We start from the raw sequence: 60948 nt of genomic DNA, 5'->3' as shown, positions 1-60948 counted from the left end.
CCGGCAGCGCAGCCCTCTGGGCTGAAGCAGCCCCTCCATGGCCATCCCTGCCGTCGGGTCGTGGGTGCCGGGATGGTGCCGGTGGCGTGAAGGGAGGGAGCAGGGCGAGCGGGGGCTTCCCGCAGCAAAGCGCCGGCCGGGAGGGTGGTTAATAAATAAATAAATTAAAGAAGGGAGACGGTTTCCTCCTGGGCCGGAGCTGCCGCCGGCGCTCGCGTGGCTCAGCCGCCCTGGCGCGCCCATCCCGGGGTCCTGCTGCCGGATCCTGCTGTCCTCGCTCCGGCAGAGCACCCGGAGCGGGGCTGTGGCGACGGGGCCGTCGGCTGCTGGGGGACGGGGCCACCTGCCCTTGGGTGTCACCTTGGCTGTGGGGCGGGCAGGGACGTCCCCGTCCCCGGTGCCGCTCCAGAAGTGCGGGGTGGCGCGGGATCCGCTCGGCCTCATCCTCCTCTCCTCGTTGCCATTGAGCCGGGGCGGGAGAGCCGTCCGGTGAAGAGCCGTGCCGCTGTGCCATGCCGCGCTGCCACGCCGTGCCACCGCGGGCGCCGGCGGGCGGGGGGTGGCGGTGCTGGGGATCCCGGCCGCCCCTTCCCTTCTCCGTCCAGTTGCTTTATTGCACAATGCATGTCGAAGCGCGGGTTTGGTGCAGCGTTTCCCGGTGGGATTTTCTTCTCTCTCTTCCCCCGACGTCCAGAGGAATTGCAACGCTTTGTTCTTTGTGTTTTAAAAAAACCAACCCAACCCAAAAAACCCAAAAAACTGTGGAAGAAAAGAGGAGTTTGTTGGCGGAGGGGGGTGCGGGGCGGAGGGGCAGCACCAGCCGGGCTCTAAGAGCAGCCGCATCTGTCAACCACCATGCCCGGGATCTTGCCGTAGATGATCTGCTGTTTGTCGTTGAAGTAAAGCATGTTGATGGGGGACATCTTGGTGGGGGTGCAGCAGGGCCCCGCCGAGCCCCGGGGGTTCGCCTGCTGCACCAGGTGGGTGTGGGGGTACTTCTGCATGAACATGTACTCGCACTGCCCCGAGCAGTAGTTGGCTTTGTATCTCTTGGGGGCGATAATCCAGTCCCAGCCGAAAGCCTCGAAGTCGACGGTGAGGGGGTAGCGGCAGCAGCGCGACTCGGTCGAGTGCTCGTCGCAGTCCAGCCCCAGGTTCCGCCGCGAGCGCTTGTTGTTCTCCAGCACCCGCAGCTCCATGAAGGGGTGCTGGGGGGGGAGAGGGGAGGGGGGGGCGTGAGCCCCCGATGCTGAGCCACCGTCCCGCCGCCCCACGGTCCCAACGCCCCATGGTCCCACCATCCCGGCTTCCCGGGTCCCACACGGGTCCGTAGAGCTGCCACCAGCCCCGCGGAGGTGTCACCAGCCCCATGGGGGTGTCACCAGCCCCACAGGGGTGTCACCAGCCCCATGGAGTTGCCACCAGCCCCGTGGAGGTGTCACCAGCCCCGTGGAGGTGTCACCAGCCCCACAGGGGTGTCACCAGCCCCACAGGGGTGTCACCAGCCCCATGGAGTTGCCACCAGCCCCGTGGAGTTGCCACCAGCCCTGTGGAGGTGTCACCAGCCCCACAGGGGTGTCACCAGCCCCATGGAGTTGCCACCAGCCCCGTGGAGGTGTCACCAGCCCTGTGGGTGTGTCACCAGCCCCACAGAGGTGTCACCAGCCCCATGGAGCTGCCACCAGCCCCGTGCAGCTCTAACTGGTCCCACAGAGCTGTGAGCGTCCCTGCGGAGCCATAACTGGCCCCACAGAGCTGTCATTGGTCCCATGGGGCTGTCACCAGCCCCACGGAGGTGTCACCAGCCCGGTGGGGATGTTGTAGTCCCCATGGAGCTGTCACCAGCCCCGCAGAGCCGCACTACCACCTGTGCCCATCCCCGCTGCCCCCCCTCGCCCTCCAGTTCCCCGGGGACGGCCGGCAGCCCCGTGCCCGTCCGAGCACCGGCACCATCACGATGCCCCGTGCGCTCCGCGCAGCACCGAGCCCCGGGGCCGCGGCACCCCCGAGCCACGCGCCCACCCCGCGACGGCCACCTACCAGCCCTTCGGCCCCGGGTCCCAGCGAGGTGACGGCCAAGTCGTTGCCGTTGGGGTCAAAGGCGTTGATCTCGATGCCCCAGTTGTTCTGCGGCTGCTTGAACCAGTTCTGCAGCACGTGCTTGAAGTCGATGCTCTGCCAGTGCCCGATGCGGGAGTTGAGGTCGATCTTCAGGGAGCGGATGCGGATGTGGCGGCTGCCTTCCTCCGTCACCGGCTTCAGGCGGAGGATCTGCAGGTAGACGGTGGAGGTGTGCTGCACCGGCCGCAGGTACACCCACAGCTGCGCCTTCACCACTTTGGTGAACATGATCTTGGGGCTGAAGTTGAAGAAGCAGCAATGGGGGTTCCCCTCGATCTGCACCACGGGGTCCGCTGCGGGGAGGAAGGAGGTGTCAGGGCCGGCCCCGGGACCCCCCCACCTCCAGCGGACGCAGGGTCGGGGCGAGCTCCTCCTCGGTCGTTAGGAGTTGAAGGTCGGGTCAGAGGCCGCCCCAGGGGTCATTGCCCCTCCATCCGCAATAAGGTCCCCGGCTGCCCCCTGACCCCGTGTCACCGGGGATTCATGATCCCCCGCGGGGGCTGCGGGGACCGAGACCCCGCTGAGGGGGGCCGGGCTGAGCGGGGCGGGGGGCTCCGGCCCCGCAGCACCTGCTCCGGGGCAGCCGCTTCCCAACACATCCCTGTGTCGGAGCCGGGAACACGCCCGGTCCCGCGGCCCTGGGGATGCGGCCAAGCCCCGAGGAGGGTCCATAGCACCAAGCTCGGGGTACGGGTACCACCGGCCTCGCCACAGCGATCCGGCCGGGTCCGCACCTCAGAGGACATCCATCTCCCACCGTCCCATCTCCCACCGTCCCATCTCCCGCCCTCCCATCTCCCGCCCTCCCTGGGCTTGTTTTCGGGGCGGCCCCACACCTCTGCCGGCCTCGGCAAAGCAGCCGGGGATGCTTCACCCGGGGGGTCCTGCCCAGGGTGATGCTCTCGGAGATGGCGAAGGCGAGCGGCCACCGCGAGGACGGGGACCCCCACCCCGGTGCGATGACAGCCCCGAGCATCGGCAGCCCGAGCATCCGTCGGATCCGGGGGTCCCCGGCCGCCCTCCCCCAGCCCCGCGGCAGCACCCCGGCTGGAGCCGGCCCCGCGCCGGCCCTCCCTGCTCGGCAAACATCTGTCTCAAATTGAGCTGGGAATTTCGCCCCCCCCGCGCAGCCCCCTCCCCCTGCCACGCACCGGTCAGGTTTAATAGCACCCAGCTGCAGCGCGGGGCCATTTGCTGTGCGCGAGGCCTCCCCGAACACATGGGGGTCACGACACCGGCCGCAGCCCCGGGAATGCCATCCAGCCCCCCGCCGCGCCGCACATAAACCAAAGTGACAGGGGCTGGGGGGCCGCGGGCGCCGGCCGCCCAAACCCCTCCCAGCAATTTGCTGCGCACAAGCCCCCGATTAAACCCGCGCTCCCCCGGGACCCGCCCGGGGAGCGTCTCCCCCCGTGCTGCCCGTCCCCTCGGAGCCGCGCTGGCCCCCCGGCTCCCAACCCGGGGCAGGTTGTGCCCCCCAGCCCCTTGGCGGGGGCTTTGCCACCCGTCACCGGTGGGACGTCGTCCCAGCCTGGGCCTATGGCCACCTCGAGGGGCTCTGGGTCCCCCGTGGTCCCGGTGGCACCTCTCCCACGCTGCACAGGGGTCCCCGGTGGCTTTAGGGGTCGCGGTGCCGGTTTGCTCCGGGCTCGCCGTGGCTGGCTCCGCGGCAAGGGCGGCTCCGGTGGGGTCATTTTTGTAGGGTCTCCAGGTGAGAGATGCCGAAGCAGCGCTGGAGCCGGTGCAGGTCCCTTAAAGCCACCGCCGAAGCGCCTCGCCGCGGCTCCGGCAGCACCGCTGGCTCTCCTCCGGCCCGGGACGCGGCCTGGCATCGACACCGGGCGCCTGCGGGCCCGGGGTGAGAGCGGGGTCTGGGGTGCCGGGGGGGGTCGGGGCGTGGGGGCTCTGCCACGCTGGCTGCTCCTGGCACGGGGCTGCCGCGGTGCCAGGATGCTCGTCCCGTCGCTGTGGCAACGGGGGATAAAGGTTACCGGGACATCGGTCACAGCTGAGTATGTGCCGGGAGGGGGGCGGCCCGAGCCCCCCCCTCTGCTCTTTGTTCCCACCGGGGCCCGGATTTGGGGCTCCCACCTCTGCCCCGTTAACCCCTCACCTGCCGCAGGGGACCCGAGACCCCCCAGGTCCGGGGACCCCCCGTCGCCCCGAGGTGCCACACGCCAGCGGTGCCTCCCCCGTGTCCCCGTGTCCCCGTGTCCCCGCTCCCGCCCGCGTCCCGCTGACCTTGAGCGGCTCCGGCCCTGGCAGGGCAGCGAGCGGCACGGGCGGCCCCCCGCCCCCCCGGCCCCCCATCGCCCCTCATTAAGGTGCCTCCACCCCGCAGGTCGCGGGGGTCATGGGTAGCCCCTAAATGGGTTTAGGAGCCAATTAACCCTCCCGGGTTCCTTCTGCAGTTAAAGAAACCCGGGGGGGCGGGGGGTGCTGGGGGTGGGGGCTTGGGATTAGCGGGGGGGGGCGGCCGGGGGGAACCCGAGAGCTTTATGGCTCTGCTGCCTGTAAAGCCCTTTCCCTCCTTCTGTCAGGAACCATAAAACCCCACACAATTGCCACGGGGGGGGCGAGGGGGGAGGAAAAATCATAATAATAACGGAGCGGCCGCGGCCGGGGCAGGCCGGACCCCGCGGTGCATCCGGCTGTGGGACCCCCGGAGCGGGGCCGTGCGGGGCCCGGCCGGCCGGGAGGAGGGGACGCCCTCCGGTATTTATTTTGGGGGCCCCCGAGCTGTTAAGGGGCGGGGGGGGGGGGCCGGGGGCAGCGAGCGTTAGCGCGGCGCGGGGAGGAAAACCCCAGCGTGTTGTCAATTTTATGGGTAATAAAATTTCAAAGCCGCCCGAGTCTATTAATGCCTGGGAAGGAAATTTGTCGGGGGGCTGCGGGGGGGGCAGCGCCTCACACTTCCCTCCCTTCCGCTCGCCCTTCGCACCCGGCCCCCCGGCCCCGCTCCCCGGGGGTCCCGCGGCCCCCACGCCGGGGGGCTCCCACCGCCTCGTCCCGCCGCTGGAGCAGGTGGAGCCGCGGCCGGGACACGCAGTGCCGCGCTGGCACCGGGGAAACTGAGGCTCAGAGAGGTGCGGGGTGCAGCCGCCCCGGAGCCCCATCCACTCGCCCCCTCCTCGCCCACGGACAGACGGACGGAGCCACGTCACCGCACAGCAAAACCCCTGCGCCCGGTCCCCTCCTTGCCGGGGACCCCGGGCGGGAGCCCCTCACCGCACCGGCCGCGAGCAGGCCCAGGGCAGGCGCCTGCCTGTCCCCAGGACGCCCTGCTGTCACCCTGCTGTCACCCTGCCGTCACCCTGCCGTCACCCTGCCATCACCCTGCTGTCACCCCGCTGTCACCCTGCCACGTGCCGCGGCAGGAGGCGAGTGCTGGCACCCGCTGCCCGGTGGGGCCCTGGGGACCGGGCGGTCACGGTGCTGTCTGCCCCGTGCCCCTGGTCTGGTCCCAGTGCTGGTGCTGGTGCTGGCTCCCAGCTCCCAGTGCCGGGTCCCGGTGCCACTGCCAAGTCCCAGTACCCAGCACTGGGGCCGGTGCTCAGGCTGGTGCCAGTGCTGGTGCCGAGTCCCAGCACCCAGTGCCGGGGCCCCACATCCCACACCAGGTCCCAGTGCCGCTGCCAAGTCCCAGTACTTGGTACCGGTGCCGGTGCTCAGGCCGGTGCCAGGGCTGGTGCTGCTGCCGAGTGCCAGCACCCAGTGCCGGGTCTCTGCACCCCGCGCCAGGTCCCGGTGCCGCTGCCGAGTCCCGGTACCTGGCACCGGTGCCAGTGCTCAGGCTGGTGCCAGTGCTGGTGCGGAGCCCCAGCACCCACTGCCCGGTCCCAGCACCCAGTGCTGGGTCCCCGCGCCCTGCGCCGGCTCCCGGTGCCGCTGCCGAGTCCCGGTACCCGGCATCGGTGCTGAGTCCCGGTACCCGGCACCGGTGCCAGTGCTCAGGCTGGTGCCAGTGCTGGTGCAGAGCCCCAGCACCCACTGCCCGGTCCCAGCACCCAGTGCCGGCTCCCCGCGCCCCGCGCCGGCTCCCGGTGCCGCTGCCGAGTCCCGGTCCCCGGCACCGGGGCCGGTGCCAGCGCCGGCTCCCGGTCCCCGCTGCCAGGTCCCAGCTCCCGGTGGCCGCTCCCAGCCCCGTCTCCCGCCTCCCGGTGCCCCGCACCGGCTGCCGCCCGGGCTGTCCCCGCATCCCCCCGGGACGCGCGGGAGCCGCCCCGGGGGCCGCGGGCCGGACCGGGGAGCCCCGCGGGGGAGCCCGGGGGGTGCCGCGGGGACCCGGGGCGGGGGACACACGCACACACCCCCCCCCTCCCCTCCCGCGCCGCCCCGGGGGGAGGCGGGGGAGCCCCGGGGGAGCGGCGCCGCGCGGGCCGGGGGGCGCCGGGGAGCGGGGAGGGGGCCCAGGGGAGCCCCGGGGCGGGGGGGGGGGGGTCCGCCGGCGAAGTTTGCGGCGGCGGCGGGGCGGAACAAAGGCGGCACTGACTTTCCTGGGCCATGCTGATGACGGTCTCGGTGGTGGCGTGGTACTCGTCCTCCTCCAGGTACTCGTCGTGCTGCAGCGAGTCCCCCTGGAAGTCGTGGAGGTCGAGGAGCTGCTGGAGCGGCGGGGCCTTGGGCAGCAGCTGCTGCACCACCTCCCGGGTGATGTTGGGCGCTTCCTTCAGCCGCAGCTTGCTCAGGATCTGCGACTTGATGCTCTCCAGCCGCAGCTCCTTGCTGTGCCGCCGCCAGAGACACACGGGGCAGGCGGGCTCGGAGGCGGGGGGCTGCGCTTCCACCGCCCCCCCCGCCGCCGCCGCCGCCGCCGCCGCCGCCAGCAGCCACAGCAGCACCGGGGCCATACCGGGAAAGCTTCCCCGCCGGGCCGCCCCCCCGCCCCGCTTCCACCGCAACGCGTAAGGGGGCGCGGAACGGGGGGGGGAAGGCGGTAGCGGCGGCGGGGGCGGGGAAGCGGGGGGCGGTGAGGGACCGGGGGGGGTGGAGGGGGGGGGGGGGAAGAAAAAAGCGGCGGTGGCGGCGGCCCCGGGGTTTTATACCCCAAGAGAAGTGTGTCGTCAGCGGCCTTGATTGGCTGCGGGCGCACAAAAGAGGTTCTGGCAGGGGCTTGGCACCAGCCGCCGCCGGCCCCCCGAGCACCGGGAACGGCCCCGCCGCCGCCGCTCGCCGCCCGGCTCCGTCCGACGCGCCCCCCCCCCCCCCCGCCCCCCGCTCCGGCGGCGGCGGGACCCAACTCCCGGCAAGTGCGGCGGGGCCGAGCGGGGCCGAGCGGGGCCGAGCGGCAGCACTTGCCGGGAGTTGGGTCCCGCCGCGCCGCCCCCGCGGGCCGGGCACGCGCGTCCCGGCCCCTCCACCGCCCGGTGCCCTCCCGCGCCGCCTCCGTATCCGCGCCCCCCCCCCCCGCCCCGGTCCACGCACCCGCCCCGGTCCCCATCCCCTCCCGCGCCGCCTCCCTAACCGTACCCCCGGGCCCCCCCGGCCCCTCCCGGTCCGCCCCCGGACCCCCCCCGCCCCGCTCCGGGCCGGGCCCCCGCGCCCGGTGCCGTCCCCATCAGAACCATGGAGAGGGCAAGAGGGAGGCGCGGCCGCGCCCGTGGCACCGGGGCTACACCGGCCCCGCTCCCGCCGTGGCGGGAGGCGGCGGGGGGCCCGGCCCGGCGCGGTGGGGAGCCCCGGGCCGGGGGGGCTCCCGGTGTGTCGGGGCGGGGGGGAGCGGTCCCGTTACCCCCGGTGCGCGGTGGGAGCGTGGTGCAAGCGCATCCCGCCAGGGGGCGCCGCGGCGCCGCTCCGGAGCCGGCGCGTCCACACCGGAGCCGGTAAAACCGGAGCGAGGCTCAGCGCCGGGACGAGGGCGCCACCGCGCGGCGCGGGGCGGCACCGCCGCACCGGCAGCGCGCGGGGTCGGGGGTCCCGGGGCGGGAGGCGGGGGGCGGCCCCGCCGTTACCGCCCCGCCGAGTCCCGGGGGGGGTGGGGGGTGTTCCCCGCCGCGACGGTATCGCCGCGCCCCGGTGCCACCGGCCGCGGGGCCGCGGAAGCCGCGGGGGCAAGAAGCGGAAGCGGGAGGCGGCGCTCGGAGCGCCGACACCGGGGGTGCCCCCCCCCACGCCCGGGCCCCTCGGGCGCCGCGTGTCCCCCCCCCGCACGCCGCGCTGCGGGGCCGAGGGGGTTAAGGCGGCGGCGTGACGCGTCGCGGGCGGCCCCGCCCCACGGGCCGCCCCGCAGGAGCTGTCAGCGGCACCGGCGCCGGTAACGGCCCCGGGGGGGGGGGGCGGGCGGGTCCCGCTGGTCCCCGGGGGCGTCGCAGGGGGTTGGGGGTCCCTCCGCGGGGGGGGGGACACCCGGGGAGGGCATCCCGCGCGTGGGGGTGCCGCGGGTGGGGGCCTCCCCACGTGGCGCGTCCCCGGGGAAGGGCGTCGGGCCGCCGCTGCCCCGGGGCCTCGCTGCGGGGGGTGCGCGGCCCATCACCCCCCGGCTCTCCGGGGTGCAGCGGGGACCTGCCCCCCCCCGCCAGCCCCGGCTGCTTCCCCCCCCCCGCGGGGACCCCACCGTGGGGCCCCGTCCTTGGCTGGGCACAGCCCCGCGTCCACGTCCCCACGCCGGGAGGGGGGGGAGGGAGGGCTAATTTTAGCCGGGTCCCCCCCCGGGGCCTGAGCCGGGCAGGATGCGGCCCGGGGCGCTGCCCGCAGCCGGCAATTGCGGGCAGGGCGCTGGGCCCGGGGCCGCGGGCGGTGGCGGGGCCCCCCCTGAGCGCTGCCCCCCAGCCCGGCCATGGCGGGGCTGCTGCAGGCCCTGGTGGGCGCCTCGGAGAAGGCGGCGCACATCGCCCGGCTGTGCCGGGGGGAGCACCCCCTCTTCCAGCTGCTGGTGGCCGAGAAGACGGGGCCCGAGAGGAACCGGAGGTTCCCGCAGGACTTCAAGACGCTGGCGGACGTCCTCATCCAGGAGGTCATCAGGCACGACCTGGGGAAGGAGGTAGGGGAGGGCCCGGGGGGGTCCCCGGGGTGCCCCCGCGTCCCCCCGTGCCGCTGCTGAGCCCCCGGTCCCCCCAGTTCCCCGAGCTGCAGGGCCACATCCACGGCGAGGAGTCCAACGAGTTCAGGAACGGGCAGGGTGAGTCCCGGGGGGAGCAGCGGAGCCGGGGCCCCCCCACGCCGGGGGCCGCGGGGCCGTCGCTGAGGCCGGGGTGCTGGCAGGGGAGACGGTGGCGGTGCGGGTCTGTGCCACGCCGGGAGACACCGCGGCCCTGCTGCTCTCCGTGCTGGAGCCCGAGCGGACGGCTGCCGAGCTGCTGGCGGCCGCCGTGCACCGGGACGTGGCGCTGGGGGACGCGGAGCTGGCCGGTGTGGCGCTCAGCATCCCCCCCCAGGACCTGGCCATCTGGATAGACCCCATCGGTGAGGGGGTGCTGGGAGAGGGCGGGTTGGGGACCCCCTCCGCGTACGCCACGGCTGAGCGCCGGCGAATTCGGCTGCGCCCGCAGACTCCACCAACGAATACATCGGCGGGCGTGAGGACGTGACCCCCGTCGACGGCATCGCCCCGGCGGGGCTGTGCTCAGCACTGGTGCTCATCGGGGCCTACGACCGGCACACGGGCTGCCCCGTGCTGGGCGTCATCAACGAGCCCTTCTTCCGCCGGGACCCCCTGACCCGCAGGTACCGGCACCGCGGGGAGCACGGCGGGGGTCATGGCCGGATCCTGGCCCCCAGAGGCCGGGGAGAGCCTGGGGACCCGGTGGCAGGGGGTCCGTGCTCAGGGTCCCCGTCCCCGCAGGTGGCAGGGGAGGTACCACTGGGGCGTCGCATATGGCGACACGCGGCTGTGCTCGCTGAGCCCCCCGCCGCCGTGCCCCGCGCCCTGTGTGGTGCTGAGCCGGGCGGAGGGGGAGGCGGTGCGGGCAGCCCTGGGCCCCCTCTGCGGCGACCGCCTGCGCTTCGCCGCCGGTGCCGGCTACAAGATGCTCTGCGTCATCCTGGGGCTGGCGGACGCCTACGTCCTCTCCGAGGGCAGCACCTTCGCCTGGGACGCCTGTGCCCCCCACGCCATCCTGCGGGCCCTGGGCGGGGGTGCGGTGGCCCTGGCGGGGGCCCTACGGGCGCGGCGGGTGGGTGACACTGGGCCCCCCCCCGAGCTGGTCTACAACCGCCCGGCGGAGGGGGCGGCGGGGGCCGAGCGTTGGGCAAACCGGGGCGGCCTCGTGGCCTACGCGCACCCCCAGCACCTGGAGGCCGTGCTGGCCGCGCTGGCCACCGTGCCGGGGCTCTGAGCCCATGGCGGCCGGGACCCCGGGGGGCAGGGTGTGGGGTGGCTGGGACCCCGGGGTGCAGGGCGTGGGGTGGCCAGGACCCCAGGGTGCAGTTATAGGGTGGCCAGGACCCCAGGGTGCAGGACACGGGGTGGCAAGGACCAGGAGGCACAGGGTGTCCGGGACCCCGGGATGCAGGGTGTGGGGTGGCTGGGAATCCGGGGTGCAGGCTAAGGGGTGTCCAGGACCCCAGGGTGCAGGGCGCAGGGTGTCTGGGACCCCCGGGTGCAGGGTGTGGGGTGGCAGGGAGCGGGGTGGCCGGGACCCCAGGGTGCAGTTATAGGGTGGCCAGGACCCCAGGGTGCAGGACACGGGGTGGGACCAAGGACCAGGAGGCACAGGGTGTCCGGGACGCAGGGTGTGGGGTGGCTGGGAATCTGGGGTGCAGGCTAAGGGGTGTCCAGGACCCTGGGGTGCAGGGTGTGGAGTGGCTGGGACCCTGGGGTGGCCAGGACCCCAGGGTGCAGTTACAGGGTGTCTGGGACCCGGGGTGCAGGGTGTGGGGTGGTAGGGATTGGGGTGGCCAGGACTCCAGGGTGCAGGGTATGGGGTGGCAGAGACCCCGGGGTGCAGGCTAAGGGGTGTCTGGGACCCCGGGGTGCAGGGTGTAGGGTGGCTGGGACCCCGGGGTGGCCAGGACCCCAGGGTGCAGTTATAGGGTGTCCAGGACCCCAGGGTGCAGTTACAGGGTGGCTGGGACCCCCGGGATGCAGGGTGTCCGGGATCCTGGGGCACAGGCGCGGGCTGGCTGGGACTTTGGGGTGCAGGGTGTGGGGTGCCTGGGACCCCGGGGGGCAGGGTGTAGGGTGGCAGGGACTGGGGTGTCCAGGACCCCAGGGTGCAGTTATAGGATGTCCAGGACCCCAGGGTGCAGTTATAGGGTGCCTGGGACCCCGGGGGGCAGGGCCCGGGGTGACGGGGACCAAGGGACCGGGGTCCCCCCCGGGGGACCGCGGGGTGGGGGACGGGGTGGGAGCTCTGGGTCCCGGGGCCCCCCCGGCGCACACCCCCCCCCCCCCCCCGTTCCCCCTCCCGGGACCGGCGGCTCCGGCACCATTAAAGCCTCCCCCGCACCCGCGTGTCTGTGCTGCCGGGGGCGCGGGGCGGGGCCCACGCGGGGCGGGGCCCACGCGGGGCGGGGCCCACGCGGGGCGGGGCCCGCCTGTTGACTCGCCCCGGCCCCGTCACATGATCGCGGAGCGCACGGAGCGGGCGGCGGAGCAGCGGCGCCGGTGAGCGCCCGGGGCGGGGGAGCGGCGGCACCGGGAGTACCGGCACCGGGCGGGCAGCGGCACCGGGGGAGCGGCACCGGGAGGGGACCGGGACCGGGACCGGGACCGGGACCGGGTGGGGAGCGCACCGGGAGCGGTCCCGGGACGCCGGGGCTCGGGCACCGGGAGCGGGGCGGGGCCCAGGGCGGTGGGACTCGGGCGGGGGGAGCGGCACCGGGAGCGGCACCGGGGCGGGGACGGGGACCGGGACCGGGGCCGGGACCGGGGCCGGGGCTGAGGCGGCGGCTCCCGCAGGACGGGCCATGGCGGTCGAGGGCGGGATGAAATGCGTGAAGTTCCTGGTTTTCGTCTTCAACTTCATCTTCTGGGTGAGTGCGGGGCCGGGGGGCACCGGGGGGTACCGGGGGGGTACCGGGGGGGGGGCCCCGGGGGGGGCCCGGTGCTGCCCGAACCGGGCAGACGGACCCTTCCGCACCGTGTCCCCCCGGGGACGAGCCCGCCCCAGCCCCGTGGCAGGCAGCACCCCCCTCCCCGTGTTGCCCCCCCCGACGTCAGCTTCCCCCCCCCGCCACGTACGGCCCCTTTGACACCCCCTTCCCTGCCCTCGTGGGGCCTGAGTTGGGGGTCATGGGGAGCCCGGGGGGGGGCTGCTGCCTGGGGGGGGCTGCAGCGGGTGCTGGGGGGGGTGGGGGGGTGAGGCTGCCTGCTCTGGGGGGGAAGCCTGGCACCGGGCAGCATTGCGGCCGCACACCGCCATCAGTAGGTTCCAGGGGAAACAAGGCTGGGCAGGGCGAGGCTGGCACACCCTGGCTGAGGGAAGCCGAGCCCTGAGGTCAGGGTGGGGACCCCACGGGTGGCCGGGTGCCCCCCGGGCCCCGCGGCTCCTGGCTGCCCCGGCCGGGGTCCCCGTGCGGCGCAGGGCGCGGGTTTGGGGAAGTCGGGGTGAGGAAAGAGGCGCGAGGAGCCCAACGGCCGTAGCGGGGTGTGGGGGGGACGGGCGCCTCCCAGGCCGTCATCCCGTCCCCCCCACGCAGGGAGTGACTCGTCCCGGTCCCCACCCTGATCCTGCCGGGCTGAGTCACCCCTGGAGAGCCGGGGGGGGCTCGGGGGGGGGACACGACGGGGACACGGGCGCCAGCCCCCCCGGACCCGCCGCCCGGAGTGTTTGTGCAGCGGGCGGCCCGGCCGCACTCTGTTTACCCACGCCCAGCGAGCAAACAGGGCCAGCGGCAGCCGGGGGGGCCGGCCCGGGGGGGCTCCCCGCCACCACCGGGACGCTGAGCCCGTGGGGGGGTCCCACCGGCGGCGGGGGGCCGGAGATGGGGCGGCGTGGGCCCGCTCCTGCCCCAGCACTGGGAAGGGCCGCTGATGTCCTGGCTCCCGCAGGAGTGGGGCTGCCGGTGCTGGCCGGGACGGTGGGGGCCTGGTGTCCCCCCTGCCCCGGCACCCCCCGATCCGCCCGTGGCCCCCCCGGGCGGGGGCTGCCGCCGGGTCCCCCCTCCGAGGCCTCTCGCCGTGGCCGGAAGGCCGGACTTCCCGGCGTTCCTGCGGCTGCCAGCCCGGCCCCCCCTCACCGCAGCGGGGCCGGGGAGTGTCCCGCCGTGGGGCAGCACCGGGGCCCCCCTCCCGCCGCCGTGCCCCCGTGGGGACACCACCCCCAGGAAGGGGTCCCCAGTGTGGGGCCAAGCCCCCGAGCTGCTCGACCGCCCGGAAAGGGCGGACGCTCGGCTGCGGGCGACCCCCCACCCCGCTGGCTCTGGGGGGGTCCCGGCCCCGCGGGGTGGCGGCTGCACCCCAATTCCCTCTGCCCCCCCCAGGTGTGCGGCGTGGCCCTCATCGCCATCGGCATCTACGCCCAAGTGGCCCTCGATAAGGCGCTGGCCGTCAGCAGCGCCTCCGCCTCCAGCACCCCCATCGCCATCCTGGTGCTGGGCATCATCATCTTCTTCATCTCCTTCTTCGGCTGCTGCGGCGCCTGGAAGGAGAGTTACTGCATGGTCACCACGGTGAGCACCCTGACCCCCCGCCCTGGCCCTCAGCCCCCCACCTTAACGCCCCACCCTGACCCCCACCCCGTCCCCCCGCAGTTCGCCGTCCTGCTCAGCATCATCTTCCTGGTGGAGATCGCCGCCGCTATCGCTGGATACGTCTTCAAGGACAAGGTGGGGACACGTGGGGAGGGGGCGCGGAGCCGCCTGGGTGCTGCGGACTCCCCCCCGCCCCTCTCTGACCCCCCCGGCCCCCCCAGGTCCGCTCGGTGCTGGAGGACGGGCTGTGGGACGCCATGCGCCAGTATGGGGAGGACAAGTCCTTGACGGAGGCGGTGGACGAGCTCCAGAGGGATGTGAGTAACGGGGTGGCCCTGGGGGGGGCCGGGGGGGCCGGGGCTCAGCCCCCCTGACCCCCTGGGGTTCCCCCCCCCCGGCAGTTCGCTTGCTGTGGAGCCAACAACTACACGGACTGGGCCAGCATCGAGCAGTTCAAGGTCAACAACACGGTGCCCCGGTCCTGCTGCCGCGTCAACACCACCTCCTGCAACGTCCGCCCCAGCCCCGCCACCGTCTACGAGAAGGTGAGACCCCCCCGTGCCCCCCCCGCTGTGCCCCGGGGTCCGGCCGCCCCCTGAGCCCCTCTGCTCCCCCAGGGCTGCCTCCAGAGCATCGAAGCCTGGATGAAGAAGAACATCCTCATCGTGGCCGCAGTCGCGCTGGGCATCGCCTTCTTCGAGGTAGGACGTGGGGCTGAGCCCCCCCATGTGGGGCTGAGCCCCCCCGCCACGTGCGGGGCCGTGCAGGATGGGGACCACCCCCCTCCCCTCTCCCTTTCCAGATCCTGGGCATCATCTTCGCTTGCTGCCTGATGAAGGGCATCCGCAGCGGCTACGAGGTCATGTAGCCCCCAGTGGGTGCCGCTGCCCCCCACCCGGGGGGCCCCGGGGGCTGCTCCTGCTCCCTCGCCCTCTGCAAGCTCCTCCGGGGCAGGGCCCCACGTGCCAAACGCGCTCGGGGGGCCGCTGCCCTCAGACCCGTCCCTGCGTGCTGGCGGGGGCCGGGGGGCGTCCCAGGGTTCGGAAATAAAAAGAAAAGCTTCCGTAGAGCCGCGTGTCCCCCTGCGCCCGCTGGGCTGGGCGTGGGACGGGGTCCCCCGGGGGTGTGGGGGGTCCCCCCGTGGTCCGTTGACCCTATGGGTGCTGTAGGGCCGGGGGAGCCCATGGGTGCTGCCCTGTCCTGTGGCTGGAACCTCCCCACAGGGAAGGGACTGGTCCCACTGGGAACAATGGGAGCGGGGCGGGGGGGGGGGGGCCGGCACGTGTGGCCTTGGTGTGAGCAGCCCCATCCCGCCCCAGTGCTGGGGGGCAGCCGGGGGGCTGGCTTGGTTCGGGGCCGCGTCCACAGGACATGGGGCTGTGCCCGGGCTGGCGGAAGGGCAGCGACGGTGGCAGCGTCCCTGCGGGTCCCCCTGAGGGCCATGGCCCTGGAAGTCACCCCCCGCGCTGGCAGCAGGGCTGGGGTCTCCGTGTGCCACGGCAATGCCACCAGCGCTCCCCGAGCCCCTCGGGGACCCCGGGCGGGGATGAGCAGCGCAGGCGGCGGTTTGCACGGCACCCGGAACGGGCAGTTTATTTGCAGCGCTGGGGGGGTCTGGCAGCCCTGGGGGGTGGGCTGGTGGCCGCAGCAGGGGGCTAGCGGGCGCGGTGGGCCGGCTTGGGCAGGATGGTGGCCAGGACGAAGTCGACGAGGCAGGCGGGCAGGTAGGAGGCGGGCAGCCAGAGCAGCTTGGCGTCCCAGCCGGCGCTGTAGCGGGTGCGCGGGTGCCGGGCGCCCAGCGCGTGCTCGATGCAGCGGGTCACCTTGCTGAGGTCCGTGTCGCAGATGAAGTTCATGATGAGCCGCTGCACCTTGAGGTCTGGGGGATGCAGGCAGCGGAGGGGGGGTCAGGCAGGGGCAGGCAGCCCGCGGCCGGGGGAAACTGAGGCAGCGGCCACCCCCCCTCCGCTCCACTCACACTTGTGGAAGAAATCCTCGCCGTAGCTGAGCCGTGTCTCGGGCGCCAGGCGGTCCCAGAGCTGGCGCAGGGACGCCTCGATGCTCTCCAGGTTGGTCACCGCCGTCTTGAAGAAGCCGGGCTCCACGATGCTGACCTTCACCCCGAAGTGGTACATGTCGCGCCTGCGGGATGCACGGCCGTCAGGGCGCGGGGTGGGGGGCCGTGGGGCGGGCGGGGGTCCGGCACCCACCTCAGGCTGTCGGAGAAGGCCTCGACGCAGTACTTGGAGATGCAGTAGCCGCCGCCGTTGGCGGAGAGGCGGCCCAGCACGCTGGAGGTGTTCACCACCCGGCCCCGCGCCCGCTTCAGCAGGGGCAGGAACTGGAGCGTCACCTCGATGACTCCGAAGGCGTTGACGGCCATGACCTGGCGGTAGTCCTCCATCCCCATCCACTCTGTGGGGCCGATGGGGTTGGCCACCCCCGCGTTGTTCACCAGCCCGAAGAGACCTGGGGGGGACATAGGGATGCGTGAGGTCGGGGCTGGTGGCCACAGTCCCCTGCTCCGTGTCCCTGCCCCATGGCACCTCCCCTGGGACCCCCATCCTGTCCCTTGTGTGCCCTGGTGGGACCCTCCCCTCCATCCTGCCCTATAGCACCTTGCAGGGACCCCCCCCACACCCTGTAGCCCCTCTCCAGGGCTCCCCACCCACCCCACAGCACCCTCTGGCAGGACCCATCCTGCCCTGCAGCCCCTCTCCAGAGCCCCCTCATCCTTCACCTTGGGGTGCCCTGGTGGGACCCCCCTATTCTGCCCTGTAACACCTCATCAGGGACCCCTCCTCCTGCCCCTCAGCACCTCACCGGGACCCCCCGCCCTGCCCTATACCCTCTCTATGGAGCTCCCCATCTTGCCCTATAGCATCCCTTGGTGGGTCCCACCCTCTTGCCCCATAGCATCTCTCCTGAGACCACCCATCCTGCTCCTTAGCAGCCCCTGGTGGGACCCCGTCCCACCCCGCAGCACCTGCCTGGGTCCCATCCTGCCCCATAGCACCTCCCCTGGCACCCCATACCACCACCCAGCACCTTCCTGGGTCCCATCCTGCCCCCCCCAGCACCTCCCCTGGCACCCCATGTCCTGTCCCCCCCCAGCAGCTCCCTGGGTCCCATCCTGCCCCCCTCACCTTTCTCGCCCACCTCTGCCCGCACCCACTCGACGGCCTGGCGGATGCTGTCGGAGCGGGTGACGTCGAGCAGGGTGGTGCGGAGGTGGCCGGAGCAGCCCCGCTGGAGGCTGTCGGCCCCTTTCTGGGTCAGGCAGGCGGCCAGCACCCGGTAGCCCCGGCGGGCCAGCCGCCGTGCCAGCAGGTTGCCAAAGCCGCTGTCGCAGCCGGTGATGAAGACATGCTTGTCCTTGACGGAGGGCAGTGTCCGGCGGTCCCGCACCAGCCAGCCCAGCGCCCAGGCCAGCGCCGCCAGCAAGAGGTACAGCCACATGGCGGGGGCCTGCGGGGCCGGGGGGGCGGTGGGAGAGGAACCCAGGCGTCCTGGGCCGTGCCACCCCCCCGCCAGCTCAACCCCTGCACCCCAAGTTGAACCCGGGCTCCTGGCTCGCTGGGTAAAGCCATGCGCCCCTCCCCGTGCAGGGGACCCCCACATCCCCTGCCCTGCCCCACACCATGGGGTCAAAAGCCCCGTGGGTGCAGGGTGAGAAAAGGAGGGGGCTGAGGATTGATCCCCAGCTTAGAGCGGGTCCCACATGGGTCTCAGTCCGTGCCCAGGTGCCGTGGGGCACCGGGGGACCCCAGACGGTGGTCCCTGCCCTCCCGGGGTGGGGGTGAGCACCCCATGTCCCCCCACCCGCCCCCGGACGAGTCTCCGACCGACCTCCCCGCCGCCGGGCCCAGGCGTCCGCGCGGCGTGCCGGGGATTAGCCGGGCGCAGTGCGTCAGCGCCTGGCTGGGACCCAGGGCCTGTGGGGCGGCACCGGGGCAGGGGGGGTCCCAGCTGCTCCCCCCGGCTTAACCTCGTTCCCCTCCCAGGGCAGGGACGACCCCGGGCACCCTCTGCCCCTGGGAGGCACAGGGAGGTGACCATCACCGCTGCATCTGGGACCCCCCAACCCACCCGTCCCCACATCCCCCGATCAGGAGGCCCTGGGGGGGGCTGTGTCCCCCTCCAGGAGCCCCATTTGGGGGGTCTTTGGGGTGTCAGGTACCCCCCGTTGCTCCCAGCAGCAGGTGCTGGTTATGAACCCCGGGGGTTACGAACCTGCTGGGGCTGGGGTGGGGGCTCCAGGCTGACCCCCCCCGAGGGGTGGCAGCCCCCACCCCTTCCCCACCCGCGGGGGCCATGGGGGGCACCCCCGGTCTGCCCTGGGTCCCTGGAGCCAGGTGAGGGGACAGGCAGCAGCCCCCTGCCCAGCCTGGACGGCATGGGCTCTCGGCGTGCATGAGACCTGACAGACTCATCTCACTGCGGCCAAGGGGCAGACCCACGGCGGGGGCTGCTGCGGCCCCGGCTCGCCTGGCCCCCCCCGGCCCAGGTCGGGGAGTGGAGGGGCGCCCACCCACCCAGCCCCCACCTACCTTCGGCGGGGCAGAGGGCTCTGGGTGCTGCTCCGGCTGCGGCGGCAGAGGCCGTCTGAGCCGGGGGGGCCGCGGCCGCTCCTCCCCCTGTGCCGGGGCAAAGCCCGCAGCCAAAGTTCACAGCGGGCTGAGCCCCCCCCGCCCCCCCGCTGGGTGCAGCTCGGGGGGGGGCGGGACTTGGGCGTGTGGGGGTGCTGGGCCACCCTTCACCTTCTTGGGGGACCCTCACCATGGAGGAGCCCCTGACCCGAGCCGGGAGGGAGGGCAAGCCCCCCCAGGGCACACCGAACCCCCCGTGTCCCCTTCGCAGCCCTGGGGGGGGCATCGCCCGGAGCTGGGGGGCCGAGCTGCCCCCCGGGGGGATTAGAGCCCTCCTGGCCCAGAAGGGGCCCTTTGTCTGGGAGAAAAAGGGGCCTCAGAGCCCGAGTTAAGCGGTAAAGAGGATGAGGGGGCTTAGGAGGGGGCAGCCGAGGGCTGTGCCAGGGCCCCCCCCGCGCGCCTGGCCCGGCCTCCACGCGCCACCCCTACAGCCACGCTTTATTCTGCCCGCTCCCCGGTACGGAGGGGTCCCCAAGGCGGCCGGGAGCCGCTGCGGCATCATGGCTGGGCCCGCGTTCTCTGCCAGGACCGGTGGCGGTGGGGAGGGCCGGGGGGGCTCCGGCGGCGGCGGCTCAGGAGCAGGAGGGCTGGAGCTGCCCCTTGTAGACGTACTCCAGGGCGGTGGCGATGGTCCGCATGTCCATCTCGATGCTGCGGGCCCAGTTCTCCACGTCACCGATCTCCTGCCGGGATGGGGGGGGCTGTCAAGGAGCTGCCGGTGGGATCTGGGGGGGTCCTGCCCTGCCTCACTCCCCCCTCTCCGGCAGCTGCCGCCCCGCGGGGGCTCGGGGCTGGCTGGGACCCCACCGCTGCTCCCGGCCATGGCGCGACCCGGCAGCGGGCACATGGAGCCGCCCAACTGCTCCGGCGTCGAGCCGCGGGGCGGGGGGACGCAGCCCACCCACCCTTTGGCACGGCGCAGGCTGGACCGTGCCGGCGGTGGGCTGCTGGCGCGCGCGGGGCACAGGACCCCATCTCTCGGCCAGCCCCGGTGACGGGGCGGGGGACAAGACCCATGGGGCTGCTTCTCCATGTGTCCCAGAGGGAAATCGCCCCTGTGCCAAGCCGGGGTGGGGGGCGCCCGCCCTGCCTGTGCCGGGGGGGGACACACGACACCCCCACCTTGAGGGCCTGGTTGAAGTTCTCCACCATGGTGATCCACTGCCCCGTCTGCTTGGCGAACTGGGCCGCCTGCACCTGCAGCGTCTTCACCTCGTGGTCCAGCTTCCGCTGGTTGACGTAGGCCTGCGCCACCCTGCCGGGGGGGGGACACAGACACGGGGGGGACACACGGGCGGTGGGGTCCCGCCCCAACAGCCCCGGGGTGGGGGGGTGAGCCAAAGCACCAGGAGCCATTGGGGGGGGGCGGGACTGGGGTGGGGAGGCCTGGGGGTCCTGGGGGGGGGGCAGGAGGGGCCAGGGAGTTGAGGGGGTCCCTGGGCAGGGGTTTGGGGGGGAAGGGGCTTGGGGGGTCCCTGGCCAGGGGGGTTAGGGGTGCAGGGGTCTCTGGGCAGGGGAAGGGGCTTGGGGGGTCCCTGGGCAGGGGGGTTAGGGGTGCAGGGGTCTCTGGACAGGGGTTTGGGGGGGAAGGGGGCACCGGGGTGGGGTGGGGGGTCCCTTACTGGGGTTTCCGGGGGTAAAAGGGGCGGGGGGAAGGGCGGGGGGTCCCTGGGCAGGGTGTCTGAGGAGGAAGGGGTTGGGGGGCCCCGAGCGGGGGGAAGGGGTCCCTGGATGGGGTTTTGGGGGGTCCCTGGCCGGGGGTTTGGGGGGCAGGGGGGGTCCCGGCCGGGGGTTCGCGGGGTCGGGGGGGTCGCGGCCTCACCCCACGTTGAGGTGATCGACCAGGGCCTCGGTCAGGCGGGGTGGCGGCGGCGATGGCCTCTCTGCGCCGCCGCTCTGCGGGACGCGGCCGTGAGGGGCGGCGGACCCGAACCCCCCCCCCCCGCCCCGGACACGCTGGCCGTGACGTCAGCAGGGAGCCGCGTGACGTCAGCGTGCGGGGCGGTGACATCACGCTCCACCCTGCCGGGCACTCCCCCGCCCCTCACCGCCCCCCTTGACGGACAGCCCCGCCGACCAATGGGATGCGCGCCCGCGCGGCCGCCGGCGGTGAGCGGCAGCTCCCGCCGCCAATCAGACCGCCCCCCGGGGCGCGGGGCGTGGTCGGTCGCCATGGGGACGGGGGCGGGCTCACCCTGCAGCTCCCGCCGCTCGCTCTGCCGCGCCTGGTGCTCCTTCAGCAGCCGGGACAGCATGGCGGCCCCGGTACCGCCCCGGCCCCGCTCCCGCTCCCGCTGCCGCACCGGCCCCGGCCCCGGCCCGGCCCGCGTCAGCTGACCGCCACGTGACCGCCACGTGACAGCCCCGCCCCGCCCCGCCGCCCCGCCTCCGGGGGCCTGCGGGGCCTATAGGGGCCATAGGGGCCGGGGCGGGGGATAGCGGGCCCCGAGGGGTCTATGGGGGCCTGGGGGAGGCCTACAGGGGCCCAGCTGGCGGCCCGAGGGGGCTGCAGGGGCCCGAGGGGGCTGCAGGGGCCTGGCTGATGGCGTGAGGGGGCTACAGGGGCCCACAGGGCCTATAGGGGCCCACAGGGCCTATAGGGGCATGGGTGGGGGCCTGTGAGGGTGACAGGGGCATGTCAGGGCTGTAGGGAGCTGTTTGAGGGAGTGGGCAGCTGAGGGGGCTGTAGGAGCCCGGCTGGGGGTCCGTGGGGGCTATGGGAGCCCGGCTGGGGGCCCGTGGGGGCTATGGGAGTCCGGCTGGGGGTCCGTGGGGGCTGTAGGAGCTCAGCTGGGGGTCCGTGGGGGCTGTAGGAGCCCGGCTGGGGGCCCGTGGGGGCTATGGGAGCCCGGCTGGGGGTCCGTGGGGGCTGTAGGAGCTCAGCTGGGGGCCCGTGGGGGCTGTAGGAGCCCGGCTGGGGGCCCGTGGGGGCTATGGGAGCCCGGCTGGGGGTCCGTGGGGGCTGCAGGAGCTCAGCTGGGGTCCCGTGGGGGCTATGGGAGCCCGGCTGGAGGTGTGGGCACCTGTGGGTACTATAGGGGCCCGTCTGAGGGTGCGGAGTGCTGTAGGGGTTTGTGCTGGGGGACGTATGGGTGCCATAGGGGGCTGCATGGCGGCCTCATGCACTGCCCGGGGTGTCGGGCTCCCCTTTGCTCTGCTGGTTCCAGCTGTGCTGGCTGCTGGTCCCAGTACAGCTGGGGGGGGCCTGGGCTGTCCCCCACAAGTGACCGAGAGCCCGGGCACGGCTCGGCTGCGGCGTGGGGTGCGGGGGTCCCCACCTCATCTTTGGGGGGGCAGGTGAGCCACCTCTCCTCCTCCCCGTGATCTGTGATGAGTGGGGCAGTGCTCTGCTCCCCGCTGGTGAGGGAGGGGCCGGGGGCGCCTGAAGGAGCTGAGCATGACGCTCTTAAACCCACTTTTACTTCCCAGGTGCACCAGCCTGCGCCGCTTGGGAATTCCCCAGCTCTCACCCGCTTCCAGGCTGCAGTAGGACCAAGACTGGGGCTAAATCCGAAATAATCGGGAGTCGTCCTTGTCAGGGCGTCCCAATGTCGGGCACGGCCGCCTGGGCTGTTGGTGTGCCAGGGCGTAATGGATGGGGCCGGTAGCGAGAGAAATGAGCTGGCAGGGGGTGGGGGAGAGCCGGCCGGGCTCCCGAGCTGCGGCGGCTGCCAGCAAAGCGCTATGAAAATTAAATTGGCCTGCAGAGTGCCGGAAGGGTGAGCTGGCAGAAATGCCGGGATGCGTCTGATCTCACCGGGCTTAATCAGCCCGAGACCCGGGATGAGGCTGGTCTGTTGGCCGTGTGCCGGCTGGCCGCAGCCTGGCCGTGTGCCGGCTGGCCGCAGCCGAGCAGAGTCAGGAGGAGGAGGAGAACGAGGAGGAAGATCTCGTCATCCCCTCGGGTTGGGCAGGGGAAGGGAGTCTGAGGAAGGCAAAAAGACTGGGACTGCGGGGAGCGGGCTGTGGTTGTGCGGGTCGGTGCTGGCAAGGGGTGGGCAGGGCTCGGGGCATTCTGGCATGCTCGGGGTGCCGGCAGCGCAAAGGTCTGCCTCATCACAGCCGCGGTGTTGACTCACTCTTCTCGAGCTCCCTTCGGGGCAGTCCTGGCAGGGGTTGCCCGCTCACAGCCCTGCCAGGAGCAGAATGCGCATCTCCGCGTCGCAGCTGGATTCTCCCCATGGATTCAGCTCCTTGTTCCTTCACCCTCCCCTTGCCTTCCTGCTCCAGGCTGGTGACCTGGCGGAACTCTGGCCACAGCTACAGGAACTCGAGCATAAAACGTGGCCAAAGATAAAACAGTGAATGGGTAAAAATAACCCCAGCTTACGCCCCACACGCCTGTCCGAAGCTGGCCCGCTCCAGTTACACAAACAAGTTCTTGCCTGCAGGAGCCCCTGCAGCCTTGGGAAGGGCAGAGGAATTTATTTAGCTGTTTCCATCGTTGGCTGACGAGCGTGCCGGGCTAACGGGAGTGCTGTTGGGCAGAGCGTGTGGTGGGGTGCCCTGCTCCTCCCTGCGCCCGGGCTTGGCATGGGTCAGGCTCAGCTGCTCCCCGGGAAAGGTTTGGGTGTGTATCGGGGGGGTTTGGTGTTTGCAGGGATAACTGCCGGCAGCTCTCCCACCCGCGGGAGTCCCAGGACAAGGCACCGCTCCCAGAACCACGCCGACCCGGTTCCTGCCCTTCCTTCCACAGGAATGAAGATCGCTGCCCGGCTGGGGACCTTTGCTGGTGACGGCTGACCCCCCTGCGGGCGCCTGTGGGGAGTTCACACCTCGCCCAGGCGCTGCCTCCGGCTCTCGGCACGTGCTGGGGATGTGCCTCGGCTTCCCTTGCTGACACTGCCTGGAAGAGCAGTGAAACGCTTTCGCGTCTGCCCTGAGAGGCACGACTGGCCCAGGCTGCGGGCGCAGGAGCTGCTCCCGTGTGTGGCTCTGCCGCCTCCCTCGTCCTCCCTCCTCTCCTGCCGATGGAGGACGCTCCGCGGAGGGAGCTTGGGTTCAGTTCAGCCCTTCGCAGAGTTCATGGCGCTGGCGAGGTGGTTTGGCCGCACCGGGGGAATCCTTGGGAGCATTGCCCTCCCTCCATCCATGTGGAAGCGAGTGGTGGGTCCCATCCTCGCCCTGCCCGAGCTCCGCTCCCGGCCCCGACCGCTCCCTGACTCCAGCTGCTTCTGCGCCCCGGGGAGCGCTTCCCCGCTCTCCCACTCTCCTGCTTTCAGCTCCTGCAAAAGCCTTGGCGAGGCTCCTGGAGCAGATCCCGCCCTGGCTGTGGGAGCGGGATGAAGACGTCCCGTTGTTTCCCCCCGGCTCCGCTGTCCTTGGGCGGGTTGGGGAGCCCAGCCCTGCAGCCCCCCCAGCCCCGTGCGCTCCCCTCATCTTGGCCGCGCGATGCAGAGGCCGGTGGGTGAGGCTGCGGCTCCCGGGAGCTCGGGGTTCAAAGCCAAGCCAGGGCTTGGAGCAAAGGGAATCCTCCCAACAAGGAGTTTTCTTCTGACACAGGAGTTGCTGCCTGATCTCACCCCCCAGCCATGAAAACCCTCGTGCTTTGTGCCTGAGCCGCCAGGAATGGCGTCCTGCCGTGAGCCGGACCGGGGAGAGCGCTCCCTCGGCAAACCCTGCCTCGTTTGGAAGTTGGCCCTTGCACTGAAAACAAAATGGTCTCGAGAGGGCGCGGAGGGGATGGCGAAGTGTGCCGTGGCGCCGGGAGCACCCGGGGGCAGCGACAGTGGCGCCCGCTTGTGCCGTGCCGCGTGCGGCAAAGCCGGCTCCGCTGAAACCCAATCGCTGGCAGCTGGTGCCGGGGTGGGATGAAGCCGTGAGGCCCCGGGAGCCCCGAGGTGGGAAGTGTCCTGTTGTCCATTCATGAGGCGGTTTTAGGGTTGGAAATCCCCGACCCGCTGGGCTCGGGGGGGGGGGCAGGCCTCCGGGAGAGCTGCTGTCGCTAATCCGGAGCAGCTGGCTTCTCCGGAACATTACCGGGCTCAGCATGGGGAGTGGGATGAGCTCCCGGCCGGGACCCGGCCGTGGCAGCCCCGAGGGTCCGTCCTGGCCGTGCATGGTGCCGAGCAGCGCTGGTCAGGGTGCAGGGCTGGCTCGCCCAGGGCTCCGCAGCCTCGGGGTGCTGCGCGGGTTTGGGTCTGTCGGAGGGAAAACGCAGCGGATTTGGAGGCTCGGTTGGGAGGAGGGAAGCTTGAAAGCGCGGTGCCCCCGAGGTGGTTGGTTTGGAAGCCGGGCGGCAGAGCAAGTTGGGGACGCGCGCTGGGATCCTGTCGCCTCTCCCCCTGCTCGTGGGCACCCTGAGGCCTTGATCAGATTTTTTTTGCGGTCCTCTCTATGCTGTGGGATGGCACCGGGAGCCCAAATTTTGGTTTTCTCTAGATCGGCTGCTCATCTCGCTTCCTGGCCACGACCACCTTCCTTTCTCTCTATACTCGTCCCAATGCTCACGTGCTGCCATCCTCTTCCGTCGGCAGAGCCAGCGGGGAGCTCCGTGCTCCTCTGCCGGGTGGGCGATGGGGCGCGGGGGGGCGGCGGGAGGCTGCACGGCCCCCGGGGATCCGGTCTGTTCCCGTCCTCCGCTCCCAGGCAGGGATCGGCCCTTTCCCACGTCGGGAGCACGACGGCAGGGACATTGGGAAGGGATTTGGGCTGCAAAGGAGGAAAGAAGGGGCGAGCGTGGGGAGGGCTGGACGGCGGCCAGACCGGGGGCGAGCTGGGGGGGCACGGACCCTCTTGGACCTGCCCTCGTCCCCCCCAAACGCAGGGCTGGCCAGCAGCGAGGAGGAGGAGGGGGTCGGGGTGAAGGACTGTTCCTGCGTCCAGCGCGGAGCTGGAGCTCATTCACACGGCCGGAGCGGCCCTGCCAGCTCCCAAATATCTTCACAGGCCTTTGGAGAGCGGGAGCGGATAAAAATAGCCAGTGTGCTGGAAAATATGACAGCCCCCCCCTTTCCCTCCCCCCCAAGCTGCCGTTCGGGGCACGGGGCCGTGCTCGAGCCACAACCGCTCCCGTGGGACCCAGCCCCACTGCTCGTGGGGTCCTGCCGTGCCGGCACCGCTGGTACCCCGGTCCCTGGGTGCCTGCGAAGGCACTGGCCCCTTCGGCGTGGGGGTGCGCGGGTCCCGCTCCTGCCAGGGAGCCGGCTGCTGCGCTCGTTTTGGGGTGCAGGGGGGTTACTCTTCTCCCAGCCCAAGGGCAGAGGTGGTTGTGGGGCCCGGCAGGAGTCTGGGGACAGGGCTCGGCTGTCCCCATGGGAGCAGCCGGAGGGGCTGTCCCGGTCCCTTTCCCACCGCCGTGTCCCCACGGCCGACCCATGAGCACGGCCTTGGTGCTGGGGAGCTGCCGGGATGGCAAAGTGCCCCCGCACGGCGGCTGTGCCGGGTGGGTGTCGCTGTAGGCGACGGGGTTTTGGGGTGTTGGGTTGTTGCCTCTTGGCGATGGCCACTGAGCTCAGCAGACATCCCGCCAGCGCTCCTCCGCTCCGTCCCGGCTCGCAGAGGGTCCGGAGGTGGGCGGTTGCCCCCCGGCCGGGATCCCCTGTCCCCCGGCTGGGTGTTGTGCCCGGCCCTGGGGGACGTGGCCCCGTTTCAGCAGTGCCGGAGGGGGGTGAGCCGCGGTTTGGGGCCGGGGAACCCTGGGGGGTCCCCTGTGCCCCCGGGGCTGTGCCTGGCCGGGGGGATCTCCCCACAGCACAGCCGGGGCTGGGCTGGGGCTTCGACATCTGCCTGCGCGTTCGACATGCACCATGCAGCGAGTGTGGGGTGCCATGTGCTGCGATGCAGGGGTGATGCACTGTGCAGTGCTGTGTGGGGTGCAATATGGGGTGATGGAGGCAATGCACTGTGATAGGGGTGTGATGCACAGTGACTCGGGGTGCAGTACACTGCGACATGGGGCACGATGCCCCGTGCAGCAGCGTGGGGTGCAATGCCCCACGATGTGGGGTGCAGCACCTGTGACATGGGGTGTGATGCCCCATGCAGCAGCGTGGGGTTCAATGCCCTGCGATGTGGGGTGCAGTATCTGTAATGGGGTCTGATGCACTGTGCAGCGAATGTGGGGTGCGATGCCCAGTGATGTGGGGTGCAGCACCTGTGACACGGGGTGCAGTACACTGTGATATGGGGTGTGATGCCCCATGCAGCAGCGTGGGGTGCGATGCCCCGTGACACGGGGTGCAGTACACTGCGATATGGGATCCGACGCCCCACGCAGTGAACGTGGGGTGCGAAGCCCCGCAACACGGGGTGCAGCACCTACAACATGGGGTGCAGTACACTGCGCTGCGGGATCCGATGCCCCACACAGCGAACGGGGGGTATGATGCCCTGCAATGTGGGGTGCAGTACACTGCGATATGGGATCCGACGCCCCACGCAGTAAATGTGGGGTGCGATGCCCTGCGACATGGGGTGCAGCACCTGCGACACGGGGTGCAGTACACTGTGATATGGGGTCCGACGCCCCACGCAGTGAACGTGGGGTGCAATGCCCTATGACACGGGGTGCAGTACACCGTGATATGGGGTCTGACGCCCCATGCAGTGAACGTGGGGTGCAATGCCCTGCGACGTGGGGTGCAGTACACTGCAATATGGAGTCTGACGCCCCACGCAGCGAATGCGGGGTGCAATGCCCTGCGACGTGGGGTGCAGTACACTGCAATATGGAGTCTGACGCCCCATGCAGCGAACGTGGGGTGCAATGCCCTGCGACGTGGGGTGCAGTACACTGTGATATGGGGTGCGATGCCCCATCCAGCAGCGTGGGGTGCGAAGCCCCGCGACACGGGGTGCAGCACCTGCGACACGGGGTGCAGTACACCGCGATATGGGGTCCGACGCCCCACGCAGCGAACGTGGGGTGCGGTGCCCCGCGATGCGGACGCACCGTCGCGGGCTGCGCGCTCTGCCCCGGGCCGTGCCAGGCGGTGCCACCGGGCCCGCGGCGGGCGGGGCGGGGAGCGGGGCCGGGGCCGCCCGTGCTCCTCCTCGCCGCGGCCGGAGCGGAGCGGAGCGGAGTGGAGCGGAGCCGAGCCGAGCCGAGCCGAGCCGAGCCGAGCGGAGCGGAGCGGAGCGGAGCGGAGCGGAGCCGAGCCGAGCCGAGCCGAGCCGAGCCGAGCCGAGCGGAGCGGAGCCGAGCCGAGCCGAGCCGAGCCGAGCCGAGCGGAGCGGAGCCGAGCCGAGCCGAGCCGAGCCGAGCCGAGCGGAGCGGAGCGGAGCGGAGCCGAGCGGAGCCGAGCCGAGCCGAGCCGAGCGGAGCGGAGCCGAGCCGAGCCGAGCCGAGCCGAGCCGAGCCGAGCGGAGCGGAGCGGAGCCGAGCCGAGCCGAGCCGAGCCGAGCCGAGCCGAGCCGAGCCGAGCCGAGCGGAGCGGAGCGGAGCGGAGCCGAGCCGAGCCGAGCCGAGCCGAGCCGAGCCGAGCGGAGCGGAGCCGAGCCGAGCGGAGCCGAGCCGAGCCGAGCCGAGCCGAGCCGAGCGGAGCCGAGCCGAGCCGAGCCGAGCCGAGCCGAGCCGGGGCGCGGCGGGATGGCGGGGGCTCGGCCGCTGTGGCTGCCCTGGCTCGGGCTGCGGCTTCTGGCGAGCGCAGCCTTCAACCTGGACGCCAGCAGCCGCCTGCTGAAGGACGGGGACAAGGGCAGCCTCTTCGGCTTCGCCGTGGCCCTGCACCGGCAGCTCAGCCCCGAGCCCGCCGGCTGGTGAGTGCGGGACGGGGGGCGCGGACCCCCGGGGACAGCCCGGCTGTGCCCGCATCCCGCCCCGCCTCGGCTCCCCCGCGCCGTGTCCGCGCCCCGTGTCCCCGCTCTGTCCCCACTCTGTGTCCCCGCTCTGTCCCCACTCTGTGTCCCCCCGCTCTGTCCCTCCGCTCCATGTCCCCCCACTCTGTCCCCACTCTGTGTCCCCGCTCTGTCCCCACTCTGTGTGTCCCCGCTCTGTCCCCCCGCCCTGTGCCCCCACTCTGTGTCCCCACTCCGTGTCCCCCCGCTCTGTCCCTCCGCTCCGTGTCCCCCTGCTCTGTCCCCACTCTGTGTCCCCGCTCTGTCCCCCTCTCTGTGTCCCCGCTCTGTCCCCACTCTGTGTCCCCCCGCTCTGTCCCTCCGCTCCATGTCCCCCCACTCTGTCCCCACTCTGTGTCCCCGCTCTGTCCCCCACTCTGTTCCCCCGCTCTGTCCCCACTCTGTGTGTCCCCGCTCTGTCCCCCCGCCCTGTGCCCCCACTCTGTGTCCCCACTCCGTGTCCCCCCGCTCTGTCCCTCCGCTCCGTGTCCCCCCGCTCTGTCCCCACTCTGTGTCCCCCCGCTCTGTGTGCCCACTCTGTGTCCCCACTCTGTGTCCCCACTCTGTGTGCCCACTCTGTGTCTCCCCACTCCGTCCCCCCACTCTGTCCCCCCGCTCCGTGTCCCCCTGCTCTTCCCCCCACTCTGTCCCCCCCCGCTCTGTCCCCCAGCTCTGTGTCCCCGCTCTGTGTCCCCCTGCCCTGTCCCCCCCACCCTGTGCCCCCACTCTGTGTCCCCCCACTCTGTGTCCCCACTCTGTGTCCCCGCTCTGTGTCCCACCACTCTGTCCCCCCGCCCTGTGCCCCCACTCTGTGTCCCCACTCCATGTCCCCCTGCTCTGTCCCCCCGCTCTGTCCCCCCGCTCTGTCCCTCTGCTCCGTGTCCCCCTGCTCTGTCCCCACTCTGTGTCCCCCCGCTCTGTGTCCCCACTCTGTGTCCCCCTGCCCTGCCCCCCCCCCGTGCCCCCACTCTGTGTCCCCCCGCTCTGTGTCCCCACTCTGTGTCCCCACTCCGTCCCCCCACCCTGTCCCCCCGCTCCGTGTCCCCTCCTCGGGGCTGCGTCCCCCCCCGTCCCCCCGCTGAGTCGGGGACCGGCAGCCCGGGGCTCCCCGCGCCGCTCGGGGCTCCGCCGCCCGCTCCCCCCCCCGCGCTGCCGCGGGGCCCGATCCTGCCCCTCACGGCTTCGGGGTGCCCGGGCTCCAGCCGGGCTGGAGGCCCGAGGGGACGGGGAGGGGCGCGGGGACCGGCCACCCGCGCTGCCCCGCCGCCGCTCCCCAATTATTCAGCAGGAGCCGGGGGGGGGGGGGGGGGTCGAGGGGGCCATCGGCGCCCTGAGCGCAGCCTCGGGGTGCTCGGGCGGAGGGACCCCCCTCCGGGCCCCCCCGCGCCGTGCCTGCCGCCTCCCCCGCGCCCGCTCGCCGCTGAGCTGGCAAACGCCCACCCGGTGCGTGCCAGGGCAGCCGCCGGCCGTGGCCCCCGCATCCCCCGTGTCCCCCAGGCCCTGTCCCCCCCGTGGCCCCCACCGACCCCGGCCCCTGTGCCCGCCATGGCCCCGGTGGCCCCCGGGGGCTCGGGCCGCTGGCAGGGGGCTCAGCGACAGGGAACCCCTGGAGCGGGCAGGTCTTAGGGCGCTGTCGCCTGCGCCTCCCCACCCGCTCGCGAGGCCGCAGCCACCCTCCCTGTCCTCGACGCCCCGGCTCGCCGCCGCCTGTCCCCGTCCCCCCGCCAGGCCGGTGGCGCCGGCCGAAGCCGCCCGGCCGTGGCAGCCACCCTCTCCACATTCTTGGCCTCGGGTGGGGTATTTTCGCTCCCCGGTGCTCCAGCTCCCGGGCAGGTGTTTGTGGAGCCGCTCGCACCGCCAGCACCGCACCGGTGTCCCCATGCCCGTCCCCTCCGCGCCCCGGCGGGGCTCGGGGACAGGCTTGGCCCCACGGGCTCCCTACACGGTCCCCTGGCCCTGGCACCCCGGCAGCACCCGGTGCCCTGGTGCGGGATGCTCTCCTGTGCCTCCGTCTGGCTCCCTCCTTTTTTGGGCATGTTGCTGCAGGGTTATTTTGAGTGAATTCCAGTTTATTTTTACCGGCTCTGCCTCCCCGCCACCCCCCGGGGCTCCCTCGCGTCCTGAGGCCACCGTCCCCAAGGGGAGAGGGGCTGGGGTGGCCACGGTTGCCCCGTGGCCACCGAGGAGCCACCAGCGGCACGGCACTTGTCCAACAGAGGAGCGAGCCCCGTCCCCTCGAGGTCCCCAGGGAGGGCTGCGCGGTGTGGGGGTCTGGGTGGGGGTCAGGGTGCCCCCAACCCTGCTGCACCAAGGGGGACGGGGCAGGGAGTGGGCAGAAGTGGGGGGTCGGGGTGTGCGTCACCCCCTGCACCCCCTCCCCTGCCCTCACATGCCCCGAGCTGCAGCTGAGGCCTGGCAATGGCTGCGCCAGGGCTGCAGCTGCTCGGCCAGGAGGGCTGGCACCGCGCTGGGCATGCACCGTGCCGGCACGGCCAGCGGCGTGAAATCGGTGCGGGGGCGCAGGGACAGCTGCGTGGGGGCGGCAGGGACAGGGACGCTCCGGCAACTCCGGATGGGTGCCGGGGAGGGACACGGGGTGTGCAAAGCTGGCAGCACATGGGTGCAAAAACCCAGCGCTGCACGTGCCCGCTTGTGCACGGCCGGGGCTCGCGGGGGGTGCCCCCGCCTCGCCCTGATGGGGGCTCCCTGCCCTGGCAGGCTGCTGGTGGGGGCCCCCCAGGCGCCGGCGCTGCCCAGCCAAGGTGCCAACCGGACCGGGGGGCTCTTCGCCTGCCCGCTGACCCCCGAGCTCTCCGACTGCTGGCGGGTGCCCATCGACGAGGGAGGTGAGGCGCGCATTTGGGGGTGCTCGGTCTGCAGGGGCCCCCCCCGGCTCCCCGCCCCGGGGGTCCCAGTGGGGCTGACGCTGCCCATCCCCACCAGTGGACCTGCAGCGGGAGAGCAAGGAGAACCAGTGGCTGGGGGTGAGCGTGAAGAGCCAAGGCGCCGGCGGCAAGATCGTGGTGAGCGCCAGGGCGGGGGGACTGTGGCGAGGGCTGCGGGGGGTCCCCCGGCACCGCCTGACCCCTCTCCCCGCACACAGACCTGCGCCCACCTGTACGAGGCGCGGCACCGGGTGCGGCAGCCGCTGGAGACGCGGGACGTGATCGGGCGCTGCTTCGTGCTGAGCCAGGACCTGCGGGTGCGGGACGAGCTGGACGGGGGCGAGTGGAAGTTCTGCGAGGGGCGGCCGCAGGGCCACGACCGCTTCGGCTCCTGCCAGCAGGGCCTGGCCGCCGCCTTCAGCCCCGACCACCATTACATCCTCTTCGGGGCCCCCGGCACCTACAACTGGAAGGGTGAGGGTGGGGGCGGCCGGGGCCCCCGGGGCTGGGCGAGGGTGCGGGCGCGGGGCTGTGTGCGGCTGCCCGGGTGCGAGTGCGCAGGTTTGCGTGTGCACGCGTGTGGGCACGTGTTCCTGCCTGGGCAGGCGTGCACACGTGTGCACGATGGGTGTGCAAGCTGGGGGGGTGAGGATACGGGTGCCTGTGTGCTGTGTGCGAGCACGCTATAGGTGTGAGCATATGGCTGCACGCGTGCTGCGGGTGTGCGCACGTGTGTGTGAGTATGCCGTGGGTGTGCGCACGTGTGTGAGTGTGCCGTGGGTGTGTGCACGTGTGTGTGAGCGTGCTGTGAGCGTGCACGCTGTGTGGAAGCACATGGGTGCGTGTGCATGCTGTATGAGTGGGGGATGTGGGTGTACGCAAGCGTGTGTGCATGCATGCAGACATGTGCCCATGCATGCATGATGTGTGTGCGTGCTGTGTGTGCGAGCACGTGTGTGTGAACATGCTATAGGCGTGAGCACAGGTGTGTGTTTGTGCTGTGGGTGTTGGCACACTGGTGTGTGCATGCTGCCTGAGCGTGCATGTGTGTGCGTACACACGGGTGTGTGCGAGCATGCAGGCGTGGGCACACACATGCACGCTGCGTGTGTGTGAGCACATGGAGGTCTGTGTGCTGTGTGCGCGTACACGCGTGGGTAGCCGTGTGCGCACCCGTACCCGTGTGCGGGTGCATCCACCCGTCCGTGTGCCGGGACGGGTCGGCCCGGCGAGCACAGTGCCGCGGGGCAGCTCCGGCGCCCCTTTGCCCCCAGGCAGCAGGAGGGTCCCCAGGGGGGTCCCCCCCCCCGGCCCCCCTCACCCCCCCTCACCCCCAGGGAACCTGCGCGTGGAGCTGCTTAACCAGAGCTCCCTCGACCTGCTGCGCTACGACGACGGGCCCTACGAAGCCGGGGGCGAGAAGGACCAGGACCCCTCGCTCATCCCCCTGCCCGCCAACAGCTACTTCGGTACGGGCACGGCGGAGCCCGGGCACGGCGGCACGGCACGGGGGACCCCCCATCGCTGCCCTGGGGCCCCCCCGGCCCCGCTGCCCGGCTCCAGCCTGCCCCGGCCGCGGTGCCCACCCTGACGCCCCTCTCTCTTTCTCTCCCGCCCGGCCGCGGCGCAGGGCTGCTCTTTGTGACAAACATTGATAGCTCAGACCCCGACCAGCTGGTCTACAAAACCCCCCAGCCCGGCGAGAAGGTGCCCGGCGCGGCCGGCGACGTGGCCCAGAATAGCTACTTGGGTTCGTAAGCGCCGGCGGTGTCGGCGTCCCCGTGTGCCGGCGTCCCCGTGTGCCACCCTCCCCGGAGCCGTGTCCTGTGGTGTGTCCCCCGTGTCTGTGGAGGGGAGAGGAAAGGAGAGCTCCCGCAGCCTCCGCCAGGCGCCACGAGCACGCGTGTGCACACGCGTGTCCCCGTGCAGACACCCATGCTCCGAGCACACCTCCCTCTGCACCCCCCTGCGCTTGCAGCATCGCCCCCTCCTCGTGCACGCGTGCAGCGAGCGCACCCCTCTTTGCACACCCCCCATACGTGCGTGCCCCCCCCGCACACCCCGCTGTTGCACGCGTGTGGCTGCACACGCGTGCACACACACACACGCCGCCGCACGCTCCCCCCCCAGGCCTGGGACCCCTCTTGGGTCCATCTGGTGCCAGGCATGAGTGTGGCCGTCACCCCCCGGGGTGGGGGTCCCAAGCCCCCCCAGCCAGGGCTCCCTGCGGGCAGTGCTTGTCCCTGTCCCTGTCCTGCGTCCCATCGCTGTGCCGGGGCTGTGGTGGGGGCACCGCCAGGCTGGGGAGGGGCAGACCCCAGGGAACAGGGGGTGCAGAGCCTGGCGTGGCCCCCCGCGCCCCGCTGTCCCTGTGCTCCTCCCTCCGGAGATGTTTCTGCATGGGGGGGGACACGGTTCTCGCCGGGGGAGGCAGCGGCCGCATCCTGCTGGTGCCTGGCTGGGGGCTCGGGGGGCTGCGGGGCTGCCGGGGGGCTGCGGCCGCTGCATGTGGGGAAGGGGCTCCCGGCTGTGGAGGGGGCTCTGCCGCTCTCTCCAGCTGGGGGGGTCCGGCCCCCGTCCGGCTCTGCTCCGGGTCTTGCTGCTCCGGCCCCAGAATCTCCCCTTCTCTCCCCAAAATCTTCCCTTCTGGCAGTGCGGGGAGGGGCTGGTCCTCGCTCACCCTTGCAGCCTCTGCTCCCCCGTTGGCTTCCACTGCGCCCGGAGCTGGGGAGGGGACCCCGCAGTCCTGCCCCCACCCGCAGCTGCAGCCGCTGTGCCCCCGGGAGCGCAGAGCAGGGAAACTGAGGCACGAGCAGAGCCCCCCCCTGTTCCCACGCCAAAGCACGAGGGTCCCCGAGGGGAGACCTGCCCATGCAGGGCTGAGCAGAGAGAGAGAGATGGACGGACGGACGGACGGGCAGACGGCGGGTGTGGGGGGCCGGGGGGGGTCAGGGGCCAGGCAGACACCGACACCTGCCCCCCGTCCCCCCCGCAGGCTTCTCGGTGGACTCGGGCGCGGGGCTGACGCGGCGGCGGGAGCTGAGCTTCGTCACCGGAGCCCCCCGCGCCAACCACACCGGTGCCGTCGTCATCCTGCGCCGCGACAGCGCCAACCGCCTGGTCCCCGAGGCCGTGCTGCCAGGCCAGCAGCTCACCTCCGCCTTCGGCTACGCCGTCGCCGTGCTTGACCTCAACAGCGATGGGTGAGTTTGGGGGGACCCCCCTGGCCGTGGTGGCTCGGCCCCCCCAGTGTCGGTGCCGGGGCATTGCCTTGGCTCGGTGCACCGGGACGGCTTGCCACGGCCGGGGGGTGATGGAGCCGCCGTCCCCGCAGCTGGATGGACCTGGTGGTGGGGGCCCCCCACTTTTTTGAGCGCAAGGAGGAGATTGGGGGGGCCGCCTACGTCTACATCAACCCAGCGGGGCGCTGGGACTCTGCCACCCCTCTCCGCCTCAACGGCACCCGCGGCTCCATGTTTGGCATTGCCCTCAGCGCTGCCGGGGACCTCAACCATGACGGCTTTGAGGGTGAGGGCCTCGGGGGTCCCCATGGGCTGGGACACAGCCTGCGTAATGCTGAGGGGGGAGATGGTGGCACTGGGGGCTGCACCCCATAGAGGGTCCTGGGAGGGGTCTTGGCCCCCCCACTACCTGCCCTTGCCCCCCCAGACCTGGCCGTGGGAGCCCCCTTCGACGGCGCCGGCAAAGTCTACATCTACCACGGCAGCAACCTGGGCATCGTGGCAAAGCCGGCGCAGGTGAGGGGGCCGGGGGGTGCATTGCCCTTCGCCCCCCTCCCCACCGATTCCTGGTGTCACGGGCGGCCTGTCCCCAGGTCCTGGACGGGGAGGGCGTGGGGGTGACGGCCTTCGGCTACTCCCTCTCGGGGGGGCTGGACGTGGATGGGAACCTCTACCCTGACCTGCTCGTCGGCTCCCTCTCCGACACCGTCGTGCTGTACAGGTGGGTGCCCGCCATGGGCGGCCCCCACCCATGGGCAGCCCCCATCCCAGAGCATCCCCCATCCGGGGGCCCCCCCCAAACCCTCCCAGGGCATCCCCTGAGCCCGGGGGTCCCCAATCCCTGGGCACGGCCCGGGGTCCCGCGCAGGGGACGAGCACCGGCTCTGTGCAAGGATCGGGGTGCCCTCGGGGCGGGGGGCCCAGCCTGGCACCCTTGGTTTCTCTCCCGGCAGGGCCCGGCCGGTCGTCCACGTCTCCAGGAACGTCTCCCTGCTCCCCCCCAACATCGACCTGGAGCAGAGCAACTGCCAGCACCAGGAGGGCGTCTGGTGGGTGCCACCCTCTCACCCCCCCCACCTCCCCTCCCCGGGCACGCAGCCGGGGCACGGCCAGGGGTGGGTGCCCCCCATCTCACCCCGTGCCCCCCCAGCGTGGATGTCCAAGCCTGCTTCAGCTACACGGCCAGTCCCGCCAGCTACAGCCCCCGCCTCGGTGAGCGCGGTGGGGACAGGCAGCGGGGCGGGGGACCCCGGGCTGCGCCGCGGAGGGTACGGGAGCCCCCCGGGGTGGGAGGGGAGGGACCCCCGGCATTGCGCCCGTCCCTCTCCCCCCAGTGCTGGAGTACGTGTTCGATGCCGACACGGACCGCCGGCGGCTGGGCCAGGCCCCACGCGTCTCCTTCCTCGGCCGCCGTCCCTTGGACCCCGAGCACCAGTTCTCCAACACGGTGGAGCTGCCCCGGCAGCACGCCCGCGCCTGCGTCAAAGCCACCTTCCAGCTCCAGGTGGGTCCCCATCCTCATCCCCATCCCCATCCTCATCCCCATCCTCATCCTCATCCCTGTTTCCATCTCCATCCCCATTCTCATCCCCATTCCCATCTCCATCCTCATCCTCATCCCTGTTTCCATCCCCATCCCTGTCCTCATCCCCATCCCCATCCCTGTCCCCATCCCTGTCCTCATCCCCATTCCCATCCCCATCCTCATCCTCATCTCTGTTTCCATCCCCATCCCTGTCCTCATCCCCATCCCCATCCCTGTCCCCATCCCTGTCCTCATCCCCATTCCCATCCCCATCCTCATCCTCATCTCTGTTTCCATCCCCATCCCTGTCCTCATCCCCATCCCCATCCCTGTCCCCATCCCTGTCCTCATCCCCATTCCCATCCCTGTCCCCATCCCCATTCCCATCCCCATCCCTGTCCTCATCCCCATCCTCAACCCCATCCCCATCCTCATCCCCATCCCTGTTTCCGTCCCCATTCTCATCCCTGTTTCCATCCCATCCTCATTCTTATCCCCGTTTCCATCCCCATCCCCATTCTCCCCCCCGTCCCCCCTCGTCCTCACCCTCGCCCACCCTGCCCGCAGGACAGCATCCGCGACAAGCTGCGCCCCATCGCCGTCACCCTCGCCTACGGCATCCAGGGAGCCGGGGCCGCGCGGCAGAGCCGGGGGGCTGTGCGGCAGAGCCGGGGGGCCGCCCTGCCGCCCCTGTTGCCCGTGCTCAGCCCCCAGCAGCCCAGCAGCCACCGCACCGAGGTGGGGACCCGGGGACCTGGGGGTCCGGGGCGCGCCGTCCCGCGCGGGGAGCTGCCTGGAGTGTCCCGGTCCCCCCGTGTCCCCCCCAGGTGCATTTCCTGAAGCAGGGCTGCGGGGACGACAAGATCTGCCAGAGCAACCTCCAGCTCCGCTTCCAGTTCTGCGCCCGCCTTGGGGACGCCGATTTCCTGCCCCTGCCCAGGTGAGGGGGGCCAGGGCCGGGTCCCCACCCCGCGGGGTGTTGGGGACGCCCCGGGGGGGGGCTGACAGCGGCTCTGTCCCCAGGGGCGCGGATGGCACCGCCATCTTCGCCATGAGTGACCAGAAGGATGTGGCCCTGGAGATCCACGTCACCAACCTGCCCTCGGATCCGGCGGAGCCGCAGCGGGACGGGGACGATGCCCATGAGGCCCTCCTCACCGCCACCTTCCCCCCAGAGCTGCCCTACTCCGCTCTGCGCCCCTACGACGGCCGGGCGCCCTCGGTGCGGCGGGGGCCCGGGGTGGGGGCGAGGGTGGGGGGCTCTGGGGGTGGTACCGAGGGTGCTGGGGGCAGAGGGATGGGGTGGTCCTGGGGACGCCGGAGGGCCAGGGCTGGTCCTGGGGGTGCTGGGGGGTGGGATGGGGCTGGTCCTGGGGATGCAGAGGGCGGGTGCCGGGGGGTGCCGGGGGTGCAGGAGGGGGTTCGTCCCGGGGTGCAGCGGGCCGGGGGGATGCCAGCGGTGGGGGCTCAGCTCTCTGCCCCCCAGGACAAGCCGGTGGTGTGCCTCGCCAACCAGAACGGCTCGCAGGTGGAGTGCGAGCTGGGGAACCCCTTGAAACGCGGAGCCCAGGTGGGCGCAGCTCCCCGCTCCCCCCGGCCCCCGGCCCCCCGCCCCGGCCCCAGCCCTCACCCCTCTGCCCCCAGGTGCGGTTCTTCCTCATCCTCAGCACCCTGGGCATCACCCTCCAGACCACGGACCTGGCGGTGGAGCTGGCCCTGTCCACGTGAGCCCCGGGGGGGTCGGGGGCTTCGCAGCGGAGCCCCGCACTCATCTCTGTGCATGGGCACGTTTGGGGGGGGTGGGAGCGATGCCCCCCCCGACTCCCCCCCGCCTCTCCCCAGGATCAGTGAGCAGCCGGGGCTGGAGCCAGTGGTGGCTCGTGCCCGCGTGGTCATTGAGCTGCCGCTCTCCGTGACGGGGTGAGTGAAGGTGGGTTGGGGGGTCCGGGACGCCCCCCCGGGGCTGCCCTGACCCCCCGGCTGTCCCCACAGCGTGGCCGTGCCGCCCCGGCTCTTCTTCGGTGGGGTGGTGCGGGGCGAGAGCGCCGTGCGGCAGGAGAGCCAGGTGGGCAGCGCCGTGCGCTTCGAGGTCACGGTGAGTCGCCCCGACGCCTGGCTCCCGCGCCAGGGGGGACGGGGGGTGCGCGGGATGCCAGGGGTCTCGGCCCCGCTGCTCCCCTTCCCGCCCCGCACTGCTGGATGGGGGGCAGCTGTGGGGAAGGGGGTCTGTGCAGCGGGCGACAGTGGGGTGGGGGGTCCATGTGGGTGGTGGCTGTGGGGTGGGGGGTCTGTGCCACCCCGGTCACACCACTGTCCCCCCCCGGCAGGTCTCCAACCGGGGCCAGTCGCTGAAGACGCTGGGCTCAGCCTTCCTCACCCTCCTCTGGCCCCACGAGATCAGCAACGGGAAATGGCTGCTCTACCCCCTGCACCTGGAGCTGGCGGCCCCCCCGGGGCAGCGCGTGGCCTGCAGCCCCCCCGCCAACCCGCTGCGCCTGGCCCTGGTACCACCGCGGGACGGGGGCGCGGGGGTCCCTCGGTGCCCGGGGTGCCGCCCGTGCCGCCCCCCTCCATGCCCACCCTTACCCCCCCCAGGAGCCACCGGGGGAGGCTGACCCCGCCGAGGCACCCACCCCGGGGTCCTGGTGGGTGCCGGCACCCGCGGAGAGGAGGAGGAACGTCACGCTGGTGAGCAGGGCTGGGAAGCACCCGCTGCTGGGGTGCACCTGCTCATGGGGTGCCCCTGCTCAGGGGGCGCACCCGCTCCCAGGGAGCACCCACTCCTAGGGTGCACCCACTCCTGGGGTGCCCCTGCTCCTCGGGTGCACCCACTCCTGTGGGGCCCCTGCTCCTGGGGTGCACCCACTCCTGGGGTGCACCCACTCCTGTGGGGCCCCTGCTCCTGGGGTGCACCCACTCCTGGGGTGCACCCACTCCTGTGGGGCCCCTGCTCCTGGGGTGCACCCACTCCTTGGGTGCACCTATTTCAGCACACCCCTTCCTGGGGTGCCCCCGCTCGTGGGGTGCCCGGCCGGGCTGACCCCCCCCGGTCCCGCAGGACTGTGCCCAGGGCACCGCGCGCTGCCTGGCCTTCCGCTGCCCGCTGCACAGCTTCGAGCGCGCCGCCGTGCTGACGGCCCGTGGGCGCCTCTGGAACGGCACCTTCCTGGAGGTAGGAGGGGACGGGGACAGGCCCCCCGGGACGGGGACAGGGACGGGCCCCCCGGGACGGGGAGGGGGCTCACCCCGTCCCGTGCCTCCGCCGCAGGAGTACCTGGCCGTCACCTCGGTGGAGCTGATCGTGCGCGCCAGCGTCTCGGTGACCTCCTCCATCAAGAACCTGGTGCTGAAGGACGCCTCCACGCAGGTCTGGCCCCGCCACCCCGGCCCCCCCGGCCCCCTCGGCCCCCCGCCCCGCTGCCCCTGACCGCCCTGCCCTCCCCAGATCCCCGTCTCCATCTACCTGGACCCCGGGGCAGCGGTGGCCGGCGGCGTGCCGTGGTGGGTCATCCTGCTGGCCGTGCTGGCCGGCGTCCTCGTCCTGGCCCTGCTCGTCTTCATCCTCTGGAAGGTGAGGGACGGGGACGGGGTCCCCACGGCGGGATGTGACCCCCTCCCCATGGCACAGGGTCCCCTGGACGTGCGGTGCTGTGCCACCCCAGCTATGCCGTGCCCCCCGAGCTGTGCCGTGCCGTGCCATGCCATGCCACTCCAGCCGTGCTGTGCCATGCCATGCCATGCCATGCCACTCCAGCCGTGCTGTGCCGTGCTGCGCCGCGCCGTGCCACCCAGCCTGGCCTTGCCCGCCCTCACCCTCTCGCTTCCTCCCCAGTGCGGCTTCTTCAAGCGGAGCAGCCGAAAGTCCCGCTACGCCGCTAACTATTACCGGGCCCGCCTGGGCCTGCAGCCCTCCGCGGCGGACAAGCAGGCGCTGGAGGGCGAGCGGTAACGCAGGGCTCTCCCGCCCCGGCCCCGGCGGGCAGCGAGCACGGGTGCGCAGGGGTGCGCGAGGGCTGGCGGCTGCCCTGCGCGGGTGCGCGAGGCCGGCAGCGTGCAGGAGGGACAAGGGTTTGCAGTGCTGGCGCGTGGTTGCACAAGGGTTTGCAGCACTGGTGCGAAGTGCTTGCCCCTGCGGCGACTTTTGGGGTGAGCGCCGAGGGATGGGCAAGTGCCGGCACAAGCGCCGGTGCCGTGGGCTCACGGAGCCGTTCCCGAAGCCGGGGCATCCCCACGGGGCCCTGACTCGCCGGTCCCCTGCAGCTGGGCTTCTTCCGCCGGGCGCGCTACGCGCCGCCGGCCGTGCCGCAGTACCACGCCGTGAAGATCCCGCGGGAGGAGCGGCAGCAGTTCCGCGAGGAGAAGACGGGCACCATCCAGAGGAAGGAGTGGGCCGCCAACTTGAGTGAGGCCAGCGACGGCCATGTCGCCCCCAGCTCGGCGTAGCCCCCCCGGCCCCGGGGACGGTGCGGGGATGGCGGCACGCGCACGGGACGCTGGACACGGGACCCTCCTGCCTGGCCCTGGGGAAGGACCCTCTGGCACCGCGTGCGGGGAGGAACACGCGTGTGCCGGCGCACGCCTGCCTTGGCCGGGCGCACACGGGACTGCTCGCGCCGGGACGGGGCCCGTTGGCCCCACGGGAAGGGCTCGGCCCCGCGGCAACGGCTCGGCCCCATGGGGAGGGCTCGGCCCCACGGGGTGGGCTCGGCCCCACAGCGATGCTCGACCCAATAAAAGGAACAGCCCCTCCACAGAGGCCGTGTCCCTTCCTCGCAGCCTGGGGAGGGGTCGGCCATGATGGGTGTGGCCGTGGTGGCCGGTGAGCCGCCATGATGGGTGTGGCCGTTTCGGCGGGCAGCGGCTCCCTACGCTGCCGGGGCCGGGACGAGCCCTGTCTACCGGGAAAACGGGGCTCGGCCCCGTCCCCGCCCGTGGGTTGGGCCCGGCCGCCCCCGACCCATCGCCAACGGCGGCCCAGACAGGAGGGGGGGCGCGGCCCTGCCCTTAGCCAAGATGGCGGCGCCCTGAGCCAAGATGGCGCCGCGCCGCAGAGGCCTCGCGGAGCCTTTCAAATGGCGGCGCCCTCCACAGCTTCAGCGCGCCTTTTGCTGACGCCAAATCATTTTCCGGTGGATACCCGGAAGCGGCGCCGTCCATGGAGGCGTCCGGGCCGACGCCGTCGCGGAGCGGTCGGAGCCTCCGCTCCCGGGGATGGTGAGGCCGCGGCGGCGGCACCGGCTGCCCGGGGAGGGGGGGGGCGGCGGCGGCGGGAGGCGGCGGCCGGGGGTGGGGGGGCGGCCCTGTGTCCCCCCGGGCCGGGGTGGTTTGTCTGGGAGCCCCTGGCAGGGCCCTGTGTCCCACATCCCCTCCCCGGGCGTTCCCGTGTCCCTCCGTGTCCCCTCGTGCGTCCCCCCTCTGCCCCCGCCTTCCCCCGTGGCCCTCGCTGCCACCCCCGTGGCCCCCCACTCCCCCCCCCTTCGTCTCCCCCGTGTCCTCCTGCTTGTCCCTCCCCACGTCCCTGCATTCCCAGAGTCCCCCCTGAGCCCCCTGGAAAGCTGCACCCCCCGGGTGCGATGGGGGGCCCGGAGGTCCCGGCTGCCCCACGGCCCTGCGGGTGAGCTGTCAGGGGGCGGCCGGGGACCCCCATCTCCTCCGTCCGCCGCAGACGTGCTGCTCTCCGGACTGATGGCGTCGGGCGCGACGAGCCGCTCCGAGGACGAGGAGTCGCTGGCGGGGCAGAAGCGGGGCTCGGCCCAGGCCTCGGGCGCCATCCCCAAGCGCCGCAGCTCCTCGCGGTACGCCGGGGCGGGAGAGGGGGGCGCGGGGCTGAGCGCTGCCTGGCTGTGGGAGAGGGTGGTCTGTGGGCTCCGGGACTCGGAGCTGTCTCGTTAATTCCAGGTTCATCAAGCGGAAGAAATTTGACGATGAGCTGGTAGAGAGCAGCCTCGCCAAATCCTCCAGCCGGGCCAAGGGCGCCGGCGGGGTCGAGCCCGGGCGCTGCTCGGGCAGCGAGCCCTCCTCCAGCGAGAAGAAGAAGGTGAGGGGCCGGGGGGGACATCCAGGGCCCCGCCGGGGGTCTGGGGAGCTCAGAGAGACCCCCAACGCCCATCTCTGCCCACCCAGGTCTCCAAGTCCGTGTCCGCCCCCATCGCGCCCAGCCCGGTCCCGACCCCCGGCCTCGCCAAGCGGATGAAGAAGAGCAAACAGCCCCTGCAGGTGACGAAGGACTTGGGCCGCTGGAAACCCGCTGATGACCTCCTGCTCATCAACGCCGTGCTTCAGGTAACGGCCCCGAGGGGCTGCCTGTCCCCCGGGGACCCTCGCAGCGGGGGTGTTTGCCACCGCTGTGTTGTGGGGCTGGCCCCCAGGGACTGTCCCCTCACCCGGGGGCTCTTCCAGACCAACGACTTGACCTCCGTGCACTTGGGCGTCAAGTTCAGCTGCCGCTTCAACCTGCGGGAGATCCAGGAGCGGTGGTACGCGCTCCTCTACGACCCCATCATCTCCAAGTGAGTGCGGGGCGAGGCTCGCAGGGGCAGAGCCATCCCGGGGGGGCTGGCGGGGGCCGTGGGGGCTCTCACACCGCGTCCCCCCCCAGGCTGGCCTGCCAGGCCATGCGGCAGCTGCACCCCGAGGCCATCGCCGCCATCCAGAGCAAAGTGCTCTTTAGCAAAGCCGAGGAGCAGCTGCTGAACAAGGTGGGATCGGTAAGAGCCAGCCGGGAGCGGAGCAGACTGCGGGGTGGGGGGCTCCAGTCTGGGGTCTCGGGCTCTCGGCGGGGGTCCTCGGTGCCACGTGTCCCGTCTCCCCTCCGCAGACCAGCCAGCCCACGCTCGACACCTTCCAGGAGCTGCTCCATAAGCACCCCGATGTCTTCTACCCCTCCCGGACGGCCAAGGCCCTGCAGCTCCACTGGCAGCTCATGAAACAGTACTACCTGCTGGATGACCAGACTGGTGAGGCCCCGAGGGTCCCCTGTGTCCCCTGTCCCCTGCGCCCCCTGTCCCCTGCGCCCCCCAGCCCCCTCACTCCCTCCCCTCCTGCTCCTTCCAGTGCAGCCGCTGCCCAAGGGGGACCAAGTGCTGAACTTCTCGGACGCCGAGGACATGCTTGACGACAGCAAGCTGAAGTGAGGTTTTTGGGGGGCTGGGGTGGGGACAGGGGCCGTGCTGGGGGGGTGCAGGGTGGCACCGTCTCGACAGCAAGCTGAAGTGGGGTTTTGGGGGGGCTGGGGTGGACAGAGAGGTCACGCTGGGGGGGCATGGCGTGGCACGGTCTCATCCTGCCTCTTCTCCTCCCCAGGGATGTGCGGGACGAGGTGCTGGAGCACGGTGAGTCCAGCCCGCTCCCATCTGGGCCGCCTGAATTGCCGGGGAGAGGCCCAGGACCCCCTCGGGGTGGGGGAGAGGTGCCCCCCACCCTCCCCAGCTCCCTTCTCCCCTTCTCCCCAGAGCTGACCGTGGCCGACCGGCGCCAGAAGCGGGAGATCCGGCAGCTGGAGCAGGAGCTGCACAAGTGGCAGGTGCTGGTCGACAGCATCACAGGTGAGAGCTGGGAGCTGGGGGGGGCCCTGTCCGTCCCCCCGGCCCCCTGTCCGTCCCCCCGGCCCCTCTCACCCCTCCTTCCCCCAGGCATGAGCTCCCCGGACTTTGACAGCCAGACGCTGGCCGTGCTGCGGGGCCGCATGGTGCGGTACCTCATGCGCTCCCGGGAGGTGAGTGCAGGTGTTGTGCCCCCCACACTCCGGGGAGCCCCCCCCGGCCTCCCCGCAGCCCCCTGACCCTTCCTCTCCCCCCTAGATCACGCTGGGCAGAGCCACGAAGGACAACCAGATCGACGTGGACCTGGCGCTGGAGGGACCAGCCTGGAAGATCTCCCGCAAGCAGGGTAGGGATGGAGATTGGGGCTGGGGCAGGTCCTGGGGGGCCCTGCGCTCCCTCCTCCTCTCACCCCCTATCCCCCCCCCTCCAGGCGTTATCAAGCTGAAGAATAACGGGGATTTCTTCATCGCTAACGAGGGCCGACGTCCCATCTACATCGACGGCCGCCCCGTGCTCGGCGGCAACAAGTGGAAGCTGAACAACAACTCGGTGGTGGAGGTGAGCCCTGACACGGGCCGGGGGTCCTGGGGGGGGCCGGGGGTCCCTCCCTGCTCACCCTCTGCCCCCTCCCCAGATCGCCAGTCTCCGCTTCGTCTTCCTCATCAACCAGGACCTGATCGCCCTTATCAAGGCGGAGGCGGCCAAGCTGGCCCAGCAGTGACGAGGGGCGGGGGCTGCTCCCCCAGCCCTGCCGGGGGGAATGGGGGTCCCCACAGCCCCCACCTTGGCCCTGGGCACCCCCGGCCCCCCTCGGCGGCCCCCCTGGGGGTGCGGGGCCCCTCCTGCCCCAGCCCTGGGCTGGAGATTGTCACCTTCCAATAAAGTGTTGTCCCCTGCCCCACTGCGGGGGGGTCCCTGGGGGCTGGGGACACCCCGGGGGGGGACTACCCTCAGCTCCTGCGGCGTGTTCTTAAAATCACTCCTTTATTGAGAAAGGGGGAGAGGAGGCTCTGCCCCCCCACGGGGCGGCTGTCGGCGCCTGGGGAGGGTCTGGTCACCCCGGGGGTCCCCTTACATGCCTGACCCCTCTTCTTGGGGCCGGGGGCCCCCCCGGGACTCCCCCATCAGTGCCAGCTCCAGGCCGGGCGCGTCCCAGGGCAGGGGGGGCTCCAGCTCCGGCACGAGAACACGGTGGCCCCCCGAGGAGGCAGCGACGGGTGGCCATGCGGGGGGGCTCCCCCCTGGCTGCCCCTCCTGCCCCCCCGGGGAGCCCCAGAAGGGGCCGGGGTGCCCCCAGGGCGAGCTGTGGGCAGCGGGGGGGCCCCAGCCCCAGGGCTGGCTGCGGGCGCAGTCGGGGGGCAGCTGGCGCAGGCAGAGCCCCGGCCCCCCCGTCTCCACGCGGAGCGGCTGGAGGGCTGCGGCCATCACCGGGGCGTCGGGGCGCGGGGGGGGGCGGCAGCAGCAGGAGCTGTACGGCCTCTCGCAGCGCCCGCAGCCCCTCCCGCAGCTGCAGCACCTGCCCTGACAGCTCGGCCACCTGCGGGTGATGAGGGTCAGCGCCCCCCCGGCCCCCCCCCCCAGCCCCCTGCAGCCCCCCCCCCGGCCCCCCCTTACCGCCTGCCGCAGCTTCTCGATGGTGTCGGCGCTGCTCGGCTCCGGGGGGCTGGGGGGGATGGCCAGCAGCCCCCCCTCCCCAGCTGGGGGGAGAGGCGAGTGTCTCCTTGGGGCACCCAGGGGTGTCCCCCCCCCCCCAGTATCGGGGCCCCCCACCTTACCTGGACCCAGCACGGGGCCGAGGTGGAAGTTGAAGAGGGGCTTGTCGGCGGCGCAGCCCTCCCCCTCAGTGCCGTCGACCACCCTGGGGGGCATCGGGGGGGTGGGGGGGCGCTGACCCAGGGCTCTGGGCCTCCCCCTGCCCCCCCCCCGCCCCTCACCTGGGACTCAGGTCCGGGGGGCCACTCCAAGGGTGCAGCTGCAGGGCCGTGGGGCGCCCGGGGTGGGCGCGGGGGCCTCCGCTGTGGGGGGGGCCGGGGCTGGCTCCCCGCGGGGGGGGGCCGGGCCGGGGCTGGGGGGCTGCGGCTCAGCCCCCCCCTCCAGCGTGGGCTCCCCGCTGGGTGAGCACGACTCTGCCTGCAGCCGGGGGCAGAGAGGGGGGGCCCCGCTCTGCACCCCCTGCATCACCCCTTCCCCCGTGACATCACCCAGGCCCCATGATGTCATCTTGGCCCTGTGATGTCACCCTTCACCCCATGATGTCACCCTCCAGCCCCGCACTGTCCCCCCCTGCCCCATCAGCTTTGGCCCCGTGGGTCATGCCCCAAACTTGTCATGTCCCCTTTAGCCAGGAGTTACATCATCAAGTGAGGGCAGTGATGTCATGCGGAAGCTATGATGTCATCCCTCAAGCCCGAGCTGCCTTGAGCTCTTGGACCCACTGAGCCCATGACATTGCCTCCCCTCTCCCCTCCGCCATCACTGCTGGGGGTGCATCAGCCCCTGTCCCCGTGACGTCACTCCCCGGCCCCCGGTGACGTCACCTCACCTCGGGGGTGCCCCCCAGGTCGTAGCTGAGCTCGTGGGGCAGCTGCCGGCGGAAGGCGCGGGCGAAGTCGGGGTCGAGGGCCAGGCCCTCCGCCAGCGCCGGCAGCCGCAGGCTCTGCAGGGCGCAGTACGTCAGCCCCCGCACGTCCGCCTGCGCCCGCTTGTCCCCCCCCAGGTCACAGCCGATCAGGTCCCCCTTCCCTGGAGGGGGGGACAGGCGCGGGACAGGACGGGGGGGTGTCAGGCCGGCCATCGGTGTCACGACAGGGCCGGCCTCAGCCCGCTCCCACGCCCCGCACCGAGGATGGCGAGGACGGTGCCGTCCCGCAGCACCTCCATGGAGCCGGAGCGGAGGAAGTAGAGGGCCTGGAGCGCGTCGCCCCGGCGGATGAGGAGCTCGCCGGGGGTGCAGAAGGTGGGGCGCACCCCCAGGGAGAGGGCGCGCAGGCAGCCCCGGCTGGCCCCCCCGAAGAGGGGCAGCTGCAGCAGCTCCTTGTGCAGGTGCAGGGCGATGTCGGCCCGCAGCTCCTCGGGCAGGCTCTGCAGGAGCTGCGCGCCCGGCGCTCAGCCGCGGCCCCCCTCCCTCCCTGCCACGGCGGGCTGGGCCCCCCGAGCCCCCCCGGGACGGCCTGAGCTCCCCGTCCAGCCCCACCATGGACCGTGCACCCAGAGCCCCCCCATCCATCCCTGCCGTGGGGCTGGGGCGCCCTGCGCTCCCCATCCCTTCCCACCGTGGACTGAGCACCCCCAGGTCACCCCCGTCTAGCCCAGCTATGGGGCTGGGGACCCCCCCAGGCTCCCTCCATCCCTGCTGTGGGGCTGGGGAACCCCCATCCATCCCCATCATGGACCGAGCACCCCAAAGTCCCCCTGCCCATCCCTGCTGTGGGGTTGGGGAACCCCCATCCATCCCCATCATGGACTGAGCACCCCAAAGTCCCCCTGCCCATCCCTGCTGTGGGGCTGGGGAACCCCCATCCAGCCCCATCATAGACCGAGCACCCCCAAAATCCCCCTGCCCATCCCTGCTGTGGGGTTGGGGAACCCCCATCCAACCCCATCATGGACTGAGCACCCCAAAGTCCCCCTGCCCATCCCTGCTGTGGGGCTGGGGACCCCCCCAGGCTCCCTCCATCCCTGCTGGGGGAGGTGGGGCACCCCAGTTCCCCTCCATCCCTGCTATGGGGCCAGAGCACCCCAGCTCCCATCCAGCCATGCACCACCGCTGCTCGCCCGGGCTGGGGTCCCAGGGGTGCCGGGGGTCCCAGGGGTGCCGGGGGTCTGTGGCGCCCGCGGCGGGGGCTGACCTCGGCCGTGTCGATGCCGTTGTTGGCCGCCCAGGTGCTCTGGAAATACTCGAGGATGCGGCGCTTGAGGGGCCGGGGGATGCGGTGGATGCGGATGTAGTCGTGCAGGTCGCGGGTGCGGCTGTGGTACAGGAACCGACGGGCGTAGAGCCGCTGGATGATGGCCGTCACGTTGCCGAAGACCACCGCGTGCATCAGCGCTGGGGACAGCGGAGAACACCCATCACCCGGCTGCCGAGACCCCCCCGCACCCCACTGCCCACCCCAGCCCCTCACCCCCGACCAGCATGGTGCAGATGGAGAAGATCTTCTCGGTGTCGGTGTTGGCGGAGACGTTGCCGAAGCCCACGCTGGTCAGGCTGCTCAGGGCGAAGTAGAGGGAGGTGATGTAGGCGCTGCGCAGCGAGGGCCCCCCCAGCAGCCCCCCGCTCTCGCTGCAGTTGGCCCCTGGCCCTGTGCCGTTCCCGGCCCCCCCGGTGCTGCAGTTCCTCCTCGCCAGGTAGTAGGGGGTCTCCAGCCGCCGCGCCAGCTCCTGCAGCCAGCCTGGGGGGGACGGGGGGGTGAGCAGGGCCGTGGGGCTCTCCGGCTTGGGGTGGGGGGCACAGGGGACAGGGACAGCCCCCCGTGAGGCACATGGGGCTGAGGGGCAAGGGCAGAAACCGGACAGGCTGTGGGGACATGGTGGGGGGCACAGGCAGCCCTCGGTCTGGGGCCGTGGGGCGCACAGGTCGCATGGGCAGGTCTCGGTGGCCGGGGTGGGGTGGCCATGGGGTGCTCAGGGTGCACGAGCAAACCTCAGCTTCGGGGTGCGCAGAGGACTGGGGTGGGGGGTGTGTGGGGGGGTGCGCACCAGCAAACCCTGGCAGCAGCTCAGGGGGTGCACAGCCTCCAGCTCTGGGGTGCGGGGACACAACAGCAGGGCCAGACACATGGGGACAAGGGACAGGAACCCCCACAGCCCCCCGTGGGGGGGCCGGTGGCGGCGGGGCGGCCGTACCGATCTCGGGCAGGGCGGTGGGGCTGCCCTCCACCTCGCGCTGCCCCAGGAAGAACCAGCCGCAGGCGACCCAGTGGGCCAGGAGGGCGAAGACCACCATGAGCAGCGCCAGCACCACGGCGCTGTACTGCGAGTACCGGTCCAGGTTGGGCAGCAGCCGCAGCAGCCGCAGCAGTCGCACCGTCTTCAGCAGGTGGGCCCCCACGTACTGCGGGGAGAGGGACAGTGCCAGAGGGGACAGGGCACCCGGAGGGGACGGGGCACCAGTTGGCTCCATCCAGCCCCAAGCCCCCCTGGGGTCCCTCACCCCCCATCAGGGTCCCTGCAGCATTAATGGGGGGGTGTCCTGCAGCCCACCAGGGCTCCGCACAGCCCCATTGGGGTCCCCAGTGCCCCATCAGTGTCACCACAGGGAGGATGGGGGGGTCCCTGCAGCCCTTCAAGGTCCCCACTGGCCCATCGGGGTCTCCAGTGAGGTCCCCATGGTCGCTCAGCATCCCCAAAACGCCAGTGGGATCCCCGCAGCTCAGGGAGGGGAGGGTCCCTGCAGTCCGGGGGGGGGTCCCTGCAGTCCAGGGGGGTCCCCGCAGCCCGGGATGGTCCCCGCGTCCCGGCGCTCACCACGTTGACCTGGCAGGCGGCGAGCAGGTCGAAGGGCAGCGCGGCCACGAGGTCGAGCGGGAACCAGCCGGCCAGGTAGTGGCGGGCGACGGCGCGGGGCTCCAGCACCACCCGCCCCGACTTGCTGACGAAGGTGGTGCGGAAGTTGAGGATGATGTCTGGGGTGGGGGGAGCCATCAGTGCACCGAGTCGCCCTGGCCTCTGCCAGCCCCGAGCCGGCATGGGGGGGGGGGGGGGGGCTTTACCCAGCATGAAGAGGATTTCCACGCACAGGTCGCAGGCGCTGGGGGGGCCGCGGGCAGCCGGCAGCCCCTCCTCAGTGCCGGCACCCACACAGACGCTGTAGGGGACGGTGACGGCCACGTAGAGGGTGGCGAGCAGGATGAGCCCGTCCCAGCCCGCCTTGAAGGCCCCGTAGTGCAGCAGGATGAGGGGGGGCTTGCGGATGGCGGCCACCTTGTACTCGGGCAGGGAGGGCTTGTCCCCGAAGACACCCTGATGGAGACTGGGGTCAGGCCAGACACGCTGTCCCCTGCCCTAAGACCATGTCCCCTGCCCCGACACACTGTCACTAGCATGGACATACTGTCCCCAACCTCAACACCTTGTCCCCAGCCCTCTCCCACCCTTCTAAGTGTGTCCCCAGCGTGGTCACCCTGTCCCCAGCCCGAACATCCCAAACCCACACCTCATCTCTAGCCCCTTTCCGGTCCAGCCACCTTGTCCCCAGCCCCAACACCGTGTCCCCAGCCCCGACACCTTGTCTCTGTCCCGCGACACCCTGGAAAGCTTGCCCTCAGCCTCAGCACCTTGTCCCCAGCCCTTGTGTCACCACGTCCCCTGCATCAACTTCTTCACAGTCTGGACACTCTGTTCCCAGCCAGGATGCCCTGTCCCCAGCGCTGACACGTGTCCCCCAGCCCCGACACATGTCCCCAGCCCTGACACGTGTCCTGAGCCCCAACACGTGTCCCGCAGCCCCGACACATGTCCCCCAGCCCTGACACGTGTCCCCCAGCCCTGACACGCGTCCCCAGCCCTGACCCAGGTCCCAGCTCCACCTTTCTGAGCTTGTGCTTGTTCTTCCTCTGCTTCTGCAGGTGCCCCGAGAGATGGTACAGCACCGCCCGGCTCCGGCGCCGGCTGGCATTGAAGCCCTTCCCTCCAGCACGGCTGAACCGCCGGCGCCCGCCTGCCCAAGCAGAGAGGGGGGATGTGGGTGACGGTGGCCGGGGGGGCTCCAGCTGGTCCCATCTTCCCCCCAGCACCCCCTCACCCGCGTCCTTCGTGCTGTCGGCGCCCGAGCGGCTCTTGGTGCTGGTGATGTCCTTGTGGGACACGAGGAACAGGGCCACCTCGTCCTTCTCGTTCTTGATGGGCACCACGTCCAGCAGGCACCAGAAGGGGACACCTGCCGGGGGGCAACACGCGGGCTGAGGGGGCACCCCCGGGGCGGGGGGCTGCGGAAGGGGGCCGGCCGCCCCCGCTGCCACCCACCGCTCTTGCGGTAGAGGATGAGCTCGCCCTTGAAGGCCTGCTGCTCGTCCAGCGCGCGGCGGAGCTGCTGCCGCAGCAGCTCGCTGGTGTCGGGGCCGTAGAGGAAGGAGCAGGCGCAGCAGCGCTGCATCACCTCCGCCCGCGAGAAGCCCGTCAGGTCGCAGAAGCCGTCGGAGCAGTAGACGACGGGGAAGGCGCTGGGCACCTGGGCATTGCCCAGCACGAAGTTACTGTCTGCAAGGGAGAGGCGGCTGTGCCGGGGGGGCCGGGCAGGGGGGAAAGGGGGCGCGGGCAGCCCGTGGGGCAGGGGGACAGGGACTGGGGGAGCCCATGGGTTTGGGGGTTCCCATGGGTTTGGGGGAGCCCGTGGGTTTGGGGGAGCCCGTGGGGCTGGGGGTTCCCATGGGGTCAGGGGGAAGGGACTGGGGGAGCCCATGGGTTTGGGGGTTCCCATGGGTTTGGGGGGCCCGTGGGGCTGGGAGGGAGGGGCTGGGGCGTCTGCGTCACCCGTGGGGTCCCCCTGGCTGTGTCGGGGGTGCGGGGGGGGTGCGGGGGGGGGGGTCCGCAGCCATCTGGGCCCGGTGGGTTATTTTTACGCGGCTGAACCGCCCGTTGGCACCGGTGGAGCCCACTCTGCCTCATTTGCATACATTTGCATAGGAACAGCGCGGGGGGGGCTGCCTCCCACCCACTCTCCCCGGGAGAGCACAGCACCGGGCCGCGGGGGGGGGGGGGGGGGGGGGGGGGCACGTCCAAGGACCGGGGCCATCCCGGGGACACCAGTCCCCCGCGGCCGCCGGTCCCGGCCCGGCGCAGCCCCGGTGCCGCGGAGCGCATCGCCGTTACTCACCGGCACGGCGGGGGCGGGACGGGTATTTATAGCCCCGGGAGGGGGCGGCGGGGCCCGATCCTTCCCCGGCGAGCGAGAGGGGGCGGCGGGAGCCGCGACAGCGCCCGGGCCCCGAGCGTGCCCCCCCCCCCCCCGTCCCCCCGCCCCGGGCCGAGCACCCCCCGATCCGAGCGGGCGCTCATCCGAGGGGATGCCCGTGCGCAGCGCCGAGCACCGCCCGCCCCGTCCCGGTCCCGGTCCTTCCGCCCCGGGGGGGTGCGCAGCGCCGAGCACCGCCCGTCCCGGTCCCGGTCCCGGTCCTTCCGCCCCGGGGGGAATGCGCAGCGCCGAGCACCGCCCGCCCCGTCCCGGTCCCGGTCCCTCCGCCCCGGGGGGATGCGCAGCGCCGAGCACCGCCCGTGCAGGTCCCGGTCCCGGTCCCTCCGCCCCGGGGGGGTGCGCAGCGCCGAGCACCGCCCGTCCCGGTCCCGGTCCCGGTCCTTCCGCCCCGGGGGGGTGCGCAGCGCCGAGCACCGCCCGTCCCGGTCCCGGTCCCTCCGCCCCGGGGGATGCACAGCGCCGAGCACCGCCCGTCCCGGTCCCGGTCCCTCCGCCCCGGGGGATGCACAGCGCCGAGCACCGCCCGTCCCGGTCCCGGTCCCGGTCCCTCCGCCCCGGGGGATGCGCAGCGCCGAGCACCGCCCGCCCCGTCCCAGCCGGGTCCCAGCGCCGCCGCCCCGTCGGGGCCGGTGCCGGTGCGGGCGGCGGTGCCGGTGCACTCACGCGTCCCGTCGAAGCGGCGGGCGATGGTGTCCAGGAAGGCGTTTTGCGGCGCCAACAGGCCCCGCATCGGCGGCATCTCAGCGGCGGCTCCGCGCTGCCGCCATCCCCGCGGGCGCCGCCGGCCCCGGGGCTCCCCCGCGCCGCCCCCCGCCCCGGCACCGGCGCCGCCCCCCGGGAGGGACCGGCATTGGCGGCGGGGAGCCGGGACCCCGCTCCAGCCCCGCGCCCTCCCGCAGCCCGTCCCGGCTCCTCTCCCGGGGAAGGGGCACCCCGGGCCGGGGCGGCCACGGGAGAAGGCGCCCACGGGGGTCTCGGGATCCGCGGCCCGGGGGGGCGGGGGGGGACCCGGGTGCCTTCGGGAGCTGAATCACTCCAAGCAGCAAACGTGGGAGGGGTGAAAGCTCAAAGTGGGGGTTCATTTATTGAATCTGTTCAACCAAACTCGGGAGAACTTCGGTTCAAGGGGGGGGGGGGGGGCGGGGAAGGAACCGCCACCCCCCGCATAAGGAGGGGGGGGCCCCAGGCAGGGAGCCCCCGGGACGCCCCGGAGCCGTGGAGGGCTGGTGGCAGCAAGGCACAAGACAGCGACGGCCACCACCACGACAGCGACGGCCACCACGACCCCCGTCTTTATTCACACAGCCCTCGCCCCCACCCAGGATGAATGGATATTGCTATAAATTTAATTTAGGGGGGAGAAGGGCTGGAGAAGGGGGGGGAGGCAGGGCAAGAAGGGGAAGTGAATAAAATAAAGAAACCCCCAACGTAAAAACCCGGAGAAGAGCGAAGTGTGCGGCCGAAGCGTGCGGGTGCCCGGCCCCGCGGCCTGGAGAGGAGGGGTCCAGATTCCTGCCTGTCCCCCAGGGAGGGGACACCCACAGCCTCCCCCCGGCTCTCCCCCTGTCCCAGCACGCATCCTCGCTGCCAGCGCGAGCGACGGGCGGGTACAGGCCGCTGCTGGGAGGCCGGGCCCAGATGAAAAGAGGCTGGGGGCTGCGATGGCGCAGAGAAAGGCGATTTCTGGAGGGGAGAGGGAAGGGACAGGAGAGGGGGCAGCAGGGGAGAGGCCTGGACCCCCTCCGAGGGGGCAGCGCAGGCGTGAGAAGAACACAAAGCAGAGCGGAGGGAAGGAAGGGAAGAGAGAAACAAACAAAAATCAAAATGGCACAAGAAATGAGCAGTGTAAACTTTCCTTCGTTAGTATCCTAGCTAGGTGCTCCCCGCAGGCGGGCTCTCTGCGGGACTCAGGACTTCGCTCCCTCCTGCCGAGCGGCTCGGGGCCTGCGCTGCGGCAGCGCCGGCGGCTCCGTGCCGGAGAGAGGGGGGCCAGGCTGCGGCGAGGCGCTGGCACCCGTGGGCTGAGTCTGGCCAGGGCTGGCGGCCGCCGGCGGGGAGGTCTGCCGCCGGCCGTAGGCCTGGCCCGGCCCGTTCCTGTGGCGGTGGCCGTTGTTGTGGCGGCCGGGGACGGGGGGGCCGATGTGGCGCTGGCCCTGGGCCCTGGGCCCCGCTCCTGCTCTCCTGCTCCCCTGCAACACCTGAAACAGAAGCGGGTGGGCGAGTGAGCGCGGGGCGGAGGGCTGCAGCCTCCCACTGCCTCGTCCCTGTGTGCCCCCCACCTCCCCTTCCTGGGGGGGGAAGCGGTAAAGCAAAACCCCCAAAGTTCGCTCTGGGGGGGACCCACACGAGCAAGGCTGCGCGAGCCCCGAGAGCAAAGGGCACCTGGCAGGGAGGGATCTGGCTTGGGAAGCGGGAAACGGGCCACGAACGCGGAGCAAGCTTCCCGCAGCGCCGTGCCGCTGCCGCGCCAGGGTGCGGTTACCTCTCGCGAAGGCTGGGGAGGGCGGCTGGCGGCATTCCCCACGGCCGCCTCCGCCGAGGGCTTCTTGCTCGCCGCAGTAAGGCTGGCAGCAGAGGCAGAGGCACATGCGGGGGCTGAGGGAGCGGAGGTCTCGCTGGGACGGCTCAGGGATGCGGCTGCGCCAGAGCTGCACCGCGATCGGGTGGAGTAGCTGTTCTTTGGATGGGAAACTGGAAGAGAAATACCCCAAAATGTGCATTTTGCAGACGGGAGCCGGAGCATTCACCCTCCGGCCTCTGGACCCCGCCAGCTACAGCACTGGGAGGGCTGGCTCCGCTCTCCGCTGTCGAGAAGAAACAAAACGCCCGCAACAGAACACTCCCAGTCCCGCCGCTATCAAGTTTTGGGGCACACACGAAGGGTTCTGGTGGTGGCAGGGTTAGTAAAGGGGTGGCCGACACCTCGGCTCCTCCCCGGCTCCCACCCAGCTCACCTTGGCCGAAGGAGGCGATGCTCTTCTTCAGCGCCTCCAGGTCGCAGGTGAACCGCGCCACCCTGCCCAGGTCCTCGTCGTATTTCCGTTCGCTCACAAAATGCTTCACAGAAAAGGCAAAACAGGCACGTTAGTTCAGTCTGCGCGCAGGAACAGAAAACGGAGGTGAAAGCCTCCCATTTTGGCCCAGGAAGAGGTATCTGAGCTGGGTGCTGCTTGGGAAAAAAAAAAAAATCTCGGTGAGAAGGCAGACAGCTACGATGACGTACGGAAATGGAAAACCAGAGTTTTTCAGCCCATACACAGACAGCTGTCCCCAGGCCCCCGCAGCGAAGCCACGGGTTAACTCAGTCCCACCGCAGCTCCACTCTGCCATCTCCGGGCTGCGAAACCAGCACAGCCCGGGTCTCTGGACAGGGGCAACAGCTTTCTCAGCCGCACTAATCCTGCTACGGGGGTGAGCGGCTTTAGTTTTCAAACCAGAGTTTAATTGATGCAACTTCGCACTGACCTCTTGCGGCAGGAGCCGGCGTGCTGAAGAGCAGAAGTGTTTTACGGAATATAAAAGCCGCTCAGGCGCGGCGGGCAGGCTCTCCCCATTTCAGGGGAAAGGCAGAGGTCAGCCCGCGCCAGCGGGAGGTTTTCCCGAGCGCTCCGAGCACAGAGCTGCGGCCGTGCCGCGTTCCCCGCTCCCTACCAGTTCACAATGGCTGAAAGTTGGGCTGCAGGCACCGGGGTTAATGTCCGGATGATCGGTTGTTGGCTGAAGTCAGTATTTTACAAACCGAGTATTTTAAATTCAGGTGTCCTGTATCCCGCTGCGTGGCTGCGGACAGCAGCGCACGGAGCACTGGCGGTGAATTCGAGAACGACGGACGCAAGGAAAGACTTGCGCACAACACAAAATTGCGTTCAGAAGTGTCAGAAACCCGGAAGGTTACAAAAAAGCGCACCGCTGTTGAGAACTGTTAGGATTAATAGCCTTGCTGAGCGCTAGAAGCTAAAGTAGTCAAAAACCGAGGCTGCAAGAGGTGGCCAAGAGTAAACTTTCTGATAAAACTAATGCTGCAAACACAGAACTCGCTGAATCCAGCAGATACGAGCGGAACGAAGAGGATAAGGACCAAGGAAACCATTCCAAGAGAATGAGGTCACTTCAGAATGTGGCCAGCCCAGCGACAGTCAAAACCAGTAAGAAATCAAGAGACCAACGACCAGAATTAAGGAGATGGACTTGGGGATCGGGTGCTGGGCGGTACGGGTATAATTGGGGTGTGTGATCTGGGGTAGGGGTCCCTCCTCGGAGGCACCCAGCTCGAGCTGCTCTGCGTGTCAGATAAATAAACCCCTCATTTACTCAGCGGATTGGCGACTCGTCTTCTTCAAGCAGGAGCAGAGGGCCGGGCCCTGTTGAGGTGGCACCCACATAATTCCTACCACGGACTAGGTGGCGGATGCATAATTCCTGCAACACCACATTTGGGCGAGATTAGGACTAGGCTGGATTAGACAGAAGCGGAGTGAAAAGCTCACCTTTATGTCGGCTCTGAGCTCGACCAGCTGCTCCTCCGACATTCGCACCGCCACATCAGTCATCTTCTTCAGGGCTTCTGCCTTCTTCTGGCGGCTGACCAGAATTTCCACTGCAAGACGGACCACAGCTTAGGCAGCCTCAACACCGAACCAGCCCACCCTGAATTAAACAACCTCAGCCCCGGCACACGGCACCTGCTTGGTATACAGCAGGTTCCCCCGGGCCCCCCCAAGAGCTCTGTGCCAGCTGCAGAGCAGCCCCGGCCGCTCCCTCCTGCGGTGATTTACATCTCCAGACACAGACTGAACCTGAGCTGGAAGCTGACTCGGCGAGGGGCACGACACGCAGCTTTGGTAGAAGCTTTGCCACTCTCCCCAGACTAACTGCTTCCTCGCCGCCCCCTAAACCGTGGGGCTCGGTGCTGCTGGTGCGGGTGTCCCCAGGGATCCCTTCCCACCTGGCACCAGGCGGGCTGAGAAAGCCCCTTCCAGCTCCCCAGGAACGCTGAGATTTTCAGGAATGGCCTCCCACGGAAGAGCACAGGGCCCCATCCTCTAACGAGGGCACAGAGCGAGGGCCTCGAAGAGGATGGGTACTGTCAACCGTGTCAGCAGCAAACATAGCCTAGTCACAGTATATACTGTTAACTCAAGCTATGGGGCGAGTTTTGTTTGGGTATAGAGCCACGTATTTAGGAACAACGTGAACAGGAGGTAAATCGCAGAAATCTGCTTCTAGGGGGGCTGTCTCTTCGGAGCGCGGCAACACCTACAGCTCCTCAGGTGGGCACTTGTTGGTAGAAAGACTTACTTGCTTCTGCTTTCACTTTGTCCATTTCGGCCAGCAACGCCACCTCCCGATCCATAAGGCTGGGGGAAAAAAAAATAAAAATACAGAAAAAGGGAAGAGATTTAGTAATAAACAAAGAGGACGATGAAATCCTACTGCAGGAAGAGCGGCGGGAGGGTTTCCAGGCGTGCCGGCCAGCGGGGAGAGACCGGCAGATGGCGGCAGGAGCCCGCCGCGCCGCGCCCCGAGCCCCGGCTTTTGTTCTGGAAGCTGAGGAGTTGCGTGCAGGCTTCGCTGGCCTTAAACTTGCCCAGGCTTGGGTCAGCACGGAGCACGGTGAAGCGATCCTGACAACCCGCTGGGTACATGGTCACCTTGCTCTGATAAAGTCGGAGCCACCTTGGCAAGGCGAGAGGGAGCGACCGCTGTGGTGCTGGGGGAAGCTGCACTCCGCTGGACTTTATCACCGAAGAAAACCAGGGCACAATGTTTTAACGAGTCACTCGCAACACAGAACTAACGAGCAGCAGGGCAGGACGAGGAGCCACGATAGCAGGAGCAGGACACCGGGCATTCGGGCACCCGTCCCCTCCAAGGCAGCCTCTCAGGTGCCACGATGTGAAGCACTGCTTCACTCTTATGCCCTCATTAGCTTATTTAAGCCTACCAAACTGGCCCACCAACCCAGAAACCTGGATTGTGGCGCTCCGTGCCACTCCTCGGGAGGCACGTACCCTGCTGATGCCCGCAGGGCTGCAGGACCCGCACGAGAGCGTGCACACCCTCCCGCGCGGTGCAGCATGTACAAGGACCCAACCTCCTGCCCATCGCCACCACGCAGCCGGCAGGTCACCCAGAGCCGTGCAGGTCCACGATCCGGGAGTCTTTTATGGTCTGAGGATTTTTTGGCCACGGAGGGAACACCTGAGTGGGTCACAGCGAAGAACCTCCCCTCACCAGGAGGCTCCAGCTTGCCTCAAGTGTGTCTGTTGCCATGAGACCGCAATTCCCCTGGGCATCACGGCAGCAGCCTTTACGCCAGCAGAACCGCACAGCTCCCGCCTGGCCAAATTTAGCAAATTCAGGCTATCGAGCACCCTCCGGTAAGGCAGAGCACCCAGGGAGTTCCCCGCAACCGCTGCTCACAGCCTGTGCAAAGAGGGCTCTTGCCCCTGGAGACGTGCACACAGAGCAACTCGGGTTATAGTGGAAGCAGGAGAGGAAATACCAGTCCTCCCATTCTGGACAGGAGCAGGTACTGGTCGCAGCTCCGTTCTTTGCCATAAGGAATCCAGACCCTTGCAGACACCCTCCCTGCAAATGCTTCTTCTGTGCTTTCCTCTAAGCTACGCCTCCAACATCCTCAGCTCTGCACCGCTGCAGCTCACCTTCGCTCAGCTGCTGCCAGCGGCTTGAATGCATTCGACATCCAGCCTATTAATAGGGTTCATTTCAGTTTCTGCTTTCTAAATATAAAAGCAGAGTCTTCCTCTCACGTGTTAGCTGTATGATACTTGCAGCACAGACACTAACTGGTACTCAGAGAGATATCAGCAGTGCGCAGGGTCAGCCCTTCAACACCGACCACACGCTTTTTTAGTGAGGAAGGTTTGCTTGAAAATTGGAAGAATATTTATTTTAGCGACCATCTGAAACCACAGAGCATCTGAAATGCAAACTCAAACCACTGCTCCCACTCCTCTGCATGTCAGAGAGGGCTGAGGCAAGATCAATTTAAACAATTCCCTCTGAACAGCAGCTTTGACATTTGGCTTCTTCTGTTGATTTATCGCTCTGTCCATCTGCCTTTTCAGGGCAGGAATTGTTTCTGCTCGTAGCACAGCAGGGGCCTGATCCAGGTCAGGCACTCTCAGCCCAACTGCACAAATACAACAACGCGTGTCAAAAGCTACGCTAATAAGACTTCACCTTCTTTCCAGCCATCCCCAGAGCGGTTCAACCTGGCTCTGCAACACCGACAGGCAGGGTGAAGGGAGATACCCCAGCTGCCTTCTGCCCAGAGCCACGTCAGCGGCAGGAATTCCCTGGAGCTCGGAGAGATACGGGTGTGAATGCGGCCTCAATGATTAATTCAAGTGCCGGAACAGGCTTGTGGCTCTCGTGCTGCAGCACTCGGTTGTGCTACACCTCACCACAATGCCTCCTCCCTGAACACAGAGGCACGCGCCCAGCTCCTGCAGAGCCAACACCCACTTTATATGGGCCATTTGGGGCTTTCCCCCCAGGCTGCAGGCACACAGGCACGCACCTTGGCACAGATCATAGCTTGCCTCTCTCCTGTAATTTAATTTACTCAGCAGAGCTCAGCTGGAGTCCTTTACCCAATTTTACAGTTGGGCTGGCTGAGGAACAGAGGTCAAGTGGCTTTGCCCGAGGTTCGCGTGACGAGTGACTCGCATCAGACTCCGCTGCTCCTCCATCCTGCACGGCTTCTCGTCAAACAAACTCACTTCCTTCTGCCAGATCTGTTCGGAAACACGCCTTCCTTTCTCGACTGCTCTGTCCCGGGACAAGGTCCCACGCAGGGCAGAGAGCGCATCGGCCCCTGCCAGAAGGACTGGGCTTTAAGAAAGGGCATTTAAGAAATGTACGAGGAAGAAACAGGGGAAGCAGATAAACCGGTAACTCCTGTAGATGAAATAATACTAAATACTCGGTTGTGACCCAACCATTAGAAGAGATGCTCTCAGCTGCAAGTCAGCTCGGTCGAGCAGTGCCTGCAAGATGTTGTCTGTTCATGAAAGACAACAGCTGTTTGCACAAGCACGCTGAGGGGTTTGGGGTCAGTTTTCCTCGGGGCTGAAACACAACGATCTCAAAGACTGACTGCAATCAAAGGCGGCTGGAAGCACGCCTGGCAGCTCTGCCACGAGGAAGCAAGGGCCATCCGCAGCACGAGGCGTGCAGCGGCGATCTCAGCAGCAAGAAACCTCAAACCCTGCCCCGCGCGCCCACCTCAGCACGCAGCACTGAAGTTGAACTTACCCACACCGCTCACAAAGGCTCGGGGTTTTTCTTCCCTGATGTGCTATTTTCCCTGTCAGCAGATAGCAAAATAGTCAGGAAATCAAGGACTACGAGAATTTCCTAGTTCAGGTTAACCGATCATCTCCAGCCTACGGGGCAAATCCTCTCCAAATAGGAAGCCAAAGCAACTACTGCTACATCTGCCACTCAAACAGGATAGATTTCAGAGACTGAGACAGGCACAACCCCAGCGCTAGTCTCCTTCTTCACCCTCACCTACCTACAGACCACAGGTCTAATACAAGCACATCATCTAGCCAGAGAAGATGAAGGTCAAGAACTCCAGGAAGCCTCACTGGTTAAAAGGACATCCGAAGGGCAGCCCTGACAGGCAGAAGTTAAACCAGTCCAAGCTTTGCTACTTAAATATCCTGTTTCAGTTGAACAAACCTGCTTTTAAACCATGTTTTCCTTTGGTAGAAAGCCAGCTGGAGAGGCAATTCAGCAAGAGGATTTAACTATCGGATCCTGCCTTGTGCCATAGGATTTAAAAATACACTAATTATTCTCTGGGTCATGAAAGGAGTTGGAAAAACAAAACAAAACAAAAAGCCAGCAAAGGTACAATTTATATCTCAGGTCACCGGCAACTGCATCACGTTCGGGAAAAGGAAAGTGAGTCTCTTTCTGCGGAGCCGAAGGGCCCTGGCTGCAGAGTCACCGCTTATCAGCTGCGGAGACCCGGCATCCCGCTGGGCAGATCCTTCCCTTGGCATTTGTCGAAGGAGGTTCCTGGTGGCCCCGTTCCAGGCAGGCACTTGCCTCCCCGCTCACGGAACCGCACGTCCTGCTTCACCTACTGCCGGCTCGGCTTATCGGAGCAATGCTGCGGGACTGGACTTGAGTCTTTAACCTTTCCGAATATGACGCAAGTGTTTTATAGATGATAACGTAAGTCAAAGGGCGAGGAACTACTTATACGGAACCAGACACGTTAGCCAAAGAATGGCATCTTCCATACCAGGGAGAGGTGTGTTTTGTTTTGGTTTTTTTTGTTTTTTTTTTGTTTTTGTTTGTTTGTTTGTTTGTTTTTTTGTTTGTTTGTTTGTTTGTTTGGGTTTGTGGTTTTGTTTTTTTTTTTTTTTTTTTTTTACAGATGCTGTAACTGTATAGAGAGGCAGACAAAAAACTTAACAACAAAACCCCACTGTATACAGTGGTAATATTGAATCAGTATCAGTATTGACTCAGTAGACAAAGCCACTCACAAAGTACGAAATAATATTCATAAAACCAAACCTGAGTTAGGGCTACAAATCCCTCAGCTATTGACAGGCTAAATCCCCTTCAATTGCAGCTCTTCCAAAAGACGGGAGGTGCTGGGAGCTCCAGGTCCGGCTTCGGCTTGGAGACCGCAACTCTTAGCAGGAAAACGCAGGACACCTTTAACCCTACCCCTC

At 70.2% G+C, this 60948-nt stretch overlaps 9 protein-coding genes across 9 annotated transcripts in view; 4 read left to right on the top strand and 5 right to left on the bottom strand.

Annotated features, from left to right (window-relative positions):
- Positions 1–827: 827 nt before the first annotated feature.
- On the bottom strand, positions 828–6971 carry GDF11 (growth differentiation factor 11). The gene is made up of 3 exons (XM_059832709.1): positions 6614–6971; positions 2041–2414; positions 828–1208 (listed from the first exon to the last, which is right to left on the bottom strand). Exons 1-3 carry the CDS (start codon positions 6969–6971, stop codon positions 828–830), a joined length of 1113 nt encoding a protein of 370 aa, XP_059688692.1.
- Positions 6972–8890: 1919 nt separating this feature from the next.
- On the top strand, positions 8891–10394 carry INPP1 (inositol polyphosphate-1-phosphatase). The gene is made up of 5 exons (XM_059832726.1): positions 8891–9100; positions 9178–9238; positions 9322–9522; positions 9609–9783; positions 9902–10394. The coding sequence occupies exons 1-5, from the start codon at positions 8897–8899 to the stop codon at positions 10392–10394; spliced, it is 1134 nt and encodes a 377-aa protein (XP_059688709.1). The 5' UTR covers positions 8891–8896.
- A 1247-nt stretch (positions 10395–11641) lies between these two features.
- CD63 (CD63 molecule) lies at positions 11642–14565 on the top strand. Its single transcript, XM_059832716.1, has 8 exons — positions 11642–11665; positions 11960–12033; positions 13483–13671; positions 13753–13827; positions 13914–14009; positions 14094–14237; positions 14310–14393; positions 14495–14565. The coding sequence occupies exons 2-8, from the start codon at positions 11968–11970 to the stop codon at positions 14558–14560; spliced, it is 720 nt and encodes a 239-aa protein (XP_059688699.1). The 5' UTR covers positions 11642–11665; positions 11960–11967; the 3' UTR covers positions 14561–14565.
- Positions 14566–15347: 782 nt separating this feature from the next.
- RDH5 (retinol dehydrogenase 5) lies at positions 15348–17186 on the bottom strand. Its single transcript, XM_059832731.1, has 4 exons — positions 16839–17186; positions 15903–16161; positions 15671–15834; positions 15348–15571 (listed from the first exon to the last, which is right to left on the bottom strand). Exons 1-4 carry the CDS (start codon positions 17149–17151, stop codon positions 15348–15350), a joined length of 960 nt encoding a protein of 319 aa, XP_059688714.1. The 5' UTR covers positions 17152–17186.
- Positions 17187–18746: 1560 nt separating this feature from the next.
- Positions 18747–20596, bottom strand: BLOC1S1 (biogenesis of lysosomal organelles complex 1 subunit 1). Its single transcript, XM_059832732.1, is given in 5 exon segments — positions 18747–19024; positions 19464–19596; positions 20164–20201; positions 20203–20237; positions 20536–20596. Coding segments are annotated over 5 exon segments (378 nt in total). The 3' UTR covers positions 18747–18913.
- Positions 20597–27870: 7274 nt separating this feature from the next.
- On the top strand, positions 27871–40369 carry ITGA7 (integrin subunit alpha 7). The gene is made up of 25 exons (XM_059832696.1): positions 27871–28040; positions 30837–30964; positions 31062–31141; positions 31222–31477; positions 32341–32472; positions 33999–34206; positions 34338–34531; positions 34673–34761; positions 34839–34966; positions 35199–35294; positions 35396–35457; positions 35580–35749; positions 36338–36508; positions 36598–36710; positions 36794–36992; positions 37257–37340; positions 37415–37494; positions 37613–37690; positions 37763–37865; positions 38098–38274; positions 38366–38458; positions 38829–38942; positions 39039–39137; positions 39216–39341; positions 40031–40369. Exons 1-25 carry the CDS (start codon positions 27871–27873, stop codon positions 40211–40213), a joined length of 3333 nt encoding a protein of 1110 aa, XP_059688679.1. The 3' UTR covers positions 40214–40369.
- A 584-nt stretch (positions 40370–40953) lies between these two features.
- On the top strand, positions 40954–44100 carry MCRS1 (microspherule protein 1). The gene is made up of 14 exons (XM_059832707.1): positions 40954–40984; positions 41436–41565; positions 41669–41807; positions 41894–42052; positions 42170–42279; positions 42369–42477; positions 42588–42726; positions 42824–42899; positions 43073–43101; positions 43222–43314; positions 43402–43484; positions 43570–43657; positions 43742–43869; positions 43946–44100. The coding sequence occupies exons 2-14, from the start codon at positions 41456–41458 to the stop codon at positions 44030–44032; spliced, it is 1350 nt and encodes a 449-aa protein (XP_059688690.1). The 5' UTR covers positions 40954–40984; positions 41436–41455; the 3' UTR covers positions 44033–44100.
- Positions 44101–44261: 161 nt separating this feature from the next.
- On the bottom strand, positions 44262–51962 carry KCNH3 (potassium voltage-gated channel subfamily H member 3). The gene is made up of 15 exons (XM_059832761.1): positions 51887–51962; positions 50275–50508; positions 50054–50188; positions 49839–49969; positions 49023–49272; positions 48778–48935; positions 48157–48364; positions 47436–47702; positions 47160–47359; positions 46152–46401; positions 45854–46053; positions 45246–45283; positions 44926–45169; positions 44740–44848; positions 44262–44293 (listed from the first exon to the last, which is right to left on the bottom strand). The coding sequence occupies exons 1-15, from the start codon at positions 51960–51962 to the stop codon at positions 44262–44264; spliced, it is 2532 nt and encodes an 843-aa protein (XP_059688744.1).
- A 1168-nt stretch (positions 51963–53130) lies between these two features.
- The window catches only part of SPATS2 (spermatogenesis associated serine rich 2), a 30248-nt gene continuing 22430 nt past the window's right edge, over positions 53131–60948 (bottom strand). Inside the window, exons 9-13 of the mRNA XM_059832760.1 lie at positions 56522–56580; positions 55711–55820; positions 54178–54280; positions 53706–53914; positions 53131–53421 (exon numbers count right to left, since the gene is read on the bottom strand). Of these exons, the coding sequence (XP_059688743.1) occupies positions 53131–53421; positions 53706–53914; positions 54178–54280; positions 55711–55820; positions 56522–56580 (772 nt within the window). The remainder of the gene's footprint in view (positions 53422–53705; positions 53915–54177; positions 54281–55710; positions 55821–56521; positions 56581–60948) is intronic.

Source organism: Gavia stellata, chromosome 36, assembly GCF_030936135.1.
Source record: "Gavia stellata isolate bGavSte3 chromosome 36, bGavSte3.hap2, whole genome shotgun sequence".
Taxonomy (NCBI): domain Eukaryota; kingdom Metazoa; phylum Chordata; class Aves; order Gaviiformes; family Gaviidae; genus Gavia; species Gavia stellata.
The sequence above is the reverse complement of the archived record's forward strand: the minus strand, read 5'-3'. Positions and strand labels throughout refer to the sequence as shown.

Bases quoted from the DNA above. Each gene is read 5' to 3' on its own strand.
- CD63 (XM_059832716.1), top strand. From the start codon at position 11,968: ATGGCGGTCGAGGGCGGGATGAAATGCGTGAAGTTCCTGGTTTTCGTC. The intron at 12,034-13,482 runs GTGAGTGCGGGG...TGCCCCCCCCAG, and splicing joins TCTTCAACTTCATCTTCTGG to GTGTGCGGCGTGGCCCTCAT. The intron at 14,238-14,309 runs GTGAGACCCCCC...CTGCTCCCCCAG, and splicing joins CCGCCACCGTCTACGAGAAG to GGCTGCCTCCAGAGCATCGA.
- MCRS1 (XM_059832707.1), top strand. From the start codon at position 41,456: ATGGCGTCGGGCGCGACGAGCCGCTCCGAGGACGAGGAGTCGCTGGCG. The intron at 42,727-42,823 runs GTGAGGCCCCGA...TGCTCCTTCCAG, and splicing joins CCTGCTGGATGACCAGACTG to TGCAGCCGCTGCCCAAGGGG. The intron at 43,485-43,569 runs GTGAGTGCAGGT...TCTCCCCCCTAG, and splicing joins ACCTCATGCGCTCCCGGGAG to ATCACGCTGGGCAGAGCCAC.
- KCNH3 (XM_059832761.1), bottom strand. From the start codon at position 51,962: ATGCCGCCGATGCGGGGCCTGTTGGCGCCGCAAAACGCCTTCCTGGAC. The intron at 46,054-46,151 runs GTGCGGGGCGTG...CCCCCCCTCCAG, and splicing joins CACCGTCCTCGCCATCCTCG to GGAAGGGGGACCTGATCGGC. The intron at 45,170-45,245 runs GTGAGGGGCGGG...GATGCCCCCCAG, and splicing joins CCCCCGGACCTGAGTCCCAG to GGTGGTCGACGGCACTGAGG.
- RDH5 (XM_059832731.1), bottom strand. From the start codon at position 17,151: ATGTGGCTGTACCTCTTGCTGGCGGCGCTGGCCTGGGCGCTGGGCTGG. The intron at 16,162-16,838 runs GTGAGGGGGGCA...TGTCCCCCCCAG, and splicing joins GGCAGAGGTGGGCGAGAAAG to GTCTCTTCGGGCTGGTGAAC. The intron at 15,572-15,670 runs GTGAGTGGAGCG...TGCATCCCCCAG, and splicing joins CGAGGATTTCTTCCACAAGT to ACCTCAAGGTGCAGCGGCTC.
- ITGA7 (XM_059832696.1), top strand. From the start codon at position 27,871: ATGGCGGGGGCTCGGCCGCTGTGGCTGCCCTGGCTCGGGCTGCGGCTT. The intron at 32,473-33,998 runs GTACGGGCACGG...TCCCCCCCGCAG, and splicing joins GCCCGCCAACAGCTACTTCG to GCTTCTCGGTGGACTCGGGC. The intron at 36,509-36,597 runs GTGGGGACCCGG...TGTCCCCCCCAG, and splicing joins CCAGCAGCCACCGCACCGAG to GTGCATTTCCTGAAGCAGGG.
- GDF11 (XM_059832709.1), bottom strand. From the start codon at position 6,971: ATGGCCCCGGTGCTGCTGTGGCTGCTGGCGGCGGCGGCGGCGGCGGCG. The intron at 2,415-6,613 runs GTCAGTGCCGCC...TCCTCCCCGCAG, and splicing joins CATCAGCATGGCCCAGGAAA to CGGACCCCGTGGTGCAGATC. The intron at 1,209-2,040 runs GTAGGTGGCCGT...CTCCCCCCCCAG, and splicing joins GACCCGGGGCCGAAGGGCTG to CACCCCTTCATGGAGCTGCG.
- INPP1 (XM_059832726.1), top strand. From the start codon at position 8,897: ATGGCGGGGCTGCTGCAGGCCCTGGTGGGCGCCTCGGAGAAGGCGGCG. The intron at 9,101-9,177 runs GTAGGGGAGGGC...CGGTCCCCCCAG, and splicing joins GGCACGACCTGGGGAAGGAG to TTCCCCGAGCTGCAGGGCCA. The intron at 9,784-9,901 runs GTACCGGCACCG...CCGTCCCCGCAG, and splicing joins CGGGACCCCCTGACCCGCAG to GTGGCAGGGGAGGTACCACT.